The sequence below is a fragment of the Arachis hypogaea genome, chromosome 8, assembly GCF_003086295.3.
Source record: "Arachis hypogaea cultivar Tifrunner chromosome 8, arahy.Tifrunner.gnm2.J5K5, whole genome shotgun sequence".
In the NCBI taxonomy this organism is placed as follows: domain Eukaryota; kingdom Viridiplantae; phylum Streptophyta; class Magnoliopsida; order Fabales; family Fabaceae; genus Arachis; species Arachis hypogaea.
In genome coordinates, this window is record NC_092043.1 from 44,553,372 (window position 1) to 44,623,959 (window position 70,588).

The window sequence follows — 70,588 nt, forward strand, 5'->3', positions numbered from 1 at the left end:
TTAGGGAAACCAACTCTATATAAGCCAAGAATCAGCCAACTGGTAATCAGATGTTGTTACTAATAGGCACACGTATGTTTTTTTTCTTGTAATTGGATGGTTTTGGATATGATTTCTATATTTTATGTGTTACGTATTAATAAAACATAATTAATTATATGAAATCAACTAATGAATGATCAAAGCATCTGTTCCGTGATTCTCTCCTAACACTAACGTGGTCAACAATAATTTAACAAACAAATTAAATTATAAATTAATAAACTAATTATAATTAATCATGTTGTTCCATTCTTGACTGATTATTAGTTGTTCATATACTTTTCCTTTATTAAATTGTACTCTGTATCACGTCACATTGGTACAGTCAGGTAACGTTAACATTGTCCCAAGCATCGTCACTCACTTGGTCAATCCACACTTCCAAAAATTCCCAACAACGAGACAACCCCTTCAATAAAAAATAACAAAAATTGTTCCTTTTGTCATAAACTGACTCAGATAAATAATTATTTATAAATTATTAAATTCCATTAAATCTCACTGGTACTAGTAGCAATAATTTATTCCACTCAGTTTTTAAGGATAACATTTTGTTTAATGCTTAGATTTTTTGTTCTTACGGAATCATTGTTGGAGGATAAATGTTTGAGTATTTGATACACAAAGCTAAGAACCCTTGTGAACTGTGATTATCTTTTCTTCAGCCATAACAAGTGTGTCTCTTTCTATGGCGCGTGAAAAGGTGTCGGTAGGTTTTGTACTAATTGCATTGTCGCTTTCGTTTGCTTTAAGTCTTTAGCGTTTTAATTCATTATTATCATTATTGTTATTCATTCACAGCTATAACACAATTTGGCACACTGAAAACCATTGCTTCAAGCATTTGTGGCTATGAAGAGAGATAAATAGATAGAGATACACTGTGAGTAAGAGAGTTCTTCATTGCTTCTCTCTCTTCTTTTTCTTTTTTTTTTCTTTGAAAAGTGTTTTTGTTCCTCATTTGTTTGTGTGTTTCTGTTCAGTTCTGATTCTGACATTTATGTTTTTCATTTTTCTCGCTGTTGATGGTTCCTGATTTTGTGCCGTTCTCTTTCTCTTTCCTCTTTTGTGAACTGTTGAGTGGGGTTTTTGTGTTTTGTGGTTTATTTGGGTTTAATTGTACAAGAAATTCGTCTAGGTTTTGTTCAAATTCTGGGTGATCTACCCCTGTTTTCAGTGGAAACTCGTGGAAGAAGAAGAGTGCTTTTATTTGATTTTTTATGGTAAGTTTTCTCATAACGGATTTTGCAATTTCAGTGTGAGAAAGGTGAGAAATGTGGAATTGTTTTCTGTTCCTAAATCCTAAGTTTCTAACAAAAACCAAGGTTGAGATTTCTGTTAACTGTTGATCATTCTTGTTTATCAAGGGAAAAAGAAAAACCGTTATTTATTTATTAATTTTTTGTTTGTGCGGAAAGTTCTTTGATATCTCATTCATACATTGGGAAGATTCCACTTTTTAAAGAGAGGGGAAAAAACGTAGAAAGAAGAAGAAAAAACGAAACACAGAATTTAAGAGCTAAAAGTTTCTTTTTCTCACTTTATAAACTGTTGAAGTATTTTATATGAATACTTTTTTTGGAGCTAGCTTTTTTCTATTCTAATAGCTTAAATGTTTCTACAGAAAAAAAGGAGCATATTCTGCTGTAGCAGTGGATCAAAAGAGAGGAATATTTACAATTGATCTTCTAAGCTATCATTAGAAAGTGCAGAAAAGCTATTAAGTAATGTGTGTGTACCTTAAGCTTGAACAAAGCATTTGATCCCTTATTGACATCATCTTGGAAGAGCTTTAGTGAAGAGTTCCTATGGAGTCAGAAGGAGAAGCAGGGGTGGGTAATTGTTACCTCAGACATCTTATATTTTTTCCCACTTTTTTTGGTGCAACTATTGGTTATTGAATGATATTTTATTACATGTTATTATGAGTTCAACTATTTTAACACTTTTAAGTAGTTTTCTTGCAGTGCAACTATTGGTGATTGAATGATATTTGATTAAATAACATTTTAATTATGTCTTTGGTTTTGGTATTACTCAGGCAAAGCCAATTACAGCTTTGGGTGCGCAAGTGTGCCAAATTTGTGGTGATAATGTTGGGAAGACTGTGGATGGCGAATCATTTGTCGCATGCGGTGTTTGTGCATTCCCTGTGTGCAGGCCTTGTTACGAGTATGAAAGGAAGGATGGGAACCAGTGCTGCCCCCAGTGCAAAACTCGCTACAAGAGGCACAAAGGTGAAAAATTAAATCTCCATTGTGCTACCTATTGTATGTGTTAATTCTCACCATTCTTCATTCATATGTCGCAACTGTGCAAAAGACTTTTAGGCAGCATAGCAAGCCGCTTAAATCTTCAATAAATTAAAGAAATGGGTGGCATTGCACTCATGTAAAGTCAGGTCAAGCCTTACATTCAGCATACAGCACATTATCTTTTATTATTTTATTTATAAAAATGTCTTCCCCAAATACTGATGGTTTGCGTAGCCATGCTATGCTCCCTTTGATGTCAACGTTCCCAACAAATTTCTTTCTTTATTATGATAATAATGTCCTACCTTGTAGCAAAAGAAACTTTTATACTAAAAAAGATTTGCAGTATGCTTGGAAGCAATTTGAATAGTAGACCACTATCAAGTGAACCAGATGTAAGAATATATCTTTTCTGCTATCGGATAGGTTTATCCATGTACTGCATAGACTAGCTCTAGACTAAACAAAATCTGCTAACTGGATGGAAGTTTCTAGAATATTTCGTTTATACGATGAAGGTTTGAACTATAATGGGGATTTCCTTGGCCCTCGAGTAATATTGGCTGTTTTTCCCTTACCTATTTGACATGCATCTGTGTTTTGTTTTATGTGAAAGGGTTCAGTAGGGTTTTGAATTAACTGGATTTGTAGTGATTAACTTATTCTGCTTGTTGCCTCCGTGTAGTGCAACTGTAATCTGCATTAAAGTATCACAAAACAGCTGCATTGAATTTTGTTTCTTGCTCCAGTGTCTCCAAAGTGCAAAATCCTTTCGTTTTCATCAGTACCTCTACTTTTGACTCTAATTGGTAATCATACCTCTTATTTAATTGATTACAGGAAGCCCTGCCATTCTTGGAGACAGGGAAGAGGATGTCGGTGCTGATGATGTTTCTAGTGACTTCAATTATGATTCAGAAAATCAAAACCAAAAGACAAAGATTTCAGAGCGCATGTTGAGCTGGCACATGACATATGGCCGAGGAGCAGAGGCTGGTGCTCCAAATTATGATAAGGAAGTTTCTCACAACCACATTCCCTTGCTGACCAGTGGACAAGAGGTGTTTATCTTGTTACATTTCTTTTGTTTTCATCTCTACCCATTCCACACTGAAAACAAATTATCCACTTACTAGTTCAATTTCAGGTCTCTGGTGAGTTATCCGCAGCTTCACCTGAGAGGCTCTCAATGGCATCTCCTGGAGTTGGTGGTGGGAAGCGTACTATCCATCATACTCCATATTCATCTGATGTTAATCAATCTCGTATATCTCTTGCTCTTTCTGATAGACTGTAATTGTTATTGTTCATTATCTTGCTGTCTTATAGTGATTTGTGGTGCATGGATATTATTTTGCAGCAAATATTAGGGGTGGGGATCCAGGGTTGGGCAATGTAGCTTGGAAAGAAAGAGTTGATGGCTGGAAGATGAAGCAAGAAAAGAATGTTGTTCCAATGAGCACAGGCCAAGCTGCTTCTGAAAGAGGAGCTGGAGATATTGATGCTAGTACTGATGTGCTTGTTGATGATTCCTTGTTGTAAGTGTTTCATTTATAATTTTTTGAGGGCCAAATGGTAGTTCACTCTAAGAATTTCATATTTTAATATGCAGTATGACAATTAACATAAGGATGGTTTGGTAATCAACATGATATGTAATTATCTGTGCCATTCAATCTTGTCTATTGTATGTGAGATAAATTTTCTTTGTTATGAAGGAATGATGAAGCTCGGCAACCACTTTCAAGGAAGGTTTCGATTCCATCGTCTAGGATTAATCCATATCGTATGGTCATCATTCTACGGCTGGTCATCCTCTGCATGTTCTTGCACTACCGTATAACAAACCCAGTGCCCAATGCATTTGCATTGTGGTTAATATCAGTTATATGTGAAATTTGGTTTGCTATATCATGGATATTGGATCAATTCCCCAAGTGGCTTCCTGTAAACCGTGAAACATATCTTGATAGGCTTGCACTAAGGTAGGTCCTTCCTAGACTTAAGCGCAAGGTATTTATCGTACAAATACATTGCGTTTAGTGTTTATTTTTTCAATTTGAGATTCTTCTAATCAAGAATCTATGTGAGTTGCAGATATGACAGAGAAGGAGAACCGTCTCAGCTAGCAGCTGTTGACATTTTTGTCAGTACTGTCGACCCCTTAAAGGAGCCTCCACTGGTTACTGCCAATACTATATTGTCAATTCTTGCAGTTGACTACCCAGTGGATAAGGTCTCATGCTATTTGTCTGATGATGGTGCTGCTATGTTGACATTTGAAGCACTTGCCGAGACATCAGAATTCGCAAGGAAATGGGTTCCTTTCTGCAAGAAGTATAACATTGAACCCCGTGCACCTGAGTGGTATTTTGCACAGAAGATTGACTACTTGAAAGATAAGGTTCAGCCATCGTTTGTCAAGGATCGCAGAGCAATGAAGGTAAGTGTGTATCTCGTGTAATTGACTTATTCGCTTTCTTGGTATGTATGTGATCTACTTGCATGAGAGTTGGGTTGTGGAAGAGCATCTTTTAATTTTACTTTCCTGTTCTGTTTCCAGAGAGAATATGAAGAATTTAAAGTTCGCATTAACGGACTTGTTTCAAAGGCACAGAAAGTTCCCGAAGAAGGATGGGTGATGCAAGATGGCACGCCATGGCCTGGAAATAACACAAGAGACCATCCTGGAATGATCCAGGTAGTTTTCATATTTATTTATTGGCCAGTTGAGTTTTTGTTATGAAGATGACTTTCTTCAAAACTAATGCTTTTTTATTTATTAGTTTTGGAGTTATTTCGGGGTTATTATCTATGCCAATGGAATAGATGATGAAGTTATGAGCATGCAATTGTTCTAAATATTGTACATGTGAATTGTATATGACTATCTGTATTTCTAACTTACTATAGTGTATTACTTGTGAGTAGAGATGGATTCAAGTGCAAGGTATTGAGGGCATGTGCCCAACTACGATTTGGGGATTTATTTAGTAGTATATGAATTCATGCATATTTTGCCCCATTATCTTGTTATGTTTTCCTGCACTAAAATGGAAATCATGTAATATGTATATGTATTATATTTGCCCTTATTACCAAAACCTTTTGGGTCCATGTGAGCAAGATGTTCACCAAAATTGAATTCTGTATCTGCAGGTTTTCTTAGGTCAAAGCGGAGGACTCGACTCTGAAGGTAATGAACTTCCAAGATTAGTCTATGTTTCTCGTGAAAAGCGTCCAGGGTTTCAACATCACAAAAAGGCCGGTGCAATGAATGCATTGGTGAGTGGTTTACAACAGAAAATTGGGAAGTTACATTATCTACTCTCATGTTCTTTTCTAATCTCACTGGTAGTAATTATTATTGCCTGTGCAGGTTCGGGTTTCTGCTGTCCTAACTAATGGACCTTTCTTAATGAATCTCGATTGTGATCACTACATAAACAACAGCAAGGCCTTAAGGGAAGCTATGTGCTTTATGATGGATCCCAATCTTGGGAAATATGTTTGCTATGTACAGTTTCCACAGAGGTTTGATGGTATTGATAGGAATGATCGATATGCCAATCGTAACACTGTTTTCTTCGATGTAGGTGTCTTTTTCATACTGTTTGATTTTCTAATAATGCTTTTACTTCTTGTCTTGTGTCATCCTTGTGCTTTACATACATATGAGTATATGATTGACTAACTTAAAAGTTCTAAATAGATAAACTTGAGAGGTTTGGATGGAATCCAAGGTCCTGTATATGTGGGTACGGGATGTGTCTTTAACAGGACAGCTTTATATGGTTATGAACCACCTCTTAAACCGAAGCATAAAAAGCCTGGGTTGCTATCTTCTCTCTGTGGCGGAAGGCGAAAGAAGAGTTCTAAATCTAGTAAGAATGGATCAGACAAGAAAAAATCTAGCAAGCATGCTGATCCAACTGTGCCCATCTTCAGTCTAGAGGATATTGAAGAAGGAGTAGAAGGTAGGCCTGTTGTGCATTTGTTCTGCCTACATTACATTGATGGGTATACCACATAGCTGTACGCAGATTGTAATATCCAGAGGTTCTATTGGTTTCCGATATCTTTTTTAGTGTTTTCTGTTTTTAGAATCTTACAAAGAAAAAAGTGAAAATAGAAATTTAGAATTTATTATTTTCGTTGTCTAAACTTTTTCTTCATAAAATCATGAAACCGAAAAACTCTAAACTTGAAAGCAGGAACCAAATGGGTCCTTCGTTTTCATTACATCGTTATCAGTGTTAGAGATCTGCTACCTATGGTATCTTAAATTGATTAGCCCATCCGGAAACTGTGTTACACTCCACATAATCTAAAGAGATGTTGTAGGGAATGATTTCACCCAGCTTTCAACTAATTAGACCTATTGTTTGTCCTATCATTTGTTATTTATTTCTTTATTTCTTTTCTATTTCAGGAACTGGATTTGATGATGAGAAAACGCTACTTATGTCACAAGTGAGCCTTGAGAAAAGGTTTGGTCAATCTGCTGTTTTTGTTGCCTCCACTCTTATGGAGAATGGTGGCGTGCCTCAGTCAGCTACTCCAGAAACTCTTCTTAAGGAGGCAATTCATGTTATCAGCTGCGGTTATGAGGACAAAACTGAATGGGGAGCTGAGGTATGATGTTATCATATGTTCTAATGCTATTTGATGTACATTCGGGGACTACATTTAACTTTAACGTAGGTGAAGAGTTTACAAAAAGACTTCCAAATGGATCAATTTCTGTTTGAGCCGGTTGTTGAATGAGCTGGTCTTTGTTGAATTGAACTATGGAGTGGGGTGTCTGTTCCTTAATTTCTCCTTGTCATTCTTTGGAGTTTTAGGGTGGAGCTTTAGAACCTTTGCTCTTATTAATTTATCCAATGAAAGATATGAAGTATTTTTAGCATATCTAAGTGGTTACATTAGGTACCTACCAGACCACTCATTGGGCAAGACCCTCCATTCGGAAGCCCTTTCCCAAAAAGCCCCTAGGCTGAGTCACTCTTCATTATTGTAAGAGTGGCGTTTCATAAGAAATTGAAGAATGAATTACAGTGTAAGAGACAGTTCATGTCATCTTTTGAGCTTGGAATCTCGTGTGAATATTGGATCCATTGCCAAAAGCGGACTTATTAACTGGATAGCTGATTTAAGAAGCATATGACAGGCTTAATATATGTCTCAACTTTTTCAATTTATAGGCATTTTCTTTCTTGAATATGGTTGCTTGTGTTGGCGAATTGTTATTAGAATACATTTACAACACACACCGAAAAGAAAAAGAAAAAGAAAAAAAAAGGGGGGGGGGTGAGGCACAGAGAGAGCATCAACTATACTCACTATCTTCTTTCTGTTCCACAGATAGGATGGATATATGGTTCTGTCACAGAAGATATTCTTACTGGATTTAAGATGCATGCTCGTGGTTGGCGGTCTGTGTACTGCATGCCTAAGCGCCCGGCATTTAAAGGTTCTGCTCCAATCAATCTTTCGGATCGTCTGAACCAAGTGCTTCGATGGGCTTTAGGTTCTGTGGAAATTCTTCTAAGTCGGCACTGCCCCATCTGGTATGGTTATGGTGGAAGGCTCAAGTGGCTCGAGAGGTTTGCATATGTGAACACAACAATCTATCCCATCACAGCCATTCCCCTTCTCATGTATTGTACCTTACCTGCCGTCTGTTTGTTGACCAACAAGTTCATTATTCCCCAGGTGTGTTATTTCTTCTTAAACATAATATTGTTATAGTGGGGTGAACACCAATTTGACCTCCCAAAAGATCAAAATGTTGATAAATAAGTCCTTAAAAGATGTTTTATTAGTCAATGCTACCCGAATGATGAATTCTGTTGTTTTTTTAAGTTATATCTAAAGAATGCATTTTTGAGCATTTTCAATCAGATATGTCAGAGACTGATTTGTTAGCACCTTTTTCTTTCGAAAAGAACAAATGCCTTTAAAGATTTTATCAGTACTGATAAGTTTTTAGAAACAGTACTTATTTCTGTTACAGTACTAACCAAACAATCACTTGACTTGTTTCTCCTAGAAATCACATTGTTGGGTTTGTAACTGGTGTCTAAAGCCTTTCTGAAATGCAAAACACTACTATATTCTGAATGCTGTTTTATTATTGTATCAGAGTATCATGTGGTCTTGTGCAACATAATGGTCTAATTTATTTTATCATGTTTTTGCAGATCAGTAACATTGCAAGTTTATGGTTTATTTCTCTCTTCCTTTCCATCTTTGCAACTGGAATTCTCGAGATGAGGTGGAGTGGAGTCGGAATCGATGAGTGGTGGAGGAACGAACAATTTTGGGTCATCGGTGGTGTTTCATCTCATCTTTTTGCTGTGCTCCAAGGCTTACTCAAAGTGCTGGCTGGTATTGACCCCAACTTCACCGTTACCTCCAAGGCATCAGACGACGACGGGGACTTCGCTGAACTCTACATGTTCAAATGGACAACACTTCTCATTCCGCCGACAACGCTTCTCATAGTGAACTTGGTTGGCGTCGTAGCTGGCATCTCCTACGCCATCAACAGTGGTTACCAATCATGGGGTCCCCTCTTTGGTAAACTCTTCTTTGCATTCTGGGTGATCATCCATTTGTACCCTTTCCTCAAAGGTCTCATGGGTCGCCAGAACCGAACGCCGACCATCGTGGTGGTTTGGTCCATTCTTCTTGCATCCATTTTTTCTCTTTTATGGGTGAGAGTTGATCCATTCACCACAAGAGTCACTGGTCCTGATGCTGAGATATGTGGCATAAACTGCTAGACCAAAAACCATAGCCTGCTTGATGGGAATGTGTAGGAATGTAATTATTACTCTGTAGATTTTATATGTTTATGTATGTTTGTGCAGTTTATATCTATATGTAAGAAATCCGAGTTAGTACTAAGCTGGGGAAGGTTGTTATTTTGCTTGTAATAGTAACCTACTCACCTCTTTTCTGGAGAAGCATATATATAAAGGTATTCAGATATGATAGTTTTTAAAAAATTTTCCGCTCAATCTCATGTACAGTGAATTCAAGAGGGAGCGGGGTTTGTTTTAAGGGTAAGAATGGGTGCACGCAGTTCAAAAATGGCCAATGAGTTGAGAGAACTAGAGAGAAAATTACTTGCATATGAGCACTTACAATTCTATCACAGAGATCTTTGTTTCATTCAAAAATTTTCCAAAATGCACATAAGAAATTAGCCATTTATTAGTTATTTGTATAGAAACACAGGAAGATATCCTCTATTCATGTATAAGTTTAATATAACCATTCAATAATAAATGGATTATAATTTATTAGTGGCTGACAAAATGAGTCAAGTCTGTTGGATTGGTTCATTTATATGTTTACTGGTTTCAATCTTGTGAATTAAACAGGCTGATCTACTATATAGACAGACTAGCCGTTTAACTCTCTTAAATTTTTTCTCATTTTATTTTCATTTGTTAAAAGTTTTTTACAATCTAATCCACAGTTAATATTTTAATTAAAAAATCGATTAATTTTAATTAAAATTGTTTATTTAGATTGAAAAATAAAAACAAATAGACTTGTCTGTTTGGTAGCGTTTGTTTTGAGGTACTGGAATAGAGACTGAGACTCAGTATTATGTTTTTTGACTCAAAGACTGGTACTAAAATTTCGATTTCTGTCTCTAAAATTTTAGTATTTCAATACCTCTAAAAAGTAAGGATACAGGGGACTGAAATTTTTAGAGATAGAGACTGAAATTTTAATAATATTTTATACCTAAAATACCATCATTTCAATTAATTAATTTCAATTTTATCTCTTGTACAAATTAAATTAGAATTTCACTCTTGTTTTAATTTCTGTCTTCCACTTTGCACCAAACAAAATACTGAAATTTATTTTTGTCTCTATCTCTTAGTCTCTATCTCAATCTTTCAGTCATTGTCTCTCTACCAAACGCTACCAATCTGTCTCCATATATATTTTATATAAAGATCTAAATGGACGAGTCTAAATCAACATAATTAATCCGTTTAATTGTCATTTTAGGCAATTGTTTTAAGCATTTTTATTTATATATATTTTTAATATATAGTTTTTATTAAAAGAAATATTAACGATTAACACTTTTTATTGATATTAACTAATATTTTTAATCAATATCTTAATTTTACTGTTAAAAATTAGAATTTAATACTTAAAATTTAGAATTTAAAATTTAATATTTAAAATATAAAAAATATAGAATATAAATTAATTATTAATTAAAATAATGAATTTTATTGGTGAAATAAAATACTATTGTTGTTTCGTTAATAACGATGAATACTAATGGTCGAGTCAAGTTGTCGTTTTGAGACGTACACCGTGTGGGGTATGTACTGTGTAGGAAAGTAAGAAATAAACAATGCATTCTTCCCTGGAAGAAACGAAGCAATTAACAGTCCTTTACACTCTTTTCGGTCTTCCCGTTCACTTGGTAAGTACCTTGGCACTTTTGTTTTGTGTATAAAAAAGAGTAATTTTGCTAATTCTCGTCATGTTCTTTATGGATTGGAAAATGATATGATGACTCTTAATAATTAATTCGGTCAATTATTTTTGTTAATATTTTTATTTAGAATTAACGAATTTTATTTATGTATCATATTAGTTGATGATACAGTCACAAAAAAAAAATATTAGTTGATGATATATCAAAAAACTATTTTAAAAGATAAAATGTTTTTATTATGTCAGTAATATGCTGCAGTAAAATACGACAATTAAATTTTTAAAATTTTTTTAAAAAATACTTAAACTTCTAACTAATTTAAATATAAACCTATAATGAACTATCAAATAGAATCAGTATTCTTAAATTTTAATAAATCATTGTATTTGCTACTGCATTAATTATTAGTTTTACTTGATAGCAACCTTAGTTTCTTGTTTCTTATGTTGTAGAAATTTTGTTAATGACATGTGTAAGAAATGGTTGGTCTCGAATGATGTTACTTTTACCACTTTGATTAATAGACAATATAAATATGAAGAAGAATCTTCAAGTAATAATCAATCAATACATTAGGCCGAATTTAATCACGTACAAATACGCGCGCTGATTAATGGCATTTGCAAGATCTGCAATTTAAAAGAAGTTAGAAAACTTGTGAATGAGATGAATGAAAAATATTTAAAATCTAACAAGATTACGTTCACACGCTAATAGATAAATATTGTAAAGATAGAGATATAAAATTTGTATTAGAAATAAAAAAGAAAATAATTTGAAAGAGATTAAACTTGATGAGATAGTACTCATATCAGAACTTTATAGGAAAAAAGAAAGAGATGGAGGAGAAGGAATTGAGGTTATCGCCGACCAAAACCAGTAATCAGTATAGCAAATACAATGACTTGTTAAAATTTAGGAATATTTGTCTTATTTCATAGATCATTATGGGTTTATGTGACTATGTTTAAATTGGTTAGGAGTTTAAGTAACTCTTAAAATTTTTTTAAGGTTTAATTGTCCTATTTTAGTACAGTGTATTAATGATACGGTAAGAGCCTTTTGTCATTTGGAATGGTTTCTTGACACATTATTAATTACGTGACCGCAGACAAAATTCGTCAGCTTTAGATGGAGACATTAACAAAAAATGTCTTACGAAATTAGTCATTAAGGATCATAATATCATTTTCCAATCAATGAGAAGTGAAACTGAAAAGAGAGCTAAAGAAATGATCGAGGGGTGAGATGGGATTTTAATATTACTATTTTAAAAAATAAATATTTAATTTGTTTAACAATAATATACTTAATTAATTTTGTCTGATATTATTTTCAGGGAAGATTAAACAAAAGTATTATTATTCTTAAGTAAAGTTATATGATTAAAATCATAATTTAAGACTAAAAAAAAAGTTGTAACATAGTTATGGTCTTTATTTATACAAAATAAAAAATATTTAATTTCATAAGATGAAATACCCATGAGTGAAAAATTTGCAGAAAAATAAAAAATATCACTACCATTAAGTATATATGAATAAACTTATAAACATGACAAGGAAAAAGAATAAACTTTTAAACGATTGTTACCCAATTCAGGAATCTTATGAATACTACTTAAAGTCCTAAACAGTTAAACTCCATATTATTAAACTATTTGTACATTATTATAAAAAGAAGAAACTAATGTCTTTTCAAACATAATTAGATATATTCTCTCGAATAATATACTCTTTATGTTCTTAATCCGAAACTAAACTCTAATGAATTTCTGATTTTTCTATTAATTGTTCTGGGGGAGGATGTGGGGCAAGCTTTTTTATTACAATTTTAAAATTTTTTGAATAGTATATGATAATAATATTTATTTATTTTTATTAAATTATTGAATTTGATTCTATATTATTTTTTTTCAATTTTTAGTACTTAATAAAATAAAATTTATATTTTTTTTAAATTGACTCGAAAGAGTATTATTTATTTATTTTTATATTAACTTTAATTTTTTTGTAGCAACGATATTAATTAAAAAAACTTTTTCAACTATAAATATCAATAAGAATTGATTTTTAATTTTATAAAAAATAAATTTTTAAATAATTATTTACTGATATATATAAAAAGAGACATATTTTAATTTTTATTTATTATTAAAAAAATTACTCAATTTTTTTTAAAATATAAAATTTAAATAATAAAATTTTAAATTATATACTATTATTTAAATTATTATTTTAATATTTTAATTTTTAAATTTAATATTTTAAAAATTAATTATATTTTATAATAATAAAATATAATTATAACAATAATTATATTATATGTACATAAAAAATATATATATATAAAATATATATTAAAATATAAAATAAATATTAAAATTAAATTAAACAATACATATATTTATACTTAAATATATGATAATTAATAAATAATTTAACAACTAATTTTTATATACATATAATATTTATATTATAAAAATTATTATTATATTATATATATTTTGTCCACTATCAAAATTATTATATTATATATATTTAACAACTGATCTTTGTCTCAGGCCCCTCTCGCTCTCTGTCTCTCTCTCTCTCTCTCTCTGTTGACTTAAAAATTCCTTTCTTAACAATAATGGCATCATCTACCATGTCTTCTTCCTCTTTCCTTCTAAGAAATTCCCATGGCAGAAACCCTTTTCCCTATATAATTCTAATCTACCACCAACACCAACCACATACCACCTTCTCATTACAAAATCTTCATCATGATCCAATTCAATGAGTACTTCTCTTCCCCTTTTTTAATTTATTTAAAAAATAATTTTTGGTTCTCAATAACAATTAACATGATGACTTTGTTATTACAGATTCAGCAGTGGAATTGAGCTTGCATCTTATGTCACAAGCTCTGGTCTTCTCTGCAGATCATGGAACACCATATCATCTTCAAGCATAGCTTCAAACAAGGGAGAGAGGCTTTCTTGGAAAGTTCACAAAGAAGAAGATGCTGATTTGAAAATCATAGTGTTTGAGACAACATCACAAGTTAAACTTGATTTGGTTTCGTCTTTAGAGCTCAAGAACCAAAATTTCCTTCATTTTGAATTTCTATGTACCAGAAAGAATCCAGAGTTCCAGCTTAACAAGGATGCATACCACCTGTTCTACGAAAATCTTCAGAGTCTTGATGAGTTGAAATCTCATGTAAGCCTTTTTCCTTTCACTGTTTCTGTTTTTGAAAGAAGGAGCTCAACACCAAAAAGTGGAACTTATTACAAATTAGGAAAAGAAACAAACCAACAAACTAAAGTTTCCTAAAGTTTGATGTGTGGACAAGTCAAGGTTGTTAATTAGTGTAAATTTGAAGTTAGTATATTTTTAGGAGTATGATGTTCTTCATTTTGTTTTTCAATTACTCTTACAGCAATTAGTGAGATGAATTCTGTGTCAAAGATAATACATTGTCTTGTATACGATTCAAGGGATATGTTGTTTTTCCTATGTAAACATTTGTAGCAATTTTAATGCAGGTTACAAGCTCCACTCGATTGATTGTTACTGGACAAGGTCTTGGTGGATCAGTTGCCATTCTCTTTACCCTGTCACTGTTAGACATATTTACTACAGGAAAGAACCGCCCGCTATGCATCACTTTCGGTTCGCCTCTTATTGGCGACATGAACTTGCAAAAGGCCATGTCGCGTAGCACTACCTGGAATTCTTGTTTTCTACAAGTTGTGTCTCACAAAGACCCTCTTCCGAGGCTGTTTGTCGGTCCTCATGCTACTCAATACATGCCTTTTGGAACATTTCTCTTTTGTTCGGATGAAAGTTCTACTTGTTTTGAAAACCCTGAGTCCATTTTGGAAGTTCTCAAGGCAATGGCCTCAATTCAGGGTGAAAACCAAGGATTTCAGTCTTCTGAGTATGGAAATATAGTGGAGAAGCTATATCAAAAATCAATTTACAAGGACCTATTGGCACGCGGTGTAGACATGACCGGTTGTAGTACGCTACAAGCGAGTATCATTTTGCAGTTATCTGCACTAGGACTCACTCCACAGATGCAGGTAGAATTTGTTCTCTGAGTTCCAAGTTAACCTTACTAGATTTTTTTATGTGTAATTAGACTTGTATTTTTTTGAAACTTAGTTTGAACTGATATATTTAATTTGGCAGCAGCAGAAACAATATAACATTGATATCAATAACTTGGTGAGAACTATAGAGATATTGGAAAAGAAATACAATCATCAGAAGAGGACAATATTTGACCCTACCAAGAAATTGAATGTAATGAAGGTAGACATGGTCCAACTTGAATGGTACAAGAAGGATTCTAGAAACCAAAACATAGGGTACTACGACCGCTACAAGAACATGCTCTCAACGAATAAGTTCTCAACAAGTGACCAAGATGTGGTTAATTTCCACAAAAACCTCACAAATTACTGGGAAAAGATGGTTGAAACTGCAGAGCTGAAGCCCCAGAAAGAAGGTGCAGCATTTCGCACGCGTTGGCTCTTCGCCGGGACTAATTATAGGAGAATGGTCGAGCCCCTTGAGATTGCCAACTACTATTATTCAAATGAGGGCTACAAAAAATTTCCGAAAAGCTATTTTGAAACTAGGTCTAAACATTATAAGCAGCTAGAAGAGTGGCTAAAAGAAGGAACAGCAGCAGCAAGCAATTCCAACAGCACAGGCACAAGGAATGTGGAATCCATTTTAACCTTTGATTCTTGCTTTTGGGCCCATGTGGAAGAGGCATTCATTTCATGCAAGGTGGTCAAAGATGTAAAAGTTGATGTCCAACTGAAGGAAAAGGCAAAGAAGAAGTTGCTTGAATTTGAGGACTATGTTTATGGTTTGCTCAAGAATTATGAAGTGTCATCAGATATTTTCTTGAGGGACAGTAGTTACATGACTTGGTGGAATGAGTATGAGAAAATTGATGGAGCAGTTTCTCATTCAAAACTAGGAAGGTTCATGAGCAATGCTAATAATTATAATGTGAAGTATGTCAAGGGAACTTATAATTTCAACTGAAGTATGTCTCTCTAATTAAGGCATTTGGTTAATTAGTCATTAGTGTGATTGAAAGAAAGTGAGAATTGGGTGTTCCAATAAATGTATTGTAAAAAACTCAAAATGTTTATTTTATTATTGCAAAATTTCTATTTGAGAACCTTAGCCATGTTAGTTATAGTTCTTGTTTTTATAATTACTTCGGAAACTATTTTTAACAATCAATAGCAGATCTTGACATTTATGATTAAATTTGAGTTAGAATATACTCGATTTCATATCAATGAGATGATGTCTTTACTTTTATTCTTTCTTGGGTTGTCTTTTGATGTTTCTTGGTTAACTTTGTACCAATTTCGCTGTGTTTACATCGTTTATATTATAAATGTCGTTGTGACATCAGTATTTTCTTAACAACTAAATATATATTTTTTATGTTGTCAATTAAAAAAAAATAATTGAAGTACATAATCAATTAGTAACAATCATATTTTTATACAAGTGTCAAGAATACTTGGCATATAAATAGCATTTTTTTTTATCTCCTCATAAGTTTCTGTTTTTAGGTGATTTTCTCCCCTTTTTTTTTTCATTAATAACAGAGAAAAATTATTTTGTTGAGCAGAAGTCTTTTGTTTTATTACATTATAGAGCAAACATATCAATACTATTTAATAAGTTAGGTGTTAATTTGTAGGATAAAATATTCATTTTAATTTTTAATAAAATTTTGAGTATTTACTTACAACATCATAATTGAAAAAATTTAAAATATTTTACAATTGTAAGTACATTATATAATATATATTTTTTGATAAGACAATATATAATACATAATTAAGCATTAACTGCACAATCAAAGTTTAAGATTGTTTTAGAAAAAAAAATCCTTTTAAATTTAAAGATATTTAATTGTATTAAAAATTAAATTTTAATTTAATTTATAAAGAGTAAAATATATATAAAAAAATTATTTTAAGAGACCAAAATATTCTTTTAAAACTAATTTAAAAAAAATATGATACCCTTATCAAATTAATTAAATCATTTAGTTTAATCAGTAATAATGCTATATGATCAAGAAATATTATTATTTTAGATTAGTATTTGGCCAATAATAGTTTGTTCTCACATTTACAAAGATTTTACACACATAGAATACATATATTCATTAGAATTTACACAAATGAATTATCACAACTTATACATATATTTATTAGAATTTATACATATGAATATATTTATTTGTTGAAGAAAATTTGATGTTTGTGCTGGCTAAATTACTAACTAAATTGCTAAAGTTGTTGGTGCTCAAGATTTTTTATATTTTAATTAGATCAGAAGTTAAAATTTTGTAAAAAACTAAAATTTCCATTAACTTCATTTTATCAATAAACTAAAATACCGTTTTATCATTAATTTTCAGAAAGCTAAAATACTCTAGGATTAATGAAATTGTTTGATTGTATTAAAAAGGTTAAGAATTTGAATTTTATTTCCAAAATACTAGAATACAATTTTAGAATTAAGATTGTTTATTTATATTAGAAATTATTAAATTTTGGATCAAATTATGTCAATAATTTTTTTAAAATAAAAATATCGTTATAAAATTAATTAAAACTGTTAAATTATGTTAGAAATTAATTTTTTAAAATGGATTAAAATATCATCCTAGTATTAATTGTTTAAAAGACAAAAATATCACGACTAGTCGTTTTTTAAACCAGGGCCAGAACTACGTCGTTTTAACGGACCAACAAAACTGAAAAAGGAATGTCTGAGAAACCTAATTCGATGGCCAGTCTCGGATTTTCTGTCTCTCCCACAGCCACCGTCCTCCTCTTCTCCCCGCCAGCCACCGTTCTCATTTCTCCCCCTCCGCCACTCTTTTCTTCCTCTCCCTGAAGCCACGAGTTCCCTTCTCCCTCTCCCAGAATCCGCCAAGTTCTCCCGCCGCCGTCGCCTTCCCATCGTCGTCTTCCTCCGTCTCCGTCTCCGTCGCCTTCAGTGCCTCAGTTCCGGCACGCATAGTTCTCTACTCCTCTTTGATCCTTGCTGCTGTTGGGTTTATTCTTCCTGCTGTTTGATGTGTTGTTCACAGTTAATTGTTTTTTGTTTGGTTTGTTAATTTTCTTCTTGATTTTGTTTAAATAAATATTTTAAATATTTTATTTACTAAGATATGGAGGTAATTTATAATTTTAGGTAATATTATTTATCTAATGTAAACAAAATAATACATGTATGTCGTAGTAGTAAGATAAGACACATCTTTTAAACAAATAAAATTGGTGTACTGGCGACACGTGTTTGACAAGGATCTCAATGTAACTGGAAACAAGATACTTATATTATTAATTTATTTATACTATAAATGAGATACGGACAGAATAATTTTATTTACACTGTGAATAAGAGATATAATATGACAAATTTTGTTCAAATTATAAAATGATTTGTAAGTATTAACGTTGATCATAAATATATCACTTTTTATTCATTGTTCTTCTTTATTCTTTCAACAGGTTTAATAAAAATGTCTAGCGATAAACACTTTTTTGTAAGTGTATATCCGAATGGTCATATGAGAAACAGTAACGATGAAGTTGTTTTTAAATGTGATAATCTTATTCTATTGCACACTGAGCGATTAAGTTTTTTGTCTGAGTTGAAAAGAATATTGACGAGTTTGGGTATTAATAAGATAAAGGAAGTTGGAATAGTTGGGTATAGATGGTTAACACCGATGGGAAATAGAGTATATCGATTTCGTCTGTTTTGGTTAGATGGCGATGAGCATGTGCGCTGGATGTTTGATGTCCACCGAATCATAACCGAACAAGTGATTGAGTTTTTTGCGGAGGTTCGTGACGTAAATGGTGAATATATTTTTGTTAGTGTATATCCTAATTATCACATGAGAAACAGTAATGATGGAATTGTTTTTGAGTGCGATAGTCCTATCCTATTGCGCACTCGTCGATTAGGTTCGTTGTCTGAGTTGAAGAGCCTAATATTGGCAAGTTTGGGTGCTAATAAAATAAAGGGTAAAGTATATTTTTTGTCCCCGAAGTTTGACAAAAGTTTTAAAAATACCCCTAAATTTTATTTTGTTTCAATTTTGTCCCAAAAATTTTCGATTTGCATCAAATATACTCTCGGAGACTAAATTTTCAAAAAATTTAAGACCAATATAACAATAATGCATGAAAATTATGCTTGATTTGCTTGTGTTGAGGGGTTGTTCTTATGAAATTGTTGTTGAATTGATCTGAAATTTTTTTGAAAAATTAGCCGTCATGGATATATTTGATGCAAATCAAAAATTTCTGGACAAAATTGGAATAAAATAAAATTTAGGGATATTTTTGAAACTTTTGTCAAACTTTAAGGACAAAAAATATACTTTACCCTAAAACAAAAGATGTTGGAAGGGTAGGCTATAGATTGTTACCATTAATGGGAAATGGAGTATTTCGATTTCGTCTTTTTCCGTTACATAGCGATGAGCACGTGCGCCTGATGTTTGATATCCACCGAAAAATCATAACCCAACAAGTGATGGAACTTTCTGTGGAAGTTGGTGACGTAAGTGATGATAATCCTGGCATTCAAATTTTGTCCAAGATGACCCACCTTTTGCACCACAACCTTTGCAGCGTGTTAGTCCAGTGGAACACATGGAAGTGGATAGCGAGGAGTTGGATGAAGAATATGTCGCCGACAGCAACGAAAGTAGTTCTTCTGGGGATGAGGAAGAGTTTGTACCAGAGACCCCGGTAGGTGGAATAATTTGGTATCTTCTGCCTGCCCCAAAACCAGTTCCGAAGTTGACAGCTGTAACTAGTCACTATCACACACTGAATCTTGACGCAATGCATGAGGATATTCCATTTTCCAATACGGGGAGAGATGATTACAACACAAATAGTAGTGTGGAGTTTCACATTGGGCATAGATTCAAGAGTAGGGAGGCTGTCATGCTAGGTGTGAAGAATTATAGCATTCGGAGGAGTGCTGAGTACAGGGTTGTCGAGTCTGATCGAATGAAGTACCATGTGCATTGCAAACAATTTGCAGAAGGATGTCCTTGAAATTTCCGTATTGCACTCCGACAGAATCTCGGATATTGATAAGCCATTTTATGATGTCTAAAGTAAGTATATTAATGTTTATCATATTTATTTTCGGACCAACGTATAACTATTCCATTTTAATTTAATTCAATAGGGAGGTGCGTAAATTTGGGGGACCGCATACCTGTCTAGCTCCCACTATGTCTCAAGACCGTCGACAGTTAGACAACAACCTCATTTGAGTGTCATCATGCCCCTCATACAATCCAACTATCCATGTCTTACAAAATGCAGTCAGACAGAGTTATTACTACAAACCCTCATATAGAAAGCTTTGGATGGCAAAGCAAAAAACAATAGCCCAGATCTATGGTGATAAGGAAGAGTCATACAATAAAGTTTCGAGGTTGTTGCAAACATTGCAGAGTTATTGTCCCGGCACAATAAGTGATTTCCGTGCGGTACCATACTATGATGACCACTTGTTGGTCTACGATTGCAGCCAGATTGATAAGGTATTCTGTGATTTTTCTCCTTGTATTGAGGCTTTCAAGCATTGCAAGTCTTTTGTCTCTGTGGATAGCACACACTTGTATGGCAAGTATGACGGTGTGTTACTAATTACCGTGGCACAAGATGGTAACATAATATTCTCCCTGTTGCTTTTGCTATCGTATAGTCTGAGATGACTAAGTCGTGGTCGTTTTTCCTAAACAATCTAAGGATGCATGTGACACCACAAGAAGGGCTGTTAGTTATATCTGATAGATCCCAAGCAATCGAAACCACATTGAGAGCCAATGATAGTGGTTGGAGACCTCCTAATGCTTTTCATGCGTACTGTGTCAAACACATGGCAGCGAACTTCATGACCTATTTCAAATCATCAGAGGGTAAGCAATACTTGATGAATGTTGCATATAGTCCAAGCAGGACTAGATACGAGTGGTATATGAATGCATTGAGAGGGTTATCCCGGGAGATGTCAGATTGGACCAACACATTCAACAAGGAGATATGGTTACAACATTGTGATAGTGGTCGTAGGTTTGGGAACATGACTACAAATCTCACGGAGTGCATAAATGTAGTGTTAAAGGGTACGCAGTATTTACCGGTAGAAGCTATTGTTAGATGCACTTACGAGCGACTGCAGCAATTGTTCATCGTAAAGGGCAGGGAGTAAGGGTGGAAAAAGGCCAGGCGGCCTGCCAGGGGCCTGCAGCCTGGCCTGTGTTTGGTCTGGCCTGGCCTGGCCTGTTATAAAATAGGTACATGCCCAGACTCTTTTAAAAGCCTTAATTCGTTAATAGGCCAGGCCCAGGCTCACTAATTAGCCTTATAGGCCTGTCAGGCCTGCCTGGGCCTGTTAAAATATAATTAAATATATAAATAATTATTTATTATTAATAAAATTATGAGATATTTTAAATTTATTATATTTTATTATAAATATTTTTGTATATTTTAAATACGTTAAAAGTTTAAATTTTTTTATAAATATTAAATATATGACATATTACATATAAATATTTTTATTAAAAAATAATTTTTTAAATAATATTTTTATTTTTGTAAAAAAAAAATTATCAGGCCTTTTAACAGGCTTCAGGTCAGGCCAGATTGAACAACAGGCCAGGCCTAGTACTTTATAAAGAGTCTGTAACAGGCTGCAGGCCAGGCTCAGGCCAATTAACTGTATAACAGGCCAGGCCTGTTAAGAGTAAAGCCTGGCCTGGCCTGACCTGTTTCCACCCCTAGCAGGGAGGCACATCACAACTGGCGGCTGGGCAAGAGTTTTCATAGTGGCTGCTACGTGCTATTGAGAAGAATATGGAAGGACTATCGAAGATGCGCGTAACACATTGCAATAGGAGGGCCTTAGTGTTTGCGGTAGAGGAGTTAGAGCCTCTTGAGAGTTGGAGTCTAGGCTCATTCCGTGTCCGGTTGAGTGCGCGCACATGTGACTGTGGTATTTTCCAGTCACTTCATTTCCCGTGTTGTCATGCACTTGCAGCTTGTGCCGCTGCAAGTATTGAATGGGGGAGATATGTTCATCCGGTTTACAAGCAAGAGAACGTCTTCAAGATGTATGAGGTAAAGTTTCCACCAATACCAGATAAAAAGCTATGGCCGGAGTGGTATGGGACACATTTGCATCCTAATCCCGCCATGCGGCAGAAAGCAACAGAAAGACTAGTTTCTATGAAATTCCAAAATGAGATGGATGAGGTTGAGCGTGTAGAGAAAAGATGTGGAATGACGTAGAACAAGGGTTGGAAGAAATAATGAGAGGGAAGAATCCTCCTAAAGTGGAACAACATATCCAATCTTTGCTCCAGAAGGAGTTGCAATGGGTGCGGGCAGTGACTACTAGTTAGAGAAGAAGGAACTCGATGCCGCACATCTGCATGTGCTGCTTAACTGTGATCAGATTTCACTCTACCTCGTGTGAGTTTTTCAAGTCTTCGTAAATATTATTATTAAGATACTAACTTCTAAATCTAATCAAAACTTATTTATCCTATGGGTTAAGTACTTTTTTCGTCCCTAAGGTCTGAGGTGAAAATCAAAATCGTCCCTGACCTTTTTTGTTATTAAAATCATCTTCAACGTTACAAGACATTATAAAATCGTCTTTTTCTACTTCAATTATATTTTTTTGACTAAATTACCTCTAAATATTAATAACATTAATATTAAAAAAAAAAACAAAACCCCACAGTCCCCACCCCACCCCCCACTTCCCAGTCGTCTCTTCCTCCCATCCCCAATCCCCTTCCTCCTACTCCATTCACCCATAAAATTCCTCAACAATAGCCCCTCCTCTTAATTTTTGTTTGGAATAAAGTTTGTTGCAGGAAAAGCTATGCCTGAAAGCAACCTAATCTCCTTGCTTAGTTCGGTAATGGCAGGGTTAACGATCTTTTCATTGGCCATACCTTTGTCGCAGGTGTCGGGGCCATCGCTGGCGACCTTGGCACCATAATTTACAGTCATGGGATCTTCCTTGATCTCGCCAAGGGCAGTCTTGAAGGATCTAACGACACTATCATAGTTGAATCCGGCGCATTAATTTTTGTCCCTCCTTGTCTTTGTTCATGCCCAACTCAAGGATGGCTTGTGAGAGCTGAACAATGTTCTTTACTGATAGCATCTTAGGGTTTGATCTCATCATGTCCATGCATTTTGCCCTTTCTGTTGCTGTAGTGTGACAAATTTGAATCATCAATTTTTGGAGGTGAAGGATAATGATGATGGGAATTGAAAACTAATGATGGTGGTGGAGATGGCATTTGGAGTGAGGAGTGAGAGAGTTCAAGGAGGAAGGAGATTGGGAGTGGGGGTGGGGGGGAAAGAGACGAAGAGATGCTGGAAAATAGGGTGGGAGTGGGATTTTGTTTTTTTTTAATATTATTTTTATTAATAGTTAAGGGTAATTTAGTAAAAAAATGTAATTGAAGTAGAAAATGACGATTTTATAACGTTTTATAATGTCGATGATGATTTTAATAACAAAAAAAGGTCGGGGACGATTTTAATTTTCACCTCAAACCTTAGGGACGAAAAAAATACTTAACCCTTATCCTATTCTATCATATAGGTTATTACAAAAGACAAATCCTGATACTTCATTGAATAATTTTTCATATTGGTTCAGAGAATACGTCAGCGTGCATCTAGCTGACACAACAGATTGGAAATTAGTTGCACTTAGTTGGAGCCTAATGAATAAGGACACAAACTACCCAAAATACATTGTTAATGGATATTAGTTCCATTTTTTAGAGTAGTTGATTGAAGAGAAAACAGATAACATCGGAGTTTGGGTTCGTGGGGATTCATGCAGTGGTCATTCTGATTGGATTAGTTTGGTATGTTGTACAATATAATTCAATTAGAGTATTTCTGTCATACTATATACAAGGCGTGCGTATTTAAATGTGAATGGTATAATCCAAGTTCGCGACAAGAAATATGAAAGCATAAAGACTACGATATCTCTGAAGTTAATGTAACCAATAAATATAGGCACTACGATCTTTTTATTCTATCTCAAAATACACGATATGTATAATGTTTTTCTTATTCGGGTTCATGCAAGTTTAGTTGGACGGTTGTAGTTAAGACTAACAAGAGGCCACATCGAGTCTGATGGGACAGATGGTCAAGAATCTTACCAGATTGATGACCCAACTCTTTCGAAAATGGTGGTTGATATTGGTGACCCAATCACTCTTAGGTTGGCTGTTATGGATGATGACATCATTTACCTTGGAACATATGACAACATACTACCACTAGAGGACGATGATATTCAAGAAGAAGACAGGGTTGATGACGACAAAGAAGAGAAAGACGAGTTCGATAATCAAAAAACTATCTTGGAAGAGGAGGATGGTAAACCAAAGGAAGAAGATGATGAATATGAATAGGGTTAATATAAATATAGTTCTATCTTATATATTTCTTTACCAAACTTTGAGAAGAATGTAATATAATTAGTATTTTTTCAGATATTTCAATTACCATCATTTCGTATTTTTAATTTCTATATTTGATATTTCACATCAGGTTTATATCATTGTTTCAATTATTAATTATCGGGGTATATTATAGATGGACGGAAAAAATTATTTAAAAAAAATCTACCGTAAGAATTACTGTTGGAATATACTGACGATAACACCTCAGCTAATTTTTCAAAAAACTTAAAATATATTTCCGTCGGACGATAAGGGAGTGCGAAGCCGTATACTTTGGCATCAATGTTACTATTAGAAAATTTAATTTCTGACAATAAATTACAATAGATTTTATTTTTTTAATATCTATATTCTGTCACTAAATTCGACGCAAATTATCATCCGATACATAAAAGTCGATGGTAATTTATTATCGACAAAGTTTGTTCCATTGGATAAGTTCCGACATAAAATTTTGCAATAAACAGTGTATTTTGGATTTTATTCGTTTTTTTAACAGTACCAATATTTTTTTGTAGTGAACAGTATTCACTTCATTTAGGTTGAAAATTTTCTTGTTGCTACCAACAAATTTATATTCATAGGATGAACTGCAATTTTCACTTAAGAATAACTAAAAATTAAAAGTAATCTGAATATTATTTTCTAAGAGGATGGTGTTAACAATATGAAATCATGGCTAGTAATCTTGTCTAGACAGCTCTGCTCACAAGTTCCATCATGTGCAAATCTGAAGATCAAAGCAGGCTTTGGATTTTTCTTTATTTGTCCCATTGGAAGAGAATATGTCTACAATTACTTGAATTCAGTGTGCAGCTGCATAGGCAATCATGAATCCCAGTGAGAAACGCAACATGTAGATTTCGATGATAATATGCCTACAATTTTATTTTATCTAATATATGTCTACAATTTATTGATGACTGAATGTTAAATAAAATGATATTATTTTATTTTACCTAATATAATAAATTAACATACTAAATTAATACGTCATTAATAAAAATAAACTTAAAAAATAATTTAAATTATAACTATAAATTTTAAAATTTAATTTAAATTTACTTAAATTTTAAAGATTAATTTAAATTTAATTTTAAATTTTAAAAATCAAATTAAATATGACTCAACAAATTTCGTATATATCATTATTATTCTCATCAATGAAAAAATTTTACGTGAATAAAAATGTAAGAATATCCTCTTGAGCATGCTATATATATTATTTATTTATTTTTGTTGAGTAATTATGGTAAAGTTACATATTAAACAAAATAATTCACCAAAAAATATTAAACAAAATAATATATTAGATTTAATATGTCACGTATATATACAAAAATTCAACTATTAAATTATTTATTCATATAAAACATATATAAAATTATAAAATATATATTAAAAATAATATATTTATTTATATATAAATATAAAATAATTAATTTTTAATATATATTATAGATTCTAATATAATTATGTTATAATAACTAAAATAATTATATAAATATTATTAAAATTAAAATTATATTTTTTAAATTTTAATAATAATTTTTTAAATAATATTTTTAAAAATTATTTAATAATAAAAAATATTATTTTAATTTTAATAATACTTTTTAAAACATTATAATTATCATAATTACGATACTAAAATGATCTAATATAACACCGTACTAGACCGTAGAAGAGCGTATCTCATTTAAAAAAGTTTTGTTAAATAGAGAATAATTTTTATAAATAATAAATTTTAAAATTACTTTTTAAACTCTAATTTTAAAATAATTATTTACATATTTAATAAATTAAATATTTAATATATTTATTATTCATATTATTTAATATTTTTATTATCTTTCCGTACTTTTCCTACTTAAAAACACGAGATAGAAAACAAAGTAAATTAAGCTGCATAAGCATAATTCTGTTGTGCTATTTCCTGCGCCACATTCATCCCCTCTTATCCTCCCTCAGTTCATCCAGAATCATCTTCGTCTGTATTATTACGTAAGGAGACACGTGGCGTCTTAAAACTTCATGCATTGCATGCACTCACTAACGTGTCCATCTCATCTCATCATTCTTCATTTTTCATTAAAATCTAACTAACTCAATCCGGCACACGTCATCATCACACGTGTCAAAAGATGAAATCAACATTTCACGGTAATATTTTGACACGTGCACTTAAAATCATTATATATTATTTATCATGATTATTAATTTATATTTACATCCTTTATAAATTAAAACACACCTTCCATGTTTAAAGATTCTAACTGAAAAAGAGAGCTAAAAAGTCATAGCTTAAAGCAAGTAATCGAAAGAGAAGATACTCATTTGAAGGAATCCGTTTAGAAAGGAAAATTTTGTGTTTGTTGATTGAGAAAGTAACAGAAAATGGCTACTGCTGAGGAACCAATTCTCTCTAGGATTGAGCGCTTGGATAATATGGTAATTAGTGATTTATCTTAATTCCTTTATTTAATTTTACTTAGGTTTGATTGCATGTGATTATTAATGTAAAGATGAGTACAGTTGAGGCAATTGGAGGAAATAAGAGGGTGCAATCGATCATCAAAGAGCTCGTGTGCGTCGACTCCAACAAGCGCAAGTGATGGACGAATCTCGTCCCTTGATTTCTCCCCTAAGAGCTTAGAGAAGCATTGCCGTCCGATTGAGAACGTCATCATGGAGGCCGAAGCCAAAGGCACGTTGATTCAGAGACTCACCCACGTGGAGGACCGTGTCTTGAAGGTAATAATTCATAGCTGAACATTCATCTATTATTATCTTTACCTGAAGTTCTGAGTATAATAATTTAGTCAAATCTATTAAATTATTTAATAATTTTTTATAATTTTTAAATAACAAACATAAAAGTTTTTATTTAACTAATAACTCCACTTATGATTAATTTGTGTAACATAAAAATTGAAAAATTGATTTCTAATATTTAAAAATAGGGATTAAATAAATTAAAGGATTAATTTGTCTGAAAAAATTAATTAATTGATAGATATTGATGAAGGTATGAATTTGTGTAGAATGTATATATATTTACTTTACAATTTTCTTAATTAAATTTTTATTATTTTTATTTATTTATTGCGCTCTCTGTCTTTTCTTTAATGTTGAGAATGTGTAACTGAAGAAAAACTATTTCTTATATAAATTCTTCGAAGTAGATAGTTATTTGAAAGAAAAAACGAATTTCTTTCAACAAGGCAATAATTTATTTCTTTTTTTTTTATTGAACTAAAGCTTTGCTTGCAGTTGGAGGATGAATGGGAAGCGGAAAGGAAAATGGAACAAGAGAAAAAGATGAAGCAGCCAAAAAAGAAGAAGGGTTTGAAACAACTAATGCAACAGTGTCTCAATGTTAGAGGGAAACATGATAAGAAGCAAGAAGGATCAATATAATAAATATCCCGTGTCTATAATAATTCTCTTCCTCTGGCGATATATACCTTTTTGGTCTCCTTAATTTTTTTTTTTTTTTTTGGAATGCTCAAGAGTAATCATGCATGGCAGCTTGAGATTCTGATCGATTAATGAATTCAGTTCTGATGAGTTGTCATTAATAAATTATCATTGTATAATGGTTTTTATCTTTATATAATGTATTGTCTCCAAATACAATCTCACTTTTTTGTAAACCAAATGACGCAATTTGTTGTGCCAGTAATCTCAACTAAAAAATCAGTGAAATTTATATACATATTAGATTATGGAGAATCTCTGTTAATTAATTGATGAGGCCTCTGGTGTTCCGATAAGTAGTGGTTATTATGTTCAAAGGTTGACTACTGGTTATTTAATATATCAGATGATACAATAAGTAGATTTATTATCATATATAATTCAAGAAAAATATAAATTGTAAAGAGAGAAGTGAAGTTTATTGCTATGACAAAAGGAAAAATGTAATATAAAAAATTGTTCTTTTATGGGTTTTTGTAGTGATCAGATTCAGACAAGAAATTAAATTAGAATGACAAATTAAAAAATTTATGTATGATGAGCAAAAAGAAAAACAAAAATTCTTGTAACTTTTTGTTTAAAAAGAAAAGCAATGAGATGCGATGATAATGAAAAAGAGATAGGATGATAAATTTATTTAATTTTATTTAAATATTTTATATCTGAAATATACAAAAAATATTTATTTATATTATAAACAAGACTAATAAAAAGATTTTTACAAGATATTTTATATGAAAAATCTAGTTAAAATAATTAAATACTAATTATTTACATATTTTTATTTATTTAAGAATATTTTTTTATTCGTAACAAATTTATATGTTATTAAGATTTATTTTTACATTACTATATTATTAAAATAGAGAGGTAGATGTTAATGAGTAATAGCTCAAATGACATAGTCTTCCATACTCAATTAAAATATTGCGGATTTGAATCTTCTATCTTTGATAAAAAAATTATAGAAAGGTAGATTATACTAAAAAATTATATTTTTATTCTTTTTGTTATCAGTTATTATATTTTTTTTGGGTTGGATATTTGTGGCTCTCACTTCACTTCCTTACTTGGGATTTTACTCTATCTTTGAGTTGAAAATATCTTAATTCTAACCTTATTTACTCTTAACTCGCGGATATCCGATTCTATCCGCGAGTTATAGAAAAAATACACTATTATTATATAACTTGACGATAATTTTAAAATAGAATTGATTTTTATATAAAAAATATATTAAATTAGCAATTAATAATTTTTTTTAGTAGCTAAAGATCTTTTGTATTTAGTGAGAAGTTTTTGGTTTAATATCCACTTAAAACATATTTTTATATAAGTATATAATATATACATATATAGAGTACAAATTAATCGAACCCGCACTTTATCCTATCCACACACAATTCCTACCCACATCCTACCTTATTTACTGCGGATTGAATTGATAACTCTACCCAACCGTATAAAATTGAATTGGTACCGATAGATAAAATATATATTGCCATTCCTACTTAAAATTCAAACAAATTCTAAAAATATTAAAAAAATTAGTTAAGAATCCCTATTATTTTGATTGTCAAACTATTTCCGGATGACACATTCTTTTGTAGTGGGGAAGTACCTACTTACTGCCAACAAGAAAAATACTACTCTAATGATAAATGATTAAGTCAATGCTCTACTTTACAAATATTATAGCCATGCTTAAAATTTTAGTAAATCAAGTATCGAAATCTCTTGTAAATATTTTTATTATTGTTTAGACGTCAGATTGCTATATCCTAATCCATTTTTATTATTTTTAGTTTTAGATAAATTTTGGAATAAAAACTAAATTTAATAATTAAAAGAATTGAAACAAATAAAATATATATCAAGTTTTAAAAATTGGTTCGAATTAATCGGTCAAACCAATCAAATTACAAATTGATAGAAAAAAATTAGGGATTTAAGAAAGAATTTGGATCCTCTAAAGTTTGAATTTCATAAAGTGTGATTTTCTACTCTTGAATAGTTTCTTTTTCATATTTATTCTTGATCTCACCTATAAAATCAATGGTAAAATATCACACTTTATTCTTTAAAATAAAATTCAAACTTTAGAGGATCCAAATCCTTTAAAAAATCATCATTGGACTGTTGAACCGACCAAGAACTGCTTGGTCGAACCAAACTGCGATCCAATCGGTTTTCTAACTTTCTCCAAAATGGCAAACATGTAGCATTCCCGTCAGGCCATCATCTTCAACCTCGAGCTTCTCCTTCCTCTCATCGTCATCGAGCTCCTTCCTCACTTTCGTCCAGTCACCAGCAAGCTACTGCAGCTGTCACAACTTGAAGCTTCGAAACCACCGTCGCAACGTCATTCCTCTCCATTGTGCAGCCACCATTTGAGCTTCGGAACCACCGTCCTTCCCGCCTGCCGTCGCCAGCTCTGTTCCACAGAATCAGCCCTTTGGTCGTACCCTGTCTAGCTCCCTCTCCATGTTCTGTTAGTATTTCAGAACATGCTCCAACCTAACTATTTAGTTTTTGTTTTAATGATTAGGACATTGTTCCAGGTCTTGTTTTGTTAAATTCCAGTTCTTATTTGCAAAGTTTTAATTGTTGTTATATTTTGATTTTTCCTGTTCTTGATTTGTTAAATTATTCATGCTGTTGATCTTAATATGATAAACTGTTCAGCTGAAACTTTGTACTTGTTTAGTAATAAGCGTGTATTTGATCATAATAGGGTGCTGCAAATTTGGAAGACAACAATTAGCTAGTTGTCTTACATCTTTATCTTTTTAGTTCCTCCGATCCTAATTTGTCATGTTATTGAGTAATTAAAAATAAAATATTTGAACATTTAACATTTAATGGCCTACTAATTTGATACCGACACATCTATGGTAATGCCAATTTGTTGATTATTATGGAACTATACATGATTTAAAGATGTTTCGGACATCTTCCAGGGCATTTTGAAGTAGATGACGGTTCATATTTTCAGAGCAAGAAGGCCACTGACCACTTCTACCACCTCGGTTGTCGAGAAATCATGGTGGAATCTTGCATCAGATGAAAAATGCTGAGAAAATTCGCAAAATAATCGTGGACATGCATATGCATAGGAAACAATTCCAAAGGCAGCAATTTGTTAGAATTTGGTTGAATTAGTCCCACATTGCTTAGGATAGCAAATGGAGTGGGTGGCCTAGGCTATAAATATGAGGCTAAGTTTTCCATTTGTTTTTGCACCAGTCAGAAATACTTTAAGCTTGTATCTGATTTTTCTTTTCCTCTGTACTCTTTGATTAGAGAGTGTTGTGAGGTGTAGTTAGATATTTGCTTTGAGAGAGTGTGGGTGTACTGGGGTGCCGGTGAGAGAAAGAAGTCTATGTGTTGTAACAATTTTCACATAGTGATATTCTCTGGTTGTCATTTGACAACGGCCGTGGTTTTTTCTCCGGTAATTGGAGTTTTCACGTTAAATTCTTGTGTTGTGATTGTGTCTATTTTATTTCTTTGTCAAAGGTGTTTTCTCAAGGGGGAATGGTGTCTTATTCCCAACAAGTGGTATCAGAGCTTCGGTTCGGTGGGATTTATTCTTAGTATGCTCTGTGGTTGCAGCATAGTCTGACCTTCCACATCAGAAAAGAAATTTGTCCTGTAGCTTGGTTGCTGTTGTTGTTGCTGGAAGGCAGTGTGACACTGTGAGAGTGCAGTTTGGAAAGGTTCTGGCTAAGGAAAGACTTGGTATTTAAGTGTGTCCATTGTGACCCACCTCTCTTTCCTAGGGACCCTTCCTAGTGCACGGTCTACAGTTGAGTTATACTATTCCAGTATACGGTTGCAACAATGTCAGGATATTCAAGTGCTGTGAAGCTTGAAATAGAGAAATTTGATGGAAGAATCAATTTTGGCTTGTGGCAAATACAAGTCAAGGATGTATTGATACAATCAGGTTTGCACAAGGCGTTGAAGGAGAAGATCTCTGGTTGCTCTCTTTATGAGAGAAGATGATGTTCTCTAGAAGACAAGAAGTATCCTCATGGTATTACCGCACTACCATGGATAAGGATAAATTGTGGCAATCGGGTCCACAATTGCACACGGGCATTGGTTGGCGTTGAGATGCAAGGTGTGTGGCGGAGTTAGGTCGATGGCTGAAGAACTTCCAGGAAAAGCCAATTTGGAAGTTGCACCATGAATTTTCAGCAAGGTTTCGATCTGTACCAAGGCGAAATGCTTGGAGTGGTCTAATTCCAAGTGAGTATACTTTCATGGTGGAGTATGATAGTTCTCTGAACTATGGTTGTCGGTATAGACAATGGCAGCAAAGAATTGTCGGTGTTGACAATGGAAGCTGAAGATGTGTGACTATTTCAATCAAGGTGGAGATTGTTAGAATTTGGTTGAATTAGTCCCACATTGCTTAGGATAGCAAATGGAGTGGGTGGCCTAGGCTATAAATATGAGGCTAAGTTCTCCATTTGTTTTTGCACCAGTCAGAAATACTTTAAGCTTGTATCTGATTTTTCTTTTCCTCTGTACTCTTTGATTAGAGAGTGTTGTGAGGTGTAGTTAGATATTTGCTTTGAGAGAGTGTGGGTGTACTGGGGTGCCGGTGAGAGAAAGAAGTCTATGTGTTGTAACAATTTTCACATAGTGATATTCTCTGGTTGTCATTTGACAACGGCCGTGATTTTTTCTCCGGTAATTGGAGTTTCCACGTTAAATTCTTGTGTTGTGATTGTTTCTATTTTATTTCTCTGTCAAAGGTGTTTTCTCAAGGGGGAATGGTGTCTTATTCCCAACACAATTGAAGGGGGAGCGCAACTGCCTTCACAACCAAGTTGCTCTTCTCAATCTTAATATTCAGTTATTTGTTAATTTTTTTCTTATCATAAGTTGTTCACCTTGATCATCTTAATTTATTGTTTTTGTCATAGGCTCCTGTAGATAAAACTTTGTATGTGATTAAATGGTTTGATCATTGATGATTTGGCATTTTATTTTTAGTTATTTTGTTATTTGATTTTTGAATTTGTATTTGGATGAAATTATAATATTATAATTGATATACTATTTTTAATTTAAATGATATTTTAAAATTTATATTAGAATATAATTATATATTTTTATATTTTATTTATTCTTTTATAATAAAAATTATTTCGGTTAAACTACAGTTAAATTGGTTAAACTAATAAAATTGTAAACCAGTAATTAGAGCCGTTCAAAAAAAGTTCAATTTTTAGAACTTTGGTATATAGTACACATTTTTTTTAATTGTCTACGGTCTCTTAATCTGATAAACAAAAGATTAATCCATTGTGAATCTGAGCTCCATCTAAAAATTTATTATTGATCAATGAGTTGCTGTATGCATAAGGTGGAACTTAAACCTCAATACTTATTTTAGTAAATGAATAAACTCATCACTTAGTTAATCCAAATTGATTAAGTATATATCACACATTTAAAATACTCATATCTTTGTTTTAAAATAATTTTTCAAGACCAATAACTATACCTATATTGAAAAAAATTGAAAGTGGACGGAATTAAATAACAAAAAGAAAAAAGTTAAAATAATTGATAACAAAAAGCAAAGAAGGTAAATGTTTTTTATAATATGATCTAATTTCTTTATTTTTAAATAGTTGTCTAAATAATATAATAATGTAAAAGATAAATCTTAGTAACATTTATCAATAGATAAAACAATGAATGAAAATATGTAATTAATTAATATTTAATTATCTTAATTAAATTTTTAATATAAATTTATTTTTTTATATATTTTTATTTATAAGTTTTTCTCATAATATATATTTCACAAATATAAAATATTTTAAAAAATAAATTTATCATCATGTCTTTTTTTTCGGTAAACTACGTCTCTCTTTTATAGTATCATTATTTTTTATTTTTCTTTTTTGTTTTGGACAAATTATTTTATTGTTCTTTTTTTTTTCCACAATATCTCCTAACCCGACATAGCCCGACAGGTTAAGGACTAATCTGTCACAGTATTGAGCTCCATTTAAGGGTTTATCACTAACCAATTGGTTGCTGCATGCATAAGATCGAGTCTCTCTATCTTTAGTAAAAAAATAAAGTCTCTTGGTTTACCCAAACGGTATCCCCCAACCTGACAGGTTAAGGACTAATCCGTCGTGGATCTGAGCTCCATTTAAGGGTCTCCTACTGGCCAATAAATTACTGCATGCACAAGGTAGGGTTCGAATTCTCGACACTTGCTTAAATGGACGAATGAGCTGACCATTCGACCAACCAAGTTGGTTCTTTTATTGTTCTTTAAATAGGAAGTTACAAGATTTGTTTTTGGTCTAATAGCTACAACGCCCACGAGAAAAAAAAATTTTTTTTTTTACATTGTATTTCTCCTTTGCCAAGTATAATTAGTAAATCCACTCGACATGTGTCATCTGTTGAATGGTTGGTCAACATTTAACCATGCTTAACCACTCATTGTTGGACTACCATAGAACTCACCTAATTAGAACCCTCCAAATACTAGTTCTAATTTGTCTTCATTGCTTTTCTATGTTGCATTCGCTTGTATGGTTGAAAATTCTAACTTTTTGAGCTAATAATTGTTGTTCAAAATCACTGATCCTCATTTGTTCAGAACTTGAATTGATCACAGTAATAAAAGTGCTATAATCTTCATTCAAACCTCTCAATACAGTTTCAAAATATTCATCTTTCTGATAGTGGAATTGTTAAAGCAGCATTTGTTAACTTGTTTATCTTTACTAGATATTCTGTCTTTCAGAATTCATGATTTTAGCTAAATCTTTAGATTCTGCTCTTTGATCTGAATCTGATAGTAAAGTATTTTTATTTCTCAAATTTTATAGGAATAATTGTATTCAACAACTCTATTCACAAAATTACCTTCCATATAGTTGTTAGTAGCCTTTGATTGAATCTTGCTAGCATTGATTTCTTGTCAAGATGACTCTAAAGCTGATTTGACTTGATGCATGTAAAAGTTTGTTTTCATCTACCTTCAACTAACTTGATGCTTGTTGAAAATTTTGACTCTATAGAATCGTTGATATATTAGTTACAAAAATGATGAGAAGTATAGTAGTATACATAAATGTACCAGAAACCACTCAAGTTTGCTTTCAAATCATGATAATAAGAGGAAGGAATTAAGGCTAAAAATAAAAGAAAAAAGTACACACAACGATACATATAACATAACGTATTCCAATAAATGGATTACAAAAGTAGAGATGAAAAATGGAGTAAAGCATCATTTTCATCATTATTGGTATTCTATATATGATTCAATTTAGTTTTTAAATATTTTCAAAATATTTAATTTAGTCCTTCAAATTTAATGGGACTAAGTTGAATAATATAATGTAATCCAGAGACTATACTTTGAAAATTCAAAAGTTAAATTGAATCATAATTGCAAACTGTAAACTTAATCTTATATTAAGGATTAAAATTGAGTAAAGCATGTGATGAGTGATATGAGAAGATGATCCTAAAGAATTGAGTAAGAGTCTCCTCTGAGAAAGCGCCAAGGTCCAGTCCCTGTTCCCATCCTGCAAATTAAATAATTTTATAATTAATAATAAATGTAATGCATATATATTATGCTTGTAATAAAAAGAAATTGTAGAGTAAAAAGTTTATAAATCTAAAGCAAAGCAGCAACAACAAAAAAATAAAATAAGTTGTTTTCTATAAAAAAAAAATTGGAACTTTATTTAATTGTATTTTATATTTTCTATAATTTTAATATAAGAAATTTCAAACGTAAAGTTATCTTTTGTGATTGACAAATTTATTAATTTTTACCTCCAAACTCCAGCAAACATGCGGAGAGTAATATAGATGGCTAGTGCAATCCAGATCCCAATGAATTGTTCGAATTTGTAGAGAACAAATTCTGTAGAAATACTTACTATTGACACAAGCACCTGTACCAACAGTTTCACTTTAGGAGCGAAAAAAAATTAAATAAAATTGGGTAATAACAATCTAGAAAAAACTCAAGCGCAGTTAATTTAACGTGAAGTTAATAGTTAAAAATTGTTATTACATGAAATTAACTGCCGCACTTGAATTTTTACCTAATAATTATTATAAAACATGGCATCAACCATGAAGAGAAAAAGAAGAAAAATTAAAGATATTGGACTGTAAATAATAATTTAATTGGACTTGCCAAGGAGTATGCCGAATATGCAAAATCAGAAGCTCCATAGTTTACACCATCAAAGACGAAAGCCAATGTATTGATTGATTGAGTAGCAGCCACAAACTGGTTACATAAGTAGATCAAAGTAGGAACTGAGTAAAATTGTAACTTAGAAAACATAACTAAGGATGTGGTTGAAATTTTTTACCATGTAAGAGATTTATAAAATATATTCACCAAAAGATACTTTTAAAATGAGAAAATATTCATTTGATTTCTCTTGAAATTAGTCAGATGAATTAATTTTATCTTTATTTATTTAAAATGATTAACTAAGTCTGTTATTTTACAAATGTGATTTCTATTAGTCCTTATTAGTTTTGTGTTGTGCTGACATTGTTATTTTTACTTATTTAACATTATATAATTGGATGCACGTATAAAATTATTTTACACTAGCAATGCATCAAAATTAATTTCTTTCAAAGAAATAGACATTATTTTTTGCTAAAGATATATACCGAAGTGCCTAATCTGATGAGTTGCACAACTTGATGATTTTTGGAAAACAATCCAGCTCCAAAGTAAAGTCCAAAGGCAACAAGAAAAGTGAGGAATAGTCCTAACACAAAACTCATCTGCAGTGTCCTGGTTGCTGAACTTGCTGCCTTCTTATAATCTTTCTCGGTAAAGGAACATGCTAGAATTGCCTATCAATTATTGAAGAAGCATGGGGGAGAATTCTTTTGTTTTGGTACCATAATAATAATATGTTGAAAACTCAGGTGCAGTCGACTTCACGTGAAGTTGATAGTTGAGAGTTGTTAAATGATTTGACTGATTTGATTAAATTTTCATCTAACGACTCTCAACTATCAATTTCACGTGAAGTCGATTGCATCTGAATTTCCGCCTAATAATATATTTAATTAATACTTTTTATTTTGTGTACCTGAACAGCAACAGCCAAACCATCCGCAAGAAGGGATGAAGTTAACCAAACTTGTAAACAAGTTTGAAATGCTGCCATAGGAATTGGACCTAACCTAGATGCTAATGATGCTGCAAAAGTTGTACAAAAAGTCACAGCTACTACCCTCATCAACAACAGTCCTCCTGTACTTCAAAAACACATTAAAAAATAAGTAATGGCTATGATAAAGAGAAAGTCTAGGAATCCATACTTTTATTAAAATTTGGTCAGCACTTAACTATAAAAAAAAGTGACTAATTCCACACTATTAGATATAATCTCCCACTATTAAAAATACTAATAATAATTAATTGATGACCACAAATCACAAAACTTATTGGCCTTTTAGTATTCCTTCTGGACTAAATAGGCCTGTTTAATTCGGTTAACCAAAAACTGTCATTAGATTAGTCTAATACTCTAATTTAAAATAAAAATAGTTTGACAACAAATTAACCAAAAATATATATAAAAAAAAGGGTTAATCAATCAAACTAGTGTAATTTTTTAGAAAATGTGACCTTAAAATCACACCGTGTGCTTGCAAAGTTAAGAACATTACCATTTGTAAGAAATCGGAAAATTTGCAAATCCTTCAGTCTTGGAGGTAACAGATACACTTTTTTCGTTAATAAAAACAAGAGGGTCGTTGCCATGATGTACCTATAAAAGATCGTCATTTTTGTAATATCGGAACAACTCAAATCTTAAAGCATCAATAATGTTATATAACTAATAAAATTTATTATTTTTTGTGAATAATTAGTTAAATTTAAATTTTAAATTATAATAGTATAAAAATAAAAATATCTGTTTAAAATATTAACTTATACTAATAAAAATGGTTAATAACAAAAGAAAAAGAAAAAGAAAAAAAAAAGACAAAGAGAGGTCATAAGAGAGGGAAAAAGACATAAAGAATAAATAAAATATGTAATATTTAATTCAAAATTTTAAAATATCGAATTAATGTATTTTTCATCTTATAAATTTTTTATTTTTTTATGTAAGACTAATTCAGTAACTTTTTTACACTTCCTACTTAACATGATGTATATGCACAGAATCAAATTTAATCCTTTTAATATTATAAACCTTAAACGTTCTTGATGAACTAAACTAAACTAACATAAAACAAATTAAAACTTACTGGGAGATGACATGTGAAAATGCTGCGCCTCTGATGCCAAATTTCAATACAAAAATAAATAGCGGATCCAATGCCACATTCAAAGAATATCCCGCAACTGGAAAAAAAAAAATTAAAAACTATGAGATTTGATTTTGTTGTAATTTTATTGGATGATTGTGGTTTCTTTACATACGAATGACATATAAAGGAGTAGTTGTGTCCTTGAAGCCGCGAAAGATGCCTTGTATCGCCAATGAGAGAAGATAAGCAGGAGCCCCAATACATCTCAGCTTCAGGTACTTCTCTGCTGGATCTCTCATAGGAGAATCCTAAACAAACAACTCACAGTTTCAATATATTATAAATCACTTTTTAGATTTGATTATTTTATTATGATAAATTTAATTATTCTAGCATACAATAAAAAAATATGCGCTTAATACTGCGTTGGATTTATCGTTGGTCTTTATCGACAGTTTTATCATCAGATTTTCCGACAATTATAGCCTAAATTCATCGAGAAATAAATGTTAACGTCGAATTTCGACTTCTATCAAAATATTTGACGATAATTAGTGACACATTTTATCTAAATTGTTGTGTATATTACTGTCAAATTTTTCGATGGAATAATCCAATAGCAACATCATTTATTAAAATACACAGTTTAGCTTATTAAAAACAATAATACGGTCAACAAATTTTTTGTAATGAGATGATTATTTAATTAAAAAAGTATATAATTTAATTGGTATAAATATATAGTAATTGGTTTAGTTATTAAATTTTAGTTCATATGAATTATTTGTTTTTATTTAGGTATATATAAAATAATTTAGTTATTTTAAATACGTTTAAGGAGATAAAAATTGAAACTTTGAAAATTTATTAGATTTTTTTATCTTTCTTAATTTTAGTAATTTTGATTTTGATAAAAAATAAATAAATATTTTACTAAATACACAAGATTAAAAATAATTTATTTTTTCTTATTAATAAGAAAACATATTTTCTGACGAGAAATAGGTCAATTGAATCACAAACAAGAGTTCAATATAATTTTTTTTAAAAAAAACTGACGATATCTCTAGTTTGTTTGGACGAACTACAAAGAATATAGAAATTAGCGACGATTTTTCATTATTTGCGGCGGTTTTAAATCGCTGCAAAACTCAATTCTAGCGGTTTATGAACAGCTTTGATTTGTGGTACGGGCAATAAATTTTACAACGATTTTCAGCAACCACTGCTATAATCACCGTTAATCATATAATTGATTTTGCATAACTACAATTTTCTTTACTAGTTTTTTTTTTTTTAAAGAAATCCAATTCTAATGGATGCTTTTAAAAAAAATTACAATGGTTTTTAACCCCCGTAATTTTTATATGTTAAAAAAATAACTACTAAACTATTACATATGGTACCATTTTTTTATTATAACTTATTTTTTTACATCTTAATTGATTAAACTTAAGATACTTGTATAAAAGAGCACTAAATAGATAAAATCATAATAATTAAAAAAAAACTAATTGATAACACTAATAAAAAAGAATAATTTAGTTGTAATAAAGAGGAAGCGGACAATAGGAGAAACATCTCTTTCTTGAAATGAATATATAATAGATACTATTTATCTTTTTATTTATTAAAAATATTTATAATTATAATAACACACGATTATGAGATTATTAATTAAAATGTAACACATTTTTTAAAAGAAAATAATAATAAATATCCATAACCTAAAATAGCAGTGTTGTAAATAAAATGAAAAACTTACAAGTTTGAGACCCATGATAGCTAAAAGAGGTTTGGCTGCAAAAATAAGGATTGAAGCTTGAAGGAGGCCAAGGATTGTGCCAAATAGCAGTGCTGTTGATGCTGAAGCAATATTTCTCTTCTTCTTTCCAACTTTCTCTGCTTCAATCTTATTCTTACTTCTATTAGCTGATGAAAACTTGTTCAATTTCCCATCTTCTGGAACTCAATTATAATTAAATTTTATGAGTACGCATAAAATTTCATTAAAAAAAATAAATTAGTTTTTTAACAAAATAAATATATAGTTTAATTTTGATGCATTGACAATGTAAAATAATTTATACCGTTGTTGTTTAATCACATCTTTTTCTTAGATAATTATTCACAATGTCAATGTAAAAAATAACACTCACATGAAAAACATAATTACATACACATATAAAACTATTTTATACTAATCGTATATCAAAATTAAATTCTTAAATAAAATGATAAATATCTCTTTTAGAAAAACAGACAAGTTAATATATATATATATATATATATATATATCATTGTTATTATAGAATATATCAAGGACTAATTTATATTTAAAAATATATATATATAATTATTTAAAATGCTAGAGACCAACTTGTTATTATTTTTTAAGGTTATGTAAAAATCAACAAAAATATTTAAAATTCATTCTAAAATAAATGAATAGATAATTCAAATATTTTGTTATGATCATACATTAAACTCTTGCTTAAATATTGAGATACCTTACTTGCAATACTATACCCCAATTACAACAACAATTTAAAAGCGTGGTTAATTAGAATTAGACATAGAAAAAGGAACTATATATACCTTGTCCATTATTATTATTATTTCCGTCAAAGTTCACAATAGCATGTTTTTCCACATTCTCATCATCAGCTGCTGATCCATTATTATTATTGTTGGTAGCCAAAAAATCTTTTGGAGACTTATTATTAGAAATGTGTTGTACTATGGTACCTTTCTCAACATCCTCAATGAACTCCTTCTCTAATGCTTTGATGTTAAGATTTTCAATGGTGTCTTCCTCAGCCACAAAGGAAGTTGTGATACTAACAAGAGGGAATATGGTGATCCTCGAAGCTTGATTCAGTAAGGCGATCGCCACTCCGGCCGCCGCAAGCTCCACCGGTCCTACACATTAAAAGAAATACCTTCAATTCAAAGTTTAAAATAATCATACTATTTTAAAATAATTAGCCAATAAATTATTACATGTACTTAATAAAATTTGAATTCTGATATTTATTTAAACAGACAAATAATAAAATAATCACTTGACCGATATTAGTTATTTAATTGTAATATAACAAATAAAATTATTATTATGTTAATATTTCTCTAATAGAAGCTTATAAGCTAGTTAAATACCTATTATCGAATAATTTTAGACTTAGATAGTACCTAATAATATGGGGAAAAACAAAATTTTCTATATAAAATTCTCATATATATGCAGCGAAATTCAAACTCATGATTTGATAGGATATGAGCCTCGATTTTAATTTTGATATACTGACAGTATAAAACGTAATCGTGTAATAATATATATCTTTAAATGATTATTCATGTGGTAAATATATAAAGTAGTTATTTTTGCTGATCTGATATTACATAATTGAATGTATGTATAAATTTATTTTACATTGATAATGTATAAAAATTAACTAAAATAAAGTATTGTTTTTGTTCTTAACGTTTGGAGTGAATCCTATTTTAATCCTTAACGTTTTAATTATTCCATTTTTATTTCTAAACGTTTAAAAATAACATCAATATTATCCCACCGTCAAATCACTCACTAACAATTAACGGAATTAATGTACTGTTAATAATACTTTTGTTAAATCTATATTTGTGCAACCTCGTTCTTCTACTTTAACCTTCTCAACAAGTTCAAATCCCATTCTCATACTCCCTTCTTCTTCTCTTTTTTACACTATTAATTCTCCAAGAGGGGGTTGAGGAAGAAGAAAGGAGTAGAAAAATAAAATTTAGACTTGTTGAGAGGGTGAAGGTGAGAGAGGAGATCGAACAAATATAGTTTTAACAAAAGCATTATTAATAATATATCAATTTCGTTAAGTGTTAGTAAGAAATTTGACAGTAGAATAACATTAACATAATGTTATTTTAAATGTTTTAAGATAAAAATAAAATGATTAAAATGTTAGAAACTAAAATAAGATTCACCCAAAATATTGGAGACAAAAATAATATTTTACCCTAAAAATAAATTCATGAGCCTATTCCTTATTCTTTTTTATTTTCGATGAACAAAGTAAGAACTTATGCTGAAAATTAAAGTCCTACCCATTACATCAGTTCTCATTTACATTATTCTAATAATGTTGTATATGGAAATTCAGCATTTTATCTTTTGAATGGCCAAAAATTTTTCTTTAAAAAAAATTAGAGATTGAATTTAGTTTTTTTGTTATATATTTTTTAAATTATTATCTAAATATTCTCACAAAATTCATATCAAATTTATACATTATTTACTAAATACAAAAGTTATTTATAAAAAATAATATTTTTATTTTTGTTACATTTTTTTAATTTTTAGAGCGCTTTTGTTGTTTTAATTTTTTATTTTTAGTAGTTTATTCAAGATTTATATTTGTCATAAGGAATTACTTCTGAAAATAAATTATTACAAAAAATTAATTTATATAACTTGAATAAAATTTTTAAAATAAAAGACTTGTTGGAAATCAACACACTAAGGATAGGAAAATACCCAAATGGCCTATGAATGCAGAGTCTATTAAAGAAGCAATGGGATCAGCAGCAACAGCAAGTGCAGAGGGCAATGCAATTCCCAATATCTCCTTTGCAAGTTCATCCATCTTCAAAACAAGTCTACATATACATATATTAATTAGTATAGTTTATATTCATAAATTAAATTACAATTTAATACCAGATTTTTTTCTCATGCAAAGATTTGTGCACTATTCATATGGTCACTTTAATCTGGATCTTAATTAAAAGTGTTTCACAATATCTTAATTTTTATTTAAATAAATTAAAAAAATTATTTAGTGAAATAAATTATTTTAAAAAATTATTATAAAAATACGTTGGATGACTTATATCATTTACCGTGTAAACGAGATAAAGACAATACGAGTGACACGTGTATATCTCGTTGTAATTTCTTAATTTGTTAATTTATTATGTGTCTCGTTTATATTATAAACGAGATATACATATGTTATTCGCATTGTCTTATTTTGTTTACAGTATAAATGAGATATGTGTAAACTTATTTCATTGACATTATAAACGAGATAATTTATCATATGTATTTTGGTTTTTAAAATTGTTTATTTCAATAAATAAAATATTTTTTAATTTATTTAAATAAAAAATTCCAATATCTTAATAATTTCGATCTCTAGTTAGCAATATATTTTTTTTTCATATTAGTACACCTCCTAATAAGCATCCCCAATGCATCACTAGCTTCAAACCAAAATTTATTTATTTATTTATTTTTTGGTCAGGAAATTTTATTTTTGTTTGATTTGATGTTTTGGTTTTTTATTATTAATTGTGAAAAGTTGGTAAGATGAAAAAAAATTATAGATGCATGTGGGAGATAATAAGTTAAGCAAAATGTTGAGAAAATAGGAGAGTAGTAAAATGAAACCACCGTTTATAATGGAGGAGTAATAAGTAATAACAGATAATTCAATTAACAAATTTTCTCGTCAGAGTGTTTAATTACGTATGATCTAATAATTTTAAAAATTTTAGAAGTGTTATATTGTTATTAAATAATAATAAATATTGATTTATCTAAAAATTTTTAATGATGTCAAATTAATTTTTTTAATATAATAAAATAAAAAATTGAAGACTTAAATTTAGTAATTAAAAACGCATATAATATTATTAAGTTTTATTTATTATAAATTCTATATAAGTTGAGATGTTAAATCGATCAAATTTATGTTATCAAATCTAATCACAACGATTAGTTTGACTGAAAAAAGTAAAAAAAACTGATGAATCAAACTCTAATCGATATTTAAACGGTATCATTTAATTTCTATAATTAAATTGGTCAAACTTTGTCAAACTAAATTTAATTAACTAGACCAATTGAACTTACAGGTCATTAAAGCGATGCCGACGTCAACATCTAAGTCATATATAATGTGTAAAAATTAAAAAAAATATATCATTTTATTAACCACAAAATATATTCTATTTTTATGATTACGAATTTACGATTTCTACTCTCTTTCATTCCAATAAATATTTGAAGGATATCATAAATATTAATTAACTGATAAGTTATTGAAACATAAAAATAACAGTTAATTGATATAAAATAAAATAAAAACATTTATTATGAGAAAAAAGTAGAATTTTATATAATTATATAATTATAATTGAGTAGTCATTTAATTCAACTAATAATTTATCAATTGAATTAATAATTTAATAATCTAGTAATCTGACTGATTTAATTACTAATAAAAAAAAGTTTTGATAATTATAAATCAAATTATACAAAAATATTGGTTAAATTAAAACGAAACCATTTTATGTATGATTATAATATTTTCATTTTATGGGAGAGTAAATGAAATATAATAATGTAACCATCATATAAAATTCTACTCAACATGATGCATGATATATATTAATATGATAATAGTATACCTTGCATCTTTAAAGAAAACGAAGATAGGTAGCTTAAGCTTTTTGTTGATTGATGAGTTGTTGGAAATGCCATTATTATTGTTATTATTCTCCTCTTCCATCTGTAAATCTCAATCAACAAAAAGAGAATGGTTCACGGAAGACCCCACAGTCACCTGAATTTGAGTTCAGAAACATGTCAGTGTCTTTTACCACAAAAATAAAGGAAAAAATATGGCAGAAACTCAATTGTAGTCAATTTCACGTGAAGTTAATATTTGAAAGCTGTTAGATAATTTGATTGATTTGACTAAATTTTCATCTAATGACTTTTAGTTATCAACTTCACGTGAAGTCGACTGTACCTGAATTTTCACAAAAAATATACATAAAATATATGAGAAATTAAATAATGTTTATATGTTGTAACTAATTTTTTTGTATTCCCTTTTATTTTAGGATTCATTATATTTTGCCGTTGTAGGAATAAGTGTGGTCTTACTCAAAGTGCAGGTTATATACTTCATCCAATAGTGATAAGGTGAAGAGACTTATTATTTTGAAGAAAAAGTAGAAAAAACAGAAAGTAAAAATTACAAAAGAAACAGAATTTTATTATTTTTAGTATATTTTTTATTTCATAAAATTTTAAAATTAAAAAATATTGAAAATAAAAATATAAACTAAATACACCAAGGGACTATATATATTTAATTAGTTTATGAAAATATGTTTTGTTTTCATTTTATTTATTTTGCAAATTTTGTAAACAAGAGTGCAGTAGTGAAAATAGTCAAATTCTATCTATCTATGTTCATTGCTTAGTTTTTTATTCTTTAAAAAAAAATAAAAAACATAAAATAGTGAAATAAAGAAAAACTCTTTTACAAAGCAACAAAACCCTAAATATTTGTAAATTTGCTTACCTTTCTTGAATGAAAGGTCACTGAGGAAGTGATGTATTTATAGGAGTTGGAGCATATATATAGCATGTAGTGGAAGATCTGAAATAAATTAATATTATTAAACCTAAATATTACTCGTGAATCATGATAGTTTTTGATAGCAAGAAGTAATAGACAAAAGGGTAGCATGAATTTTGTCATGTTTATATACTTTGTAAGTCTTTCCATCCTCGTCATTCATTTCTGAAATTCAAGATGTCGTTTTCTAATAACTAAAATCATTTATTTTATGATGGTATGGATGTTAATGTTATGACTTATGTGATTAATTTGCTCGTCATAGTCTTCAACAGCACCTTTTAACTTAGTAGATTTATTCATTCATTTTTTTTTTCAAAGATAGAAGTGAGACTTAAATTCGTTATCTATAAGTGAGTATGTATACCATTTGAATTATAATTTGTTGGTAGGTTTTTTATTCAATTATTTAAATTAAAACTAAAAAAATAATATTGTTAAACTTATTAGTAAAGTAAAAAATAGTAAAAACATTTTAAACATGCATACACATTTGTTTTTGGGATGTGAATTTATTTAGCAGATGTGGTGTCACTGACTATCTGACTTTGGGAGATCGTGATCTTTTTCGGGCTCAATAAAAGAACACTATGAGAGCTGGACAGGTGTTGCTAATAGGAAGAGAATACGCAACAAGTGGTTCATATGCTTCTTTTCGATTATTTGGAATGTCTGGTTAGAGAGAAATGGACAAATTTTTAATAATAAGGAAGGGAGTTTGGAGATGTTCCAGAAATCCATAATCAGTTTTAGAGAGTGAAGTACCTTGGATTCCTTTTGTTGTTGATGACAATGCCAGAAATGACACTAGAGATAGTAGTCTGTTTATAGCCTTTACATATTCTTTTTGTATGTTTGTTTCTCGCGTCTGTGTTGAGCTCCTTTATTCAAAAAGAAAAAGCACGCATACACACTCTCATACACACACGCACGCACATAGATACGGACACACTTTTTCACTTAGTTTTATATATTTTTGGCAAGCTGATATTCTGTTTCTTCTTTTTGCTCTAATTAGAATCATATAACCGTTACACCTATTATGCATTATTGATGATTTGCTTTCCTTATTAATTATGATATGATCTTCCTTAATTACTAACAAAAATAGTCAGAACTTGTTTAAACGTTAATTAATTTTTTAATACAAAAATATTTGACAATAAAAAATATTAATAAAAAAATAGTCAAAATTTATTTTATTTAATATTTATTAAATATTGTAATAATTAATTAATATTCAATAAGACAATTCTGGCTATATTTTTTGTTTTTCTAACATTACGATTTTTAATAATCATGTTTTTTTATCATCTAAATGAGAAATAGAGAGACAAAGATTTATCTATCCTATTTCTGTTTCTGGCATGACATTCCTTATCAGCATCTTTGTGAAAAATAGGTGGAAACATTTATTTATCCTTTTCCTTTTTGTGGTAATCAGTTTTTCTTAACATCTTGTAAAAAATAGTTACAAATTAAACATTTGCTGATTTCTTAGCATCCTTGTGAAAAATAGATATATACTACTAGAAAAATAATTTTTAGAGATCATTTATCATACTTTAATTTTAATAACAATAAAAATAGTCATTAATATATTTATTACCAATTAGACATTGACCATCTTATATTTTATCTTTAAAAAATTTTAGTAATAATTATACAATTATCGATAAAAACATATTTAATGGCTGCAAAAAATAGATAATTTTAATTATATAACATATAATAATAACAACAGCAAATATATATTTATCATAAAAATATTAGTTAAATAAGATATATAGTGGTCATTATGTTATTATCACTAAAAATAATTTTTGTTGTAGTGATAAACATTTGGTTAGCCTTTTCGTTGAGTAAACTGCAAAAAATATCATTGAATTATAAACTGCTAGCATAAGTATCTCTCAAATTTGTTAATACAAAATATTTTTAAAATATTTTTAAATGTAAAAAGATAAAAATATCTTTATTTTTATAAGTAATAAATCACTTTTATATTTGACAAATTATTTATGAATTTGATATAAAATTTATAGAAGTATTTGGATAACTATTTAAAAAGAACATACAAAAAATAAAACCAAAATTCAATTTTTTAATTTTCTTTTTTGTTTTTTAAAAGTGTTTTGTCCTTTTTTCAAGAAAATAATATATAGTGTAAAAAATCACTAAAATTTAAAATAAAAGATCTTACCTAACTAATTATGTATGCTTACAAAAGCTATATTAAAATCTATTCTCAAAAGACCTTTTTGAAAATATATATTTAAGAGTTAAATATACTATTGTTAGATTTTCATATTTTAAAATATTTTTTTCATTAACAAATTTAGAGAGTATATTTGTTAGTCACATAATAATTCGGGAGTTTTTTTGTTAGTTTATTTCCTCTCTTTTTCATTATTCTAGCATCTTAGACTATATTCACGAGTATTGTTTAAAAATATTTTAAAGCATAGTAGAAGAAAAAATAAGTAAAATTTATGTAATGTAGCGACAGAAGCGAAAACTTCGTATAAAAACTGCATTTTTATTATGATAGAAATTTAGATGCAGTTGACTTCACGTAAAGTTGATAGCTGAGATCAGAGTCGTTAGATAATTTGATTAGTTTGACTAAATTTTCATCTAATAGCTCTCAATTATTAATTTTACGTGAAATCAACTGCACATAAATTTTCACCTATTATTATATTCCTATCAAAACTTGACACAAACAAGGCGTGGTGGTATTATTATTATTATTGTTGTTATTATTTTGTTGTTATTAAGACTTAAGGCATGCATCATATGAAATGAGATTATTATACGTCATGCATCATTATATGATGAGATGAGAAGGTTTGGTACGACTGTTTAATCTGAAATCATGAATAATGCAAGTGTGGGCAACCATGGTATTGATTTTATAATAAAAAAGGAGAATAATTATACGGAAGATGACATTTTTGTTTATTGATATATTTTATCTGTTTCAAAATAATTGTTCCAAAGTAAATACTTCTTTGCTAATTGATTTTGATTAGACCGTCATTGACAATTTTTTTTATCAATATGTTATTGTTTTTAGAATTATTAACAAAAATATTATTTTTAGTGACAATAACAAATTTTAGTGGCAATTAAATATTAAATGTTTTATAGATTTTAGCGTAACAATGGTCGATAAGAAACTTTTTATTAATATTGCAATGAAGTAGTGAACAGAATATGAACTAGTATGAGGTCTACAAAATAATGATGACCGATTTAAAAATGTCACAAAATTATCTAAATGAATTATATATTACAATTTACAAGTGAGTTGTGATTAAACAATGGTAAGATGTAAATGCTGACAATATAGTATATATAGAATGAAAAGCCAATAAAAAAAATTTATACTATATAGTCACAACAGAAATAACAAAATCACATAATAATTCTAAAATTATCAGAAATAAATATTTCAAAACAACAGTTAGTTAAAATTGAATTTCCGCAATGTATATTGAATTTTTGTTGGACTTTACATGTGTTTTTAATCACTTAATGTTACATCAGCAAAATAATTATTTTTTATATTGACGACATAAATAATTATTTAAAAGAATGAATCTAATTACATAATTATGTAAAATATTTTATTTTAAATTTAATTATTCTCTTAGTTTCTATAATTTTGTGAAATTTTTAATTAGGTCCCTATAATTTTTTTTAATTGAGTCCCTGCACCAATTTTTTTCAAAGCGTAATGGTTTTTAATAATTAAAATTTAACACATATAATTGATTAAATCATGTTATTTTTTGTCAAAATTAAGTCAGACAAATTAATTTGACTGAAAAATGATAAATCAAATTTTGAACTGATATAAATTAATATTTTTTTTATAAAAAATAACAACAATATATACCCCTATTATAGAAAATGACTAAAATATTCTTATTATATATATTAATTTTGAGAATTCTAAATTCCAACTCTTTTCTTCTGTGTTGTCGTAGGGTTAAAATTTAGAAATTTTAAAATTAATTATATATATAATAGGAGTATTTTAATTATTTTTTATAATAAAAATATTGTAGTTATTTTTTATAAAAAAATTAATTTATATTAGTTTAAAATTTAATTTATTAATTTTTTAGCTAAACTAATTTATTCGATTTAATTTTAATATAAATAATATAATTTAATTAATTATATATGTTTAATTTTAATTTTTTAAAAATATATTTAAAAAATAATTTTTACATCTTTATCTAAGTGGTTCTAAACGGAATACCTTAAAAAAAGTTCTTTTGACAGGAACTTTTCGCATTGTGCTAGATGATGGAAAAAAAAATTTACTAAATTTTTTTGGATAGTGCGAGAAGCATCTCATCACACCCGAAAATAACATCTTTCAGTCCCATTTTCAATAATATTTTTATATTAAAATTTCTTAACCAGTAATTTATCTGTTAATAAATTGATAGCAATTTTGATTACTTTAATATACTTAAGTTTCAGAGTTGATGAATCTGATGTATATTTGATTGTGCGATGTGTTCTAAATTGCTTGAATATTTCTTTTTAGTGCTGAACTTTCTTGGTTTTCATTAACTGTGTTTGGCTTCTTTTATATATATAATTCTACCAACCTTTTTTCTAATAAAGAGTTAATAATTCTCTGTGACATATTTAATAATTATTGAATAAAATAAAGGTGAAAACTCAGGTGAAGTCGACTTCATGTGAAGTTGATATCTGAGAGTCGTTAGATAAAAATTTAGATAAAAATTTAGTCAAATCAGTCAAATCATCTAACGGCTCTTAGGTATCAACTTCATGTAAAGTTGACTGTACCTGAGTTTCTACCTAAAATAAATTATATCATTATTATTTACACTAATTTTTATTAATTTTAACATGAGTTTTAATAATTTAACCAATTAATTATAATATTTTTTTTTTACAAATTATAGGAATTACTAGAAAAGTTTCATTTTATAATTTTTTTTCACACTATCGATTTATTAATTAGTTAAAAAAAAACTCAATCTAATATTTTCATAGCCAAACAGTAGAGTTTTTCTAATCGAAGAAAACTTGCATTTTTCGTTAAACAGTGATGTGGTTAAATATAGGATACGAGCCAATATAATATATATAGTCTTTTTTAAAAAATTTGAGCATGGATTTGCTAGATTTTTTTAAAATAATGAGAGTGAAGAACCGCAATTTGGTTTTTCTTTTGTTTATTCTTTTTTAGCTTCTTTTTTTTTCAGATAATTAATAAATGGGTGGTTTATTTTGAAAAAAGTAAAAAATTACAAATAGAATTTCATTCTTTAATAACACTTGTAATTTGCACAAAAAAGTTTTACTATAGTTAATTATTTAAATTATTAAAACTCAGGTTATATTAAGAGTTAAAATTAATTATAGGGACACAATTTATTTCATCTAATAATTATTAAATATGTCATCATAAAAGATAAATAATTTTTTATTTGAAAAAAGAGTTATGATAAATCTAATTCATTTATTTTAAATTTTGTTTGTTGTTCTTTTCAAACGTGAATTTGTCACTGAGAATCTTACTACTACTAATAGGTAGTAGTAGTAGGAGATGATGACAATAATATTATTATTATTATTATTATTATTATTATTATTATTATTATTAAGAATTTGATAACAGAAAGAAATTAATAAAAAATAATCAAAATTTATCTTATTTAGTATTTATTAATTATTATAATAATTAATAAATATTAATTAAATAAAATAAGTTTTGATTATTTTTTTTGTTTTCTTATTAATATTACCATTCATTACTTTAAGGAGTTCATTCATCATTTTTATTACTGTGACTGAAGTTAAATTAAAATCGATCAAAATTGTTTGAAGAAAAAAGAAAAAGAAAAAACAGACTCCTTAATTAACTTGCTACACATATCAACACAATTTTGAATATAAAGGAGCATATTTCATAGATAATATCCATTTCCTTTTATTTATAACATATATAATATAATAAATTCATCTGAAGATCAGCATAGCATGCTTTAATGGGGCAATTCCTCAGCCATTTTAGTCTCCGAATTGTGACAATTTATTCTACAACGACAATGTTTCACACACTTTATAAACCAAACGCAGCATTCAATACCATTTCCTGTAAAATATCAAAACAAAAATTTATTATTTTCATCACCTTATATTAGTTAGAATAATAAAATAAAAAAACAGGATAATATGCTAAGAACTCACCTTCAATATTTTTAGTACTATTATTATGGACGGCAACCTTAGTAGTTAGTGCAGGCCTAGGAAGCTTCACAATTGTAGTATCTGCATTTGTCGAAGTAGCTAAGAATGTTATGCTTATGAAGAGGTATGAGAAGATAACACACACTAGAATTTCCTTTCTAACCATCTTTTCGATCCAATACAATTTTTCTTCTGTTGGCTAATTAACCTTTGTTGGTATTTATAATACTACCCGGTTCCATTATTTTAAACTTAGTTTGATTAGACTTTTTAATGAAGTGTTTGTGCTTGTAATTGATAAATAAAAAGATTGTGTTTATATTTGTAACTTTTAAAAATTATAAATATTTTTAAAAGTATCTAAAGAAAAAATTTTAAAATTTGTTTATACTTATTAAAATTACGATTTTGTTAGGTAGACAATGATTTTTTTAAATAATGTGAACAATGAGTTCTAGAATTGACCCAATAAAGTAAAAAAACATTCCTATTCAAATTATTTCCTAAACCTTAACACTAGGTAACCATCCGCACACCTAGTGAATTGAACATCTAGTCATTGTTAATTGTGTATGAGTAAATTGAATAAAAAAATAATCATCCAATTAAGAATAATCAACATAATCATCTGTATACTTATTGAATTGAACATTTAATATATCTATTGTTCACATTGTTTAGTATTTTCATTGTCTACTTATACTTTTTCTAAAATTAAAATGTCTAACATATAATTTCATACATTAATAAATAGAAAAATTTTCAAGTGTACCGTCATACCAATGTTTTACTGATTTTTAACCGTTGATCTTAATTATAAAAAATATATATAATATATATAATTAAGATCAACGGTTAAAAATTACTGACTGATACAACGGTACATTTGAAAATTTTCTTAATAAATATCTAAATTAAATTTTTTTGTTGTACAACATGAAAAGACAAAAAGAAAAGGCAAAAAGTCAAAAGCAACCACAAACTACTCCAGGTCTCACTGCAGGATTTGAAGCAAAGGACCAAGAAGATGATGAGGCCATAAACTCATTAATTTCTATCACGATTTTTTTAATTTTAAACATTATTTTATCAAATACAATCCTTGATATTTGTATTTGTTAACAGTTATTTTTTGTTTAATTTATTAAATAGATACTATAATTTTTAAAACTTAATTGTGTCAATGCAAAAATAAATATACAATATGCATGTTAAAGGAAAGTATTAATAATGAGATTTGGAAAGAGCCAGTAATGAAATTTAATGGACAATAATCTTTAATTTAGTCAATATGGAAAAATAAAGATACAATATGAATGTTAAAGGAAAGTATTAATAATGAGATCTAGAAAGAATCCATAATAAAATTTAGTCAATAATAAAGTTTAATTGTGTCAATGAAAATATAAAGATTTATATATAAAAATAAAGTTTATTATTTTAACAGCATTTTTTGAATATATAAAACTTGTTAATGGTATATGCTATTGTGTCAAAAGTTGTTTATATAAATTACATGAATGGTTAGGTACCGATTAAAAATTTTTAAACAAAAATGTTTGGTAACTAAAAAAAATTATAAAAAAAAGTAATGCTAAGAAATTAAAAGGGTATTAGCTAAAAATCAGTCAAATACGTTTGGGTGAATTCAAAATCTCTACGAGTTAATATATAGATATTTTTTCTGCTAAGTATCAGAATGTTTCTTTTTCATATTAAATAGATGTTCTTTTATATATTTTTCGAATTTTTTTGTATTACAAATGTGAATGTCTCTATTTCTTTAAAAATTCATAATTTTTTTTTAAAATTATAACTGGATATTTCTTTTGTTAAGTATTATGATGTTTTTTTTCATATTAAATGAATGTTTTTTTATATTTATGTAATTGTTTAAAAATTTCTTTTGACTAAGATCAAGTTTGTAATTTGCAGTCAACACCCTTCTCTTCAACCACCCGTTCATCCTTTCAAAACCACATCCAAAACCAAATCCCCACCCCAACCGAGAGCCCCCCTCTGTCCGTCCACCTCCTTTCATCTCCTATATTTCTTCTTTTGTTTAGTCCAGCTAAAAAAAAACAAAAAAAAGAAAAAAAGAAAAATTTTAGCATTACTTTTTGTTTTCTTTTATTTAAATTTCTGCATCTCTTTTTTTACAGTTGCAGTGCTGGCAGCAAGTTCTATAGGCTCTGCGGTAGAGATTTGGACGAAATGATAACCGGCACCTTGCAGAGGAGTGCGTTCCGGTGAGGAGGCAGAGAGAACCTGAGAGAGAGAGGGATTTTTGTATGTGATTGTTGGAGGTGAGTAGGTTAATATGAGAGAAAAGATGAAGGTTTTTATAGTTTTAATTAGGTTTTAATTAAGTTTTAAATTTTGAATTTAAAAAATTTAAAATTAATTAATTATTAATATAAATTAATGTGATTTTGTTTAGTTTTTAACTGGTATCTTTTTTGTTCTATATACTTTTCCAAAAAAAATCATAATTTACTTTATTTAGAATTTATTAATTGTTGCAACAATTAATAAATACTAAACAAAGTAAGTTTTAGCTATTTTTTTTCATAGTATTACCGATTTTTAAATTATGAAACGGACGTTTTGTTTTTTGGAGAAATTGTCAGAAATTAAAAGGGCATGGGCATTTACTCACAAACTAACAATAATGGTAAGAAATGGTTATAATTAAAAATTTAAAATCAATTACGAGATATAATTAGAAAAATGAGAATATAATCAAATAAAGAGAATTGGATTAATAAAAAATAATTTCGTGATATAATTTAAATATAGTGACATTGATTGAGAAAAAGTCAATCATCAATAATGAGATTAAATACATTATTTTGTCAAGAAAAAAATCAATTGCAAGATATAACTTGGAAATATAATGAATTAGAGATTTATTTATAAAGAAGAATCAATTATGGAAATAACTAAGATATAATGGGTACTAATATTGGATATAGAAAATTTAATAGATAGAATTGAAAAAGAAATTTGATAATGTGAGGTACATTTTGGCGCAAATTCTAGAATTTATTATTGTTCCTACCCTGATCCAACGGTATGGCCCAGGTCCAAATACACCAAAAGGCCCAATCCAAAGATTGGCCTTCGTTATTCACCGACCTCTTCAAAAGAGGTCGGACTCAACACAGACTTCTTTTCAAAGAAGTCGGGCTCAAGAAATAGCTGGCAGATAACACTTATTCAAATAAGTAACTGCCCCTAAAATCTCTCTAACCACTTCTAGAAGCCATATCCCAACAATCCCTAGATAAAGGGACGGTTATCCACCTAAAAAGGTGGCACTACTCCAACGGTGGTTATTGGATCACCACTATAAATACCCTGACACTCCTCAGGTATAACCAAGTTCCAATACATTCTAAACCTGCTTAACCCCATGCTGACTTAGGCATCGGAGTGTCTTTGCAGGTACCACCCCCCATCTCTTGGAACACACAACTCGGAGGCGGCTCCCAGACGTAAACCAAGTCGGAGACCACACTCCTCCAGCGCTTGGGCCTCAGACAAGCCCAACCACCGTCCGGTTCTAGGTAAGCCCCGGAACATTGGCGCCGTTGCCGGGGACCCGGAGCTCAATCCTTGATAATGGCGGATGATCAACAAGATGGTCGGACAACCTCTCGACATGAATAAGATGAAAGCATGTTAAAAAGAAGCTGGAATACAGTTTCTATGGATACCAGAAATCCCGTAAAAACTTCTCCCAATGGGCAGAGGATATCAAATAGGGATGATGATTCTACTTCTACAGTTAAATTGGATTAAAAGAGAAGAAAGCATCGTCCCAAGGCCATTGTAGAAAGCAAACCAAGATGAACTCGAAAGCCAATTGAATAAAAGAATTTTCAATTCAGAAAATTCAATTGGCAAAAGAAGTTACGTAAAAAAAAAAAAAGACGAACTCGAAAGCCAATTGAATAAAAGAATTTTCAATTCAGAAAATTCAATTGGCAAAAGAAGTTACGTGAAAAAAAAAAAAAGAGGAAAAGGGAACGTGACTAATCCCAACCTCTTCGTGAAATAAGATGGGCAATGACACCTGTGCCAACTTACAATCTCGGAAAAATCCATGATACCCACTCATGAAATGGAACAGTTGCATGTTCCAAACACACAGCATCAGCCAATTTGAATGCAACCCAATCCGACAACGGAGTGATGAATCCAGTTTTTTCTTCAGTGGATTCACCTGTCAATTACAACAGTGAATAACACAAAGAATTCTCATGGTACATCTTTCGTTGGTTGCTCACAAATTACATCACTGCCAATGAATATGGAAAGAAATATTCCTGTGGTAGAATTTAATGTTGTTTGCACACCAATAAAGATGGATGTCTTCCAGAAAGAAAACTGGAATCCGATCCAAAGAAAAAAAAGAAAGTCGGGGTAACAAAGGCCCAATCTTCATTGGAGGGAATGATGGTCAGACTCTTCTTCAAAGGTCGGATGAGCCGGGAGCTCACCAAAAATCCGACCTCTTTTAGAGAGCTCACGAATAAAAGTCCGACCCCTTTTAAAGGTCAGACTTTACAATAAGGTCGGATGAGTTGGGAGCTCACCAAAAATCCGACCTCTTTTAGAGAGCTCACGAATAAAAGTCCGACCTCTTTTAAAGGTCAGACTTTACAATAATGTCGGATGAGTTGGGAGCTCACCAAAGAAAATCCGACCTCTTTTAGAGAGCTCACGAATAAAAGTCCGACCTCTTTTAAAGGTCAGACTTTACAATAAGGTCGGATGAGTTGGGAGCTCACCAAAGAAAATCCGACCTCTTTTAGAGAGCTCATGAAGAAAGTCTGACCTCTTTTAAAGGTTAGACTCTACAATGAGGTCTAAAACCTCATTGCTCAGAAGAATCCGACCTCTTTAGATCCAACAAGGAAAAAATCCGACCTCGTTTTGGAGTCTGTAGAAATCCGACCTCTTTCACAATCAACTCTACAATGAGGTCAAAAACCTCAAAGAATATCAGAAAGAGATTTCGACTTCTTTTAAAGATCAGAGTCTACAATGAGGTCGAAAACCTCCAAGCTTAGAAAGAAAGTCCGACCTCTTTCCAAGCTTAGAAAGAAAAATCCGACCTCTTCTAAAGAACCAAGCTTATGAAGATAATTTGACATCCTCTGAGGATTCAAGTCTACAAATAAAAATCCGACTTCCTTTTACAAAGAAAAGTCCGACTTCTTTCTTGAGGTACAACTTCGAGAACCAGATCCCAAGCATAAATGGCCATGAGAAGGTCATACAAAGAAATTTCTCAACTGACAACCTCGTCTTGATCCAAAATGACATCGGACCAAAAGCGGACGAAGAAAGGCCAACACCAAAATGAAAAGATCCAACAAAGTCACTTAAAGACTTGAAAGAGAACTACTACAACATACTCAACTTACTCGAAAACAATCTACCTAGATTGTGCCATGTTTACAACAGAAAGGATACTACAGCTAGAAAGCGCACCTTACTCCTTAATGCACACTTTTTCTGACTTGAAGTGATGAGATCCAAAGTGGCGTAAGAAGTTATAAATGCAAATCGTGGTCCGACCTCATTAAGCCATTTGTACTAAATCAAACTGGCAAGGGGCAAAGCCTAAAACGAATTGCACAAATAACTTAAGGACAACATGATCATAATCAAACATCAACACGAAGAGGATGTAAACCCGACGTCACAACAATTTGTTTTAAAACAAATTGAAAAAGGATGGCGATTTATAAGAATGCCTCCTCAAGCCAAGAGATAAGTATCCGACCTTACTAAGTTGACACAACAAGTATAAAACAAGTTATCCGACCTCCCAAAAAGAGAGTCCAAAAAAACTTGTAAAAGTCACATAGCAACAAATAGTAAGATTCAAGAATGGCATGACTGAATACTCGAGTCCGACTTTATGAAGCTCGACCTCGAGTAGGGGCACTGGCTTATCATGAAAGCTAAGTCCAAAATTATTAAAAACTAAAGACAACATTCTACAATGATGCTAGAGCACGAAAGAAGAACGTGACCCCCTTCCAGAAACCTGAGAGCAAACTCAGATAAGGAAAGAGCTCTTGAGACAAAGGATGGCTACGAGATTCGCCGCAAAAGACCTCACCTTGATAAGAAAAAATATCAGGCTACTGAGTTCGGGCGAATGAAAGCTGACAACAAAAAGGATAGGACCCTACAAGATTACTGAGATCTTAGGAAAAGCTTATTACAAGGTGACTGACTTAAACAACACCGAGCTACCAAGGTCGTGGCATGCTTGTAACATGAAAAGGTACTAAAAACGAACTCTACTCCCTGATGTACTCTTTTTCCAACTTCATGATTTTTTCCAAAAATTAAAGGATTTTTTCTGAAGAAGGGTTTTTAACGAGGCATCGTAGTAGAGACTAAGGGATCATAGATAGTGAAAAACCCTTCGTAGCAATAAAAGTACCTTCGCAAATAAATAAAGATCTTTTATCTCTTATAAATTCCTTCTCGTTTTTCTTTCTTTCTACGAAACGCACCGACTTAAGCTCGACAAAGCGTGAAAATCCCATGAACCGACCTAGATGGTCGTCAGGATAAAACGACGAGGTACAAGTCGGTGTAAAGAGGTTATAAAAGTCGATCGTAATAAACTCGGAAATTATCTGACTTACAAGTCGGAAAAACCGAGAAAAAAGGAAACGCATCGCAAAAATAACCTAAATCATAAGAGCTCAATAAATCAAAAATTGAGTTTAAGGAATACCAAAAAGAGATCAGGAAACCTATTGAAAGCACTAAGGCAAAAGGCTGTCCCGAGTTGTTAAGGAAAACTTAACTTAAAGAAAGGGACAGTCAGCCAAGAAAAAGGTTTTTCAAAACAAAGATCAAAAAGGTTTTTTCTAAGATTACTGAAATCTTAGAAAAGGGCTACTACAAAGTGTCTAACTTCGAGGGTGAAAAACTACCCAGGTCGCAACACACCTCCAACATAAGGAGATAAAACAATTCCTTAAGAAAATTGATTTTCTACAATTAACACACACCAATTGAAGCTCGATAAACCGCAAAAATCACGGGCCGATCATATAGAAATCGCCTGGATGAAGCGACGAGGAACCAATTGGTGGAAAGAAGTTACATATGCGAATTGGAAAGAAAACACCTCGAAACAGCTCGGGCCAAACGGGTTGAAAAAGTTGTGTTTAGAACAAGTCGCAAAAGTAACTTAACTAAATATGCCCCTTAAGGCATAAATACGATCTAACAACTCGATCCACACGGATAACAAATGGATCGTACAAAATCTCAAGCCCACAATCTCATCTCTACAAGTTCTAAAAATAAACGACCTAGTCGTATAAAATGGAACACTTTCACAAAAACAAGTTGTTCCAAGAAAACTTGTTCTAGCATTCACAACAACATAAGGATAACTTGGATTAAACGAGTTATGCCAGTCAACCATATTTTCAACGAAATTGTGTTAAGCACAAGTCGTGTCTATCTAAAAGCAAAGCTTTAAAAGTGATTTGTATGAAAATGAATCACTTCAACCAAACGACTCGTATAGAAACGAGTTAAAAAGGAAGGATTGTAAACGTTTTTGAACAAAATCGAAACGTAAAAACTATCCTCCAAAACAACTTGGATAAAACAAGTTGTATCATACACAAGGACGACAACCTTGTAAAAACTAGAAAGGGGAGGGAATAAGCATATAATCCCTTCACCTAAGGCGCCAATTTATGCTCGACAAAGCGCAAAAATCACGAGCTGGCCTTTTCAATGGTTGCTCGGATAAAGCGACGAGGTATAAATTGGTGTCCAATGGTTATAATACGGCTTGATGATTTAAAACAACTCAAGCCCATGAGTTGAACAAAATCGAGTAAAAAATAACCATATGATCTAAGTAATTTAAATTGCGCAAAACAACTTGATATATAACGAGTTGTGCTTCAAAAAAGTGACTTGTATAAAAAACAAGTCATCTAGAAAACTCAGAATGAATGAGTTCAACAAAAAAAGGCTTCATTCGAAAATCCTTTTTGCTTGATAGCTCGAGTCCGACTTCATAAAGCTCGACCTCGAGCAGGGGCATAATGGATAGAGCAACGAAGTCCGATGGTTATAAAGATGATCTGATAGTTTAAAAGGACTCAAAATAAACAATTTGTACTTGAAACAAGTTGTGAAGTCCTAAAAAACAGCTCGAATTTAAATGAGTTGTATGAAATTAGATCAAGAAATAGCCACGTTTTAATTAAACGATTTGAAATGGAACAAATCGTAAGACCTTAAAACTACTCGCATTGAACGAGCTAGATGAGGTTATACTAAAAAAAAAATAGTTACGAGTTTTGAAATAAACGATTTGTATCAAAACAAGTCGTAAGAAATCAGAATAAGTTTCAGAAAGGTGATTTGTATTAAAACAAGTCATGCATCCTCAAAACAACTCGAACTGAACGAGTTGTACAAAATTAGGATAAGAAATGTTTTCTGGTTAAGCACGATGTGCTAAAACCAGTCATACAAAGCCTACAAGCCTTAAATAACTCAGAAAGAACGAGTTGTACCAATCAGTCTTAGAAAAAAGACTTGGCCAAAAACAAGTTGTTTAAAGAGGGAAAAGTATTTATAGCACGCCAGGGGCATAAGGGTAAATTGACGCGATCATTAAAGAAACGCGCTGTTACCAATGTAACTGCTCCCACGTGTAAATGCGAAAACCCCAACAGACGCGACGTTTGATTAGACTTGGCGGTTAAGAAATTTAAAATCACGCCAGTTTTAAAAGTTACGTCAGCTACAGACCAAGTTCAATACTCGAATCCAACTCATAAGCAAAAGAGATTGGACTCGAGTAGGGGCACTGTTCCTACCCTGACCCAACGGTATGGCCCAGGTCCAAATACACCAAAAGGCCCAATCCAAAGATTGGCCTTCTTTATTCACCGACCTCTTCAAAAGAGGTCGGACTCAACACAGACTTCTTTCCAAAGAAGTCGGGCTCAAGAAATAGCTGGCAGATAACACTTATTCAAATAAGTAACTGCCCCTAAAATCTCTCTAACCACTTCTAGAAGCCATATCCCAACAATCCCTAGATAAAGGGACGGTTATCCACCTAAAAAGGTGGCACTACTCCAACGGTGGTTATTGGATCACCACTATAAATACCCTGACACTCCTCAGGTATAACCAAGTTCCAATACATTCTAAACCTGCTTAACCCCATGCTGACTTAGGCATCGGAGTGTCTTTGCAGGTACCACCCCCCATCTCTTGGAACACATAACTCGGAGGCGGCTCCCAGACGTAAACCAAGTCGGAGACCACACTCCTCCAGCGCTTGGGCCTCAGACAAGCCCAACCACCGTCCGGTTCTAGGTAAGCCCCGGAACAATTATCTTTATGGATCTATTTAAAAAAGGAATCAATCACAATATATATAATTGAAAAAATCATAATTGAAAAAATCATAATGTAATCAATTTATTTTGTTATTTATAGAAATAATAAACAAGAGAAGTAATCGATATACAATAAAAATCAATAATAGGTATATATATATGTTTGGTTTGTCGGTTCCTGAATGAGTCGGAGATGCTATGTATGTGGTGGTAAGAAGGGGACTTGGATCTGGATTGTTGGTGTGTGAACGGACCCTCCCGGACTGACGTTGAAGAGGGGGGAAGGTTGGAGCCTCGCGACCTACCGGAATGATGTAGCGCTGAGTGGGGGAGCCACCTGCAAAAGAGACTCCGACGCTCAAGTCAGGATCCGTACAAGGTGACAGAAAAGTTAAGGTGGGGTTTTGGTGACGTACCTGCGGGGAGAGGTATGACCCTCCCCATATATATCCAGTACTTGGGTGGGTCCCACATGAGCAGACCCACCTTCCAAGAAATTTCCCTTCTCCAGCTGGTTAGTTTCACGCATACAAGGAGGAGGCACGCGGGTCGTCCTTGGTCCGGGTAAGGTGTGTTGTCGGGTCGGCGATTTATCCGGTCCTGAACTCCGACCTAGCTGGACTGGGCCGAACAATATAGTTGAAGTGGTAGAATTTGACAAAAAGCTTGAAGACTTAGAGCACTACCAAAAATGCACCCCTTCCAAGTAGAATTATTGTCGAAAATTTCCAACTAAAATTTCCATTGAATTTTAGCGTCGAAAAATCCAACATAAACGACATTTATTCATTTTTCGCAAAATATTACTATTGGATAAGCAATTTCGACGGTAACTCCCATTACAAATTATGGTGTGCTTTTAAATGTATTGACACCAAATATTATTGTCGGATAAACGGTGGTAATTCAAATTACCAACATGCGCCATTTAATTTAAAACGACCATATTTATTGTCGGATTTTTCTGCCAAAAAATCTGACGATAAACTAAGTATTAATTCACAGTGTCAGCTTCCTCCCCCTCACTTCTACAAATTCAAAACCACTCATCCCCCTCCCTTATCTCAACGCCACACGTCATTCTCACCAATCACCATTTCACTACAAGAAAAATGTTGAGTACCGTTGGATTTAGTGTCTTGAGTTACTATTGGTTTTATCGACGGATTTATGGAGGATTTTGTTGTAAAATTCGTTACGTGAAATTATTACCGGCGGATTCACTTATCCGATGGTAAATTTGTCGATAATATTTGGAAGAAAAAGGTATGAAATAGGCATGAAATTTTTTGTCGAATTTCCCGTCGAATTATTCTGACAGTAACACATTTTAGTTAAACGTTGCATTTTGGTGAATCTAATGGTAATCAAGTCTAAAATTGATAGTGGGAACCCTCCCTCCCTTCATTTTGAAAACCCTCTCTCTCAAACCCTCTTCTCTATTTCTCTCTCTACCAAGCCCATCCCTCTTTGTTGCCGCTCCAGACACCGTCGCTGCTCTAGTCTTGCCGCCGTTGGCCCCACTTTCTCGCCGCTTCTCCGTTTCTCTCTCTACCCAGCCCATTCGCCCCTGCTCAAGGATCGTCACCGCTCCAAATTCAGGTATATTCGCACTCTCTATATCCATGACATCTATTTTAAAATTAGAAACATAATTTTTTTAATTGTTAGTGGGTTACCTGTTAGTTTGTTATTCTATCAGCGTTAATAATTTGATTTGTGAGGGTTGTAGCTTTTGAATATTTCTAAGTTAGTTGGAATGTTATACATTTTTTTAGGAATAAGGATTCTGAGAATGTTGGTTTAGAAATCATGCTTAGTTTGTATGTTTGTGTGTGTTAGTTATTATATTAGAATATGAGAACATATCATGCTTAATTATAATTTATGATTTAGGATCTTGTTAATTTTTGGTCATGTTAATTTAGAGTTAAGTTAATTTAGAATTTGTGTCTTGGTTACCATATAATAATTTAGGATTTATTCTCACTTGTTTAATTATTATTTGTATTTTCTTTCTACTTGTTTTTGTTAGATTGAAAAGTCATGGGCTATGAGAAAAAAAATTTATTTAATTTTTGACGTAAATTCTATTGGTTTGAATAATTGGTTTGTTTGGTGGGTTGTTTGTTTGAATAAGTTAGGGTTTAGGGTTTTATTCAACCCTTGTATGTTAGTTTGGATGGATATTTGGTTTGGATGAAATCCTTGAAGGGTGGAGAAATTCAAATTTTAGGGGAGCCTCTGTCGTAATTTTTATAAGATTTTGAATAAAATTGAAAAATTAAAATTATATTTTCGAAAGTCTTAGAATTATGTTTAGGGTTGATAGATATTTGAGTTAATTTTGAGATGAATTGGTTCTTCTTTAAAATTCTTATTTAAAGTGTTTTAGGTTATTTGTAATAATTATTTGTTATTCATACTTTTTCTCGTATTTGTTATAATTATTTGTTATTTCTTGAGTTTCTTCTTATATTATTATTTATTAGTATTTGTTATATTATTAATATATTTACTATGTTGAGTGTATTAATATGTTTAGAGTTGGTGAATTTAATTGTGTTTTAATTAGAGCTAGTAATATATTCGTTGTGTAGATATGACGACAGGTAGCAGAAGTAGGTCGAGTAGGTCATGTGGTCGTGCTAAAGGACAGCTTCCACCGAATCTCCAATGACTGTTCAGGCATCGCCCTCTACCCCGACTACCCTATCGACCCCTGTGACGTCACAGGTAGGTCTAGCGGATCAGCAATTCATCATGGTCCCAAACCTGAATTACGTGCCTCCTTCTGCTACGCCCCTTGTAGATCCAATGACGACAGATCCCGCGGTGAGTGATTCCTTTAGTACCTCGCAGCAGGATGTCACTCCACCACTACCCGTCATTCGGATGAGGATTTGGCCCGATGGCATACGGGCGTGAGTACATACAATTTTTTAGTCGTACGTTTATTAATCTTAAGTTTACACGTTTCTATGTGTTTGTTAATGTTAGGTTTTTTCTCTACTAGGTTTACACCAAACCCCAATGCTTGAACACAGGAGATCTCCGACATCATTAAGTCAATGTACGACCACCTGTGGCCGACCTACACGCAGATCCCGGTTGAGACCAGAGATCGATGGTTTCAGAAGTGGGTGGCAAAAACCCAATAATGTTGAATTAATTAACTGTATTTGAACTGTATTTTATTCCGACTAACTGCAGTTGAAATTCATATGGAATGCGGAGCATAATCTCATGATCAGTAAGATCTACGACTACCAGACAGCTAAACGTTTTCAGCAGAGGATAAGCGACGTTCGTAAGGGGCGCGACCACCTATGGTCGTGGATCCGTTTATCCATTAAGAAGAAATTGGAGACCTATTTTACTCTTGATGAGGGGTTCAAGTATCGCCATCTAACGAACGTCGCTAATAGGGCTTTTCCCAAGTCCTCGAAGCATACGGGTGGGTCGACGACCTTCATAAAGACGAAGAGCATACTGGTAAGAATTTTGTCATTGTTTAATATTTTAATAGTTACTTGAATTAGTTGTTTAATTTGCTCATTTATTTCACTGATTGATATATTAATTTGTAGTCTAAGTCGTTGGACCGTGAGGCGACGCTAGCGGAGACCATCAAGTATACCCATACTTTGAAGGCCAACAAGGAGAAATTTGCTGACGAGTGATCAGAGACCCATTATGTGAGTTTAAGTTAATCCTAAGTTTCAAATTTATTTGGTTTAAAGGCAATTATTTAACTGTTATCCTAATCACGACGTGTGTGACATAGGAGGATTATATGCAGAGGTTGGAGACCACGGCCCAACAATCTCAGCTACCTAGTGGGAACAACGAAGCCGGCTCCGAGACCTCAGTGGTAGATCCTGATAGGATTTGACGCAAGAGTGCCTCTGAGTCCCACAAGAATTGCTGCTTCAGGTTGGGGTCATTCTCCACCAGTGGCCTTCGTTCCTCCGCGTTTGCGGCTTCCTCTGCCTCTGCCACCAGTCCCACCGATCCCCAAGAAGTTGTTGACTTGAAGGAAGAGGTGTAGAAGCTGACACAGAAGCTTCTCTAGTAAGCGGAGCATTCTGAGCAGAGATATAACGACCTTTTTGCATGTGTGGGAGGAATCGTTGCTATCAGCTCGGACTTGACAGAGAAGCTGGAGCACCTCAATCGGTTACAAGAGCAGGTGGAGGAGTACAATCGGCATATACACGCTGGAGGCAGCAACACTGCTGGTTCTAGCGGCAACGCTGTTGGTACGAAACTGACATCAGCACCTACTCCGCAATCTCAACAGGGAGACCATGACGACGACGACGACCGGAATCTGTATGGGTTTTATTTTCTTGTTTGTCTACTTTATTGTATTCTATTTTTTTGACATTTCATTATATTCAGACCATTTATTTTTAATAAAATAATTTATTGATTTATGCTAATTTTATATTTCTGTCCATTTATAATAATAACATCGCAGATGACACGCATAGACAAATAATATTGTCGCACATTACTAAACAGCATTATGACAAACAATCCCGTTACGTTACCAACAACATTTTTGCCAACATCTGTCAACTCTTATTTATAAGTGTGTTTAATAGAAGTGTTTTTGTGGATGTGTCTAATAAAAATGTCTTTTTTTATAGCTGTGTTTAATAGAAGTGTCTTTATAGATATATTTTTTGGATGTGTCTCTTTATATATGTATTTAAAATATAATAATTAATCATTGTTGGCAATAAGTTGGCAGATAATATGTTGGTACCCTATACTTTTCCTATGACAAATGATGCAATCATTCATGTCAATATGCCATGTGTCATTAATCAATCCATTAGCACATCATTACATGTGGTCAAATTTTTAAAATGACACGTGAATTGAATATATCGAACAATATGTTTAATTGTATATTCTCCCTGTTCTCTATAAAATTGTGCATAAAATTTCTGTTATATCCCCATTTTATATAACAGAAGTAGTACATAATAAATATTAAAATTCAATTGTTGGATTGACAAAATGCATCATCTCACATAAGTAGTCTCAATGAAGAAAACCATCATGCATGGAACAAGAACAATTTGAGGAACCAACATGGTCTGCAATGCACTGAGCCTGAAACCTTTTCTGAAGAAACTCACTAACAAAAGAGTCAAGCATTTTAGTGGTCACGTGCTGCATGACAACAACGTGCGCAATTTTCCCTTGGCACGCCAAACTCCACCGACGAGTAAAGTCATCATTATCAGCATTTAATTGAGGCCTCTCAAACACAACGATGTTACTAAACTCATTCAACATTGCACCAATGCCAGCACCACGCAATCGACCATGTAAGTAACTTGCATTCATTATGCACTTCTCAACGTCTTTCTTGAGCCCTTTTAATCCTTTGCTTTTGAGACGATACCAAAGGAAGATAGGGGTATGTCCACAACGGCTACCTGTACTACCAAATCACACCCTTTTATGTGTTTTATTTATTATCTTTTACAATAAAGAAAATACAAGCATGCCATGTGAATACGAGAACTAGCTTTTGTTGGGGTCAAAAACCGCCAGAGAATCGGACAAAAAAAGCTGAAATTTTGTGGTTTATTGTGGGATCTCATAATAATACATTATCAAACTTGATATGTTCCGTATATCAACCACACGAAAGAAATGACATCATTCACACGTTGTATCACGAATTTTAATTCATCCCAAAAATTTATCGATAGAAATTCAAGTATAGTTAATTTCAATTGAAGTTGATAGATGAGAGTCGTTAAATGATAATTTAGTCAAACCTATTAAATCATTTAACGATTCTCAACTATCAATTTTACGTGAAGGTAACTGCACGTGATTTCACCAAATATATTTTATTAAAAGTTGTAAGATAAAAATGAAAAAAAAGAAAAAAAGAAAAAGGATATAGATATTTTATTTGGTGTTTAAAAAAATGACAAGTTTAAATTTAATTTCTCTATAATTATACCTGTTATTGTAGCATCCCTTGAACCAATGATTTCAACATCCTTGGATAGGGCATTATTGATGTATTTCAAACGAGTTATTACAACACCACATGGAATTGGACATCCCAAGAACTTATGGCCAGAAATAGTTACACTTCCAATGGATTTCTGGAAGGTAATCTTTGGTGCCTGCAGAATCATCATATTTTAAGATTATAATACAATGATATTTCATCCGTTTTGTATTATTTAATTATCGATTTTACTTATTTTGATAAATTGAAAAATCAGTCTATTTATATATAAAGCTAATTAAGTTGAGTAGAGGGTAGGAAAATTTTAAGATAAAAAGTATATGTACTTTAGAATATAAAAAAAAAACAATGCTACATAGGTAGTAAATATTATTATTTTTATCAATATTTAATCAACAATAATTTATATTTATATTTATAAGGAATTTATATACAATAAACATATAATTTATATTTATATTTACCAGAATTTACATACATAAATCAATATAATTTATACTCATATTTTTTAAAATTTGCACATATGAATTAGTAAAATTTATTTGTTAAAGATAATTTAATGTTTGTACTGATTAAATAATGACAAAAAAAATTAGAATAAACTACGAAAAATACATCCAAATAATTTTGTCCACAAAAATACACTCAAATTTGTTATCAATAAAAATATTCTCAAATAATTTAAAAGCACGACAAAAATTTCCAATATTAAATATATATTCTAAAAAATGTTTTAAAAATTGAATTTTGATATCGTCTTTTTACAAACATAATTAGAAAAAGCTCGGCCCCATACGGATGGGTCCCTTCGCTAACCGTAACGAAGAATTAAGGGATGGTCTCTCGGAGCGTTCCATACTCTATTAGACTGAGACTAGCCAATTTCTTATCTATATCTTATCCCACCGTTATCTTATTATCGAGAAAATTACGTTTTTTGATGAATATGGTCCTCCCTGTTAGGACCTGAAAAAGGGGATTCAAAGAGGGTATAGACCTCGTACGTTAAAACTCAGATATAACGTATGAAATGGAATCAGTCCTTAGTCTATCTCAAAGTAAATCTAGCAAGGTTATAAAGTTTTAAGGTAATAGTCAATTCCTTCTTTAAAAGATGTTTGCTTAGTCCCGCGAAGTAAGGTGTGCAGATATAGACTTCTTTTAGTTCTCGTAGACTTTGAAAAAGAGACATTCAAAGAACTTCTATAAAGGAGAAAGATGAAGAGTTTGCCCAATTGATTAGTTTAGCCTTCCTTTTTCTTTATCATGGGTTTGGTTTTAGCTGAAATTTTTTATCCTTTCATTTTTATCCTTAAAATATGATGATTAAGTATATATTTTTTATGATTTTTTTTGTTAAAAATCAATAATACTTTTAAAAAATTACAAAAAAATATATAGTTAACAAAAAATCACCAAATTTTATTAAAAATAAAAATATCTCAATTTTCTAATTATACTTGCAAAAAATCACATTAAAATTTAATCTTTAAAATATTTTTTATTTTAAAAAATACATATTTAATATTAGATATTTTTGTCACGTTTTTAAATTGAGAACCAAATCAATTAAATTGTACTAGTAGTCTAGATTGGTTCAATTTTATATTTTTTTTGTACTCAAAACAAACTAAATCGATTAAGAACAAATTGGTTCGATTCGAATAGTTAGGTATCTGATGAAATAAAAATAAAAAAAATTGAAAACATGAATTTTTAAAATATATATATATATATATATATATATATATATATATATAAATATATTAAACATGTAATATCAACTAAAAAGTCAAAAATATTCTAACAATAACAAAATACTCATAAATTTACAATTATAATTTAGGTTAATTAGTGTAAAAGTTATATATAGTATTAGAATTTATATTTTTTATTTAATAAAAAAATCATCGAGTTTGTAAGTTGGTTCGAGTTTTGCTCTTCTAAAAATCTTACCGACGAACTAATTAGATCGAATATCATCGTACCAAATTTAATTATACTCGCTTGTTCATCTATTTAAGAATTTATTATCGGTTCGATTCGAATTCCAACAGATAATCAAATTACCCGAACTCGTAAACACTCTTCGTACTCGAGACATTACTGAAATATTGACAATAGAATACATGTAGATATAAAGTGAATGTGATAATAATAATAATAATAATGTTAACTTACTCTCTTGAGAAAAGGCAGCATCACTCCAAACAATGCTGCATCACAGTGAATATAGAATCGATCAGAAGTGAAACCACATTCTTCAAGTGTCTGTATTACAAGATCAAGGTCGTCAACTCCTCCTTTCATAGTTGTCCCTGCAATCATAATAGAATCCTCCTTATAATAATAAGTTAGCAAAAGTGTAAATGAATATGTGCGTGACATAAACAGCACGAGTAAACATAAAATAATACAAGACCTATGTTAAGATTGATAATGGCTGGCTTATTCCTGTGAGCAAGTAGTAAAGCCTTTAAATGATTGCAATCAATCTGACCAGAGATCAAAGTGGCAACCTTCACGCATTGCATTCGATACATTCTTGCTATTTTGAATATTGAATAATGTGAATCCTGTGAAGTATATAGAATTCCATCTGGAAGTTGCTCTCTCCTACACATATATACATTATTAAGAGATATATAATTCAATACCTTCTTTGATCTCCTATGTTTGACCAACAAATTATTAAATGATCGGTGAAAGTGGTTGACACCAAATTAAATTAAACCAAAGAGCGACTAATCCAATTATTTATAGATGTTTTCTTTCATCTTAAACTCATGCATGGCCCCTGCTCAAATTTGTTTTACTTTTATTGAATTTTTTTAATTTTTTTTTCACATTTAGACTTTCTTTGGATGTAGGAAAGAAAAGAGAAGGAAAAAAAATAAGAACAAAGAAAATAGAAGAATTATTTGTATGTTGTTTGGATGAAGACAAAATGGATGAAAAGAAAATAGAAAGAAAATTTTCTTTTGTTTGCAAGGAAAGAAAAGTGAAAAAAAAAAAGAGTAAAGTATTGTTTTTGTCCCTAACGTTTGGGGTAAGTCCTAAAGTTGTCCCTAACGTTTCAATCGTCCTATTTAAGTCCTTAACGTTTTAAAATTGACTCAATGTTATCCTGTCGTTAGGGATCCGCGTTAACAGAATTGACGGCAGGACAAAATTGAGACAATTTTGAAACGTTAAGGACTTAAATAGAACGAAAACGTTGGGAATAAAAATGATACATAGAAATAAATTTTAATTTTATCCTTCAATAATATCAATCTTTTACTGTATATAATATTCAATTATTTTTTAATCACATCTAAGTA

The 70,588-nt window shown here is 30.8% G+C and overlaps 5 protein-coding genes and 1 long non-coding RNA gene across 16 annotated transcripts; 3 read left to right on the plus strand and 3 right to left on the minus strand.

Moving 5' to 3' along the window:
• The first annotated feature begins 412 nt into the window (after positions 1–412).
• On the plus strand, positions 413–9,623 carry LOC112707691 (cellulose synthase A catalytic subunit 3 [UDP-forming]). Of its 8 annotated transcripts, none has more exons than XM_025759583.3 (17): positions 546–751; positions 844–925; positions 1,181–1,265; positions 1,667–1,874; positions 2,084–2,279; positions 3,138–3,358; positions 3,445–3,562; positions 3,658–3,835; positions 4,016–4,282; positions 4,395–4,740; positions 4,861–4,998; positions 5,457–5,582; positions 5,677–5,889; positions 6,010–6,274; positions 6,730–6,932; positions 7,662–8,012; positions 8,501–9,623. In XM_025759583.3, exons 4-17 carry the CDS (start codon positions 1,851–1,853, stop codon positions 9,083–9,085), a joined length of 3,231 nt encoding a protein of 1,076 aa, XP_025615368.1. In that variant the 5' UTR covers positions 546–751; positions 844–925; positions 1,181–1,265; positions 1,667–1,850; the 3' UTR covers positions 9,086–9,623. The 8 variants fall into 8 exon arrangements, with proteins under 8 accessions (XP_025615367.1, XP_025615370.1, XP_025615369.1 ...); XM_072201466.1 differs by having other exon boundaries at positions 575–751; positions 844–929; XM_072201467.1 differs by having other exon boundaries at positions 642–745.
• A 3,703-nt stretch (positions 9,624–13,326) lies between these two features.
• Positions 13,327–15,966, plus strand: LOC112707693 (senescence-associated carboxylesterase 101). Of its 2 annotated transcripts, none has more exons than XM_025759587.3 (4): positions 13,327–13,560; positions 13,646–13,982; positions 14,309–14,848; positions 14,958–15,966. In XM_025759587.3, exons 1-4 carry the CDS (start codon positions 13,544–13,546, stop codon positions 15,825–15,827), a joined length of 1,764 nt encoding a protein of 587 aa, XP_025615372.1. In that variant the 5' UTR covers positions 13,327–13,543; the 3' UTR covers positions 15,828–15,966. The 2 variants fall into 2 exon arrangements, with proteins under 2 accessions (XP_025615372.1, XP_025615373.1); XM_025759588.2 differs by having other exon boundaries at positions 13,336–13,560; positions 14,961–15,966.
• A 10,653-nt stretch (positions 15,967–26,619) lies between these two features.
• On the plus strand, positions 26,620–28,033 carry LOC112707694 (uncharacterized). Of its 3 annotated transcripts, none has more exons than XM_025759589.3 (3): positions 26,620–26,823; positions 26,908–27,126; positions 27,634–28,033. In XM_025759589.3, exons 1-3 carry the CDS (start codon positions 26,770–26,772, stop codon positions 27,790–27,792), a joined length of 432 nt encoding a protein of 143 aa, XP_025615374.1. In that variant the 5' UTR covers positions 26,620–26,769; the 3' UTR covers positions 27,793–28,033. The 3 variants fall into 3 exon arrangements, 2 of the variants coding, with proteins under 2 accessions (XP_025615374.1, XP_025615375.1); XM_025759590.3 differs by having other exon boundaries at positions 27,646–28,033; XR_003156126.3 differs by having other exon boundaries at positions 26,641–26,823; positions 26,898–27,126.
• Positions 28,034–35,227: 7,194 nt separating this feature from the next.
• On the minus strand, positions 35,228–44,776 carry LOC112705412 (protein DETOXIFICATION 43-like). The gene is made up of 12 exons (XM_025756243.2): positions 44,626–44,776; positions 42,689–42,810; positions 40,756–41,079; positions 39,923–40,119; positions 38,330–38,465; positions 38,155–38,251; positions 37,567–37,667; positions 36,984–37,147; positions 36,553–36,741; positions 36,059–36,154; positions 35,689–35,810; positions 35,228–35,432 (listed from the first exon to the last, which is right to left on the minus strand). The coding sequence occupies exons 1-12, from the start codon at positions 44,724–44,726 to the stop codon at positions 35,372–35,374; spliced, it is 1,710 nt and encodes a 569-aa protein (XP_025612028.1). The 5' UTR covers positions 44,727–44,776; the 3' UTR covers positions 35,228–35,371.
• Positions 44,777–51,548: 6,772 nt separating this feature from the next.
• Positions 51,549–52,111, minus strand: LOC112708468 (uncharacterized). The gene is made up of 2 exons (XR_003156344.2): positions 51,834–52,111; positions 51,549–51,738 (listed from the first exon to the last, which is right to left on the minus strand). It is a non-coding gene; the product is annotated as an uncharacterized lncRNA (long non-coding RNA).
• A 14,087-nt stretch (positions 52,112–66,198) lies between these two features.
• Positions 66,199–69,871, minus strand: LOC112705413 (serine decarboxylase-like). The gene is made up of 4 exons (XM_025756244.2): positions 69,688–69,871; positions 69,447–69,583; positions 67,251–67,419; positions 66,199–66,711 (listed from the first exon to the last, which is right to left on the minus strand). The coding sequence occupies exons 1-4, from the start codon at positions 69,806–69,808 to the stop codon at positions 66,311–66,313; spliced, it is 828 nt and encodes a 275-aa protein (XP_025612029.2). The 5' UTR covers positions 69,809–69,871; the 3' UTR covers positions 66,199–66,310.
• Between the last annotated feature and the right edge of the window lie 717 nt (positions 69,872–70,588).

Bases quoted from the DNA above. Each gene is read 5' to 3' on its own strand.
- LOC112705412 (XM_025756243.2), bottom strand. From the start codon at position 44,726: ATGGAAGAGGAGAATAATAACAATAATAATGGCATTTCCAACAACTCA. The intron at 42,811-44,625 runs GTATACTATTAT...ATGTATATGTAG, and splicing joins GTTTTCTTTAAAGATGCAAG to ACTTGTTTTGAAGATGGATG. The intron at 38,466-39,922 runs GTAAGTTTTTCA...TTGTTTGTTTAG, and splicing joins CTATCATGGGTCTCAAACTT to GATTCTCCTATGAGAGATCC.
- LOC112707691 (XM_025759582.3), top strand. From the start codon at position 1,851: ATGGAGTCAGAAGGAGAAGCAGGG. The intron at 3,359-3,444 runs GTGTTTATCTTG...GTTCAATTTCAG, and splicing joins TGCTGACCAGTGGACAAGAG to GTCTCTGGTGAGTTATCCGC. The intron at 5,583-5,676 runs GTGAGTGGTTTA...TTGCCTGTGCAG, and splicing joins CCGGTGCAATGAATGCATTG to GTTCGGGTTTCTGCTGTCCT.
- LOC112707694 (XM_025759589.3), top strand. From the start codon at position 26,770: ATGGCTACTGCTGAGGAACCAATTCTCTCTAGGATTGAGCGCTTGGAT. The intron at 26,824-26,907 runs GTAATTAGTGAT...AGATGAGTACAG, and splicing joins TTGAGCGCTTGGATAATATG to TTGAGGCAATTGGAGGAAAT. The intron at 27,127-27,633 runs GTAATAATTCAT...ATTGAACTAAAG, and splicing joins TGGAGGACCGTGTCTTGAAG to CTTTGCTTGCAGTTGGAGGA.
- LOC112707693 (XM_025759587.3), top strand. The intron at 13,983-14,308 runs GTAAGCCTTTTT...ATTTTAATGCAG, and splicing joins TTGATGAGTTGAAATCTCAT to GTTACAAGCTCCACTCGATT. The intron at 14,849-14,957 runs GTAGAATTTGTT...TTAATTTGGCAG, and splicing joins GACTCACTCCACAGATGCAG to CAGCAGAAACAATATAACAT.
- LOC112705413 (XM_025756244.2), bottom strand. From the start codon at position 69,808: ATGTATCGAATGCAATGCGTGAAGGTTGCCACTTTGATCTCTGGTCAG. The intron at 69,584-69,687 runs GTCTTGTATTAT...TTATGATTGCAG, and splicing joins CATTATCAATCTTAACATAG to GGACAACTATGAAAGGAGGA. The intron at 67,420-69,446 runs GTAAGTTAACAT...ATGATTCTGCAG, and splicing joins TGCTGCCTTTTCTCAAGAGA to GCACCAAAGATTACCTTCCA.